Source organism: Euleptes europaea, chromosome 20 (assembly GCF_029931775.1).
Source record: "Euleptes europaea isolate rEulEur1 chromosome 20, rEulEur1.hap1, whole genome shotgun sequence".
NCBI classification, from domain to species: Eukaryota; Metazoa; Chordata; class Lepidosauria; order Squamata; family Sphaerodactylidae; genus Euleptes; species Euleptes europaea.
In genome coordinates this window covers 9,929,220-10,000,880 of record NC_079331.1, presented here as the reverse complement: position 1 = coordinate 10,000,880, position 71,661 = coordinate 9,929,220, and the positions used below count along the sequence as shown (strand labels likewise).

General features: G+C 45.9%; 1 protein-coding gene across 4 annotated transcripts; it reads right to left on the bottom strand.

Annotated features, from left to right (window-relative positions):
* Positions 1 to 25,807: 25,807 nt before the first annotated feature.
* SEMA6D (semaphorin 6D) lies at positions 25,808 to 58,810 on the bottom strand. Of its 4 annotated transcripts, XM_056865806.1 has the most exons (18): positions 58,702 to 58,810; positions 57,606 to 57,717; positions 57,174 to 57,234; positions 57,021 to 57,083; positions 56,818 to 56,919; positions 55,675 to 55,765; positions 54,488 to 54,607; positions 48,746 to 48,834; positions 47,043 to 47,260; positions 46,782 to 46,913; positions 42,827 to 42,982; positions 40,539 to 40,712; positions 39,074 to 39,214; positions 38,899 to 38,976; positions 35,989 to 36,050; positions 35,550 to 35,606; positions 30,955 to 31,122; positions 25,808 to 27,646 (listed from the first exon to the last, which is right to left on the bottom strand). In XM_056865806.1, the coding sequence occupies exons 1-18, from the start codon at positions 58,808 to 58,810 to the stop codon at positions 26,337 to 26,339; spliced, it is 3,243 nt and encodes a 1,080-aa protein (XP_056721784.1). In that variant the 3' UTR covers positions 25,808 to 26,336. The 4 variants fall into 4 exon arrangements, with proteins under 4 accessions (XP_056721784.1, XP_056721781.1, XP_056721782.1 ...); XM_056865803.1 differs by lacking the exons at positions 30,955 to 31,122; positions 35,550 to 35,606 and having other exon boundaries at positions 35,989 to 36,080; XM_056865804.1 differs by lacking the exons at positions 30,955 to 31,122; positions 35,550 to 35,606.
* Between the last annotated feature and the right edge of the window lie 12,851 nt (positions 58,811 to 71,661).

The window sequence follows — 71,661 nt, the reverse complement described above, 5'->3', positions numbered from 1 at the left end:
TGTGAATTTCTGCCCCGATTTGGACGCCCACCGAGCACGTCACTCCAAAGGCACCTCGTCGCCCCCTTTCCCGAAAAGCTCCTCCAGGTGTGCCAGGAAGGCGGATGATATCGCTCTAGACGAGGCTCAGTTGGACGCGGCGTTTTTTTGCAAGCCGATGCGTTTCCCACTGAACCAGCAGAGAGCCGGGCAGTCACCTTCCATCCATCACCCGCAATAGAAACGGTGTTCATTTGTCTGCCTGTAAACCACCCCCCAAAAAAGGGGGGGAGCGCCAGACACCTGACACCTCTTGCTGATTGCCCGGGTTCCATTCTGACAGCCGAGCGATTCACTTTTCAGAGACAATGACTTGTTTACTCTCCGATGAAACTGGAACTGAAGATATTTCACAATAGGATCCAAGCAGATTTACCAGATGTCTCCCTCCCCTTTCGCTCTTCTGGCAGCTGTGCAAGGTAGAAAGCAGAGCGAGGCTAGTAAATCAATCTCCGGAGGAGAACCAGAGGCCCTTCAGATGCTTGCGACCAGCCGAGGGACTGTGGATTGTTTCCTGTTCACAGCTTGGCCGGCCTGATCCTTCCTGTGTTCTTGTTAATCACCTCAAATCCACATTGGGGAGGGGGGTCCAGAGAGAAGGAGCTGGGTAAGGGCGCTTCGGACAGGAAGTGCTTTGTAAGAGATGAAGATGGGGTTTGTGCGTATCACTGTGTGTGTGTGAAAGACCGTTCTGTGATTGAAGCAGAGATCTCTCCAGCTGGGGAAATGTGTGAAATGGGAGCAGACGGCGCTTTGAAAGCCTGCTGTGACCCTCTCGAAAGAGGATGTAGCACTCCAGAAAGATGAACATCCCACTCTGCACTTCTCTAGTTTTCCATGTCTTTCAGGCTGATCTTTTGGAGGCTGGGAGTATCAAGTAGATCTTCGCTATTTTCCGCTCGTTCTGTGTCTTGAAATAGCGTCGCGCATGTTCCTTTTTCCCCCCACTGGCTTTTCTTTGGCTTACAGGAAAGACAACCATTCTTCTACTGATTTATTTTTTTGAAATCTTGTCCGTTTTAATTAACTTGTAAACCACAAATCTCTGGGCTTAGCGACCGGGGGGGGGGCACAATGGATGGGGTTTGCTATGGGCAAGGGGTTCGCCATTTCTAGTGCAGCTGGAAGCTTGCTTGCTGGCTCCGTTTGTGTCCATCTGTCCGCGTCCCGTCTTCGCGAGCTGATCGGCCCTGAAGCAGGCCCAAACAGCTGCTTTCCTTCCAAGGACCCCTGCTCAAAGAAAGAGCTGATCTTGAGAGTGGCTGTCTTTCTAGGCCATCTTTAACACACAAAAAATGGTCTCTGGAGCCCCCTTCATGTTGGTTTCATTGCTCCTGGCTGCCGAGTTGCCCACTTGGGTTATTTGTGACTGTTCATTGACCTTGTGCAGTTGGAACGATGGCGGAAACTCCAGCTGGACTTCTCTTGTGAAATTTTACGCACGCCGAATTTCACCCTCCCTGGCCAGCTCGGGCAACCTGCTCCTGCTTGCAAAATTCGGCATGGTGAGAGATTAGAATTGATTGAGGATCCGGTGGACAGATGGGAATGCCGCTTGCCATGGCCATGGGTTGTTGAACCGAGGAGCTGTTCCAGTGAACGTTGGCTTGCCAGATCTAAACAAATTGGTACATGTTTCAGTACGCTGCCTAAGCTTATGTTTCCTTAGCCCAGTCCTATATGGCTGCCAAACGTATCTTTTTCCAGTCGAGCAGTAGTTTACTTCGGGTTGAAATATTAACCCGTAATCTCCTCTCACTACTGTACTCCCCATTCTGCCATCACTTTTTTCTCCTTTCCTGTCTTGTTTCAAACCTTGTTCACCGTTTTTTTTATACCATTAGTCCTTGGGGTACCAAGAAGGACAGGCCTAACAAGAGTTAGTGGGAACCAAATCAACTCCATACACCTCCCTTCCTTCAAGTACTTGAAGGGCTTTCATATAGAGGAGGGTGCCGAGTTGTTTTCTCTTGCCCCAGAAGATCGGACCAGAACCAACAGGTTGAAATTAAATCAAAAGAGCTTTCGTCTAGACATTAGGAAGAATTTTCTAACAGTTAGAGCGGTTCCTCAGTGGAACAGACTTACTTGGGAGGTGGTGAGCTCTCCTTCCCTGGAGGTTTTTAAGCAGAGGCTAGATGGCCATCTGTCAGCAATACTGATTATATGACCTTAGGAAGATCGTGAGAGGGAGGGCATCTTGGCCATCTTCTGGGCATGGAGTAGGGGTCACTGGGGGTGTGGGGGGGAGGTAGTTGTGAAATTCCTGCATTGTGCAGGAAGTTGGACTAGATGACCCTGGTGGTCCCTTCCAACTCTATGATTCTATGATAACAGAGGCCTTACACATCCTGGGGTTCCCTTGAAAGACAGGTTTGGAAATGTATTATATTAGGGGCTGTGAAACACCAGCAGGATGGTGCTGCTGCAGTCGACTTGTTTGTGGGCTTCCTGGAGGCCCCCTGGTTGGCCACTGTGTGAACAGACTGCTGGACTTGATGGGCCTGGGTCTGATCCAGCAGGGCTTTTCTTATGTTCTTGAGTCTCGACAAGAAAGGTGGCAGAAGTAAATAGTTTTTTGGAGACCTGCTGACTTCGGTTTCTAGAACAGTTAGAGGATCTACAACTGTTTGCCCCACAACACGGAAGCTCCTTTTTAAAAGTAAAAATCATGGTGAACAATTGAAACCCTCCCTTCAGTACATTTGTCTAATTCTGCTTAAAGCCATCTCAGTCAGTGGTCATCACCGAATCTTGGGCATTGTGTGCCACAAGAGAGTTATCCATTGCCTGAAGTAGTACTTCCTTTCCTCTATCCTGAGTCTAGTGCGGGTTGGATGCTCTTCAGTCTTAGGGCAAAAATGCATGGTCGCTTTAGCCTCCTTTATTCCCTGTTCCAGCCAGGATCGAACGCATGTTTGGCAAAAACGCCTGCGTTCGATCCTGACTGAATCCTGGCTGAAACAGGGAATAAAGGAGGCTAAAGCGACCATGCGTTTTCGCCCTTAGTAATATTAAAGGGAGAACAAGATCTCTCTACCCACTTTCTCCATTTTCAATTATTGGCAGGTGTGTGGTTGAGGCTCATTAAAAAGAAGGTGTGCGTGTGTGGTCAAGAGGTTCTGAAAATGTCCAGAATTTTAAGGGTTATTTATCTTGGAACAAATAAGGAAACATTGCCTGCCTTTAGGGACTTAAAAAAAAAAAACCTCCAGTATTTTTAAACCATTTTTGTTTCTGGCCTCCCACCTGACGAGTGGGACTGAAAACTTGGCATGGTTCTGGTTGCAGCTGCTTTTTAAGGGCGAACGAGAGGTTTCAAAAATATATCTTTAAGAGAACTATTAGGATGTTATGTTGGTGGGTTTTTTAATAGCTGCTTTTTCTCCCGGCATAAATTATAGCAATTCAAGACCCACTCGGGATCCCAGGTTTGGTTCGGACTGTCTATCAAAACGTATTTTTAAAAATGTATGCTTGTAGCTGCCAAAATCTAAGGCTCGTGGTAGAGAGTGAGAAACGCTGCTGTGGGAAAATTCATTATTATTCCAATTTCGCAGATGGGGATTGAGACTGGGGGGATAGAAGATATGCCGAGGCAGGCCCTTTGGGCTGAAGACGTTGGCAAGGGATGGAATGGACATGGAAAAGAATTGCGTGAAGCCTAGGCATTCTAGCTCTGGGTTGGGAAATACCTGGAGATTTTTGGGCAGAGCCTGAGGAGGTTTGGGGAGGGGAGGGACTTCAATGCCATAGAGTCCAATGGCCAAAACGGCCATTTTCTCCGGGTGAACTGATCTCTATCGGCTGGAGATCAGTTGTAATAGCAGGAGATCTCCAGCTACTACCTGGAGATTGGCAACCCTACATAGTGGGTAAGTTGGCAACTGTGGGCTTTGTGTAGCCCCTTTAAGTCTTCCCATGGTCCTTTCCATGGAGATGTGACCTCCAGGTGGCACCTGGAGATCTTAATGTTAGTCACCAGATGACTAAGATCAGTTCCCCTGGAGAAAACGGCTGCTTTGGAGGGTGGAATCTATGGTATTATACGTCGCTGAGGCCCCTCCCTTCCTCCGGCTCCTCAATCTATGCAGCCTGGGTCTTATTAATGCCAGGGACTTCAGGTATTGGTGCAACAAGGTATTTATTGAACTTCTATAACACCAAGAAAAGTCAACAGTTCCTCCCTAGTGCCTGCTTGCTCTTTTTCTTATTCAGTCTCCTTGTAACTTCCTCTTTCCTGTTTAGTTGCTCCTCTCCTGTTCCCATCCCTTAATTAAGATTATATTTCACTGCAGCGTGCACAAGGGAAGGAAGCAGTGTCTGGTGGGACGTAGCCATAGATTCTCAGCAGGCCATGCAACTTTTTTATACTGAGCGGTATCATTGCACAGAAGTTGAATATGCTCCATTTGCGGCGTTCCCCCTCCCCTTCTGAATGCCACCAAATTGTATTGAAAGCGATAAAGGAGAAAATGAATTAAAAACTAGACCTCGGGACCTGCGGAGCTGTAAAACTGACTGCTCATTAGCTTACTCCAAGATAGGGATGTGCCCAGATTCATGCAAATCAGACTTCTGTAGCCGAGTGTTTTTGCTTTACTAGTCTTTTTTTCTTTAAAATATGAATAAGGATACAGGTTATATTCAGTTCCCTCCGCACAGGGTGCATTGATTTTTGGGAGGTGTTAGGAAAAGCGTGAACATAATTCTGGGCCGCAGCATCATCGGTGATCCTGAAGCATTTGCTCGAGGTGTCCAGCCGGTTCCCTTGAATATAAATGAGCCGCAGCCGAAATTTTCTATTAAGAGAAAATGCAGTCGCTACTAAAAAAGAACGATACTGCCAGAATAGAAAATGTTCACAGGGATTAAAGCTTCATGAATGGTACACTGGGCAAAGAGAACAGAGGGGAATAAAATCATCTTGCGTTCGTGCGGGCGAGGGAGTTCTCCCCCTCCCCTCCTCCTCCTAGGGAATTCAGCAGTTTTTTGAATTTATAAGTGAATTGCCTTATCGTAATATTGCCGTTTCGAATAAGAATAGCATATTTGCAAACTACACAGGGATTGGTGTTTATTAATTTAGTGGACGGGTGAAGCTCAGGGGCTTTATCATGAGCTGGGGAGACCCCCTGTTCACATCTTGCCTCCTCCATGAGTTAGCCAAGCTGCTATTTTTTTAGCTGCAGGGGCTTGGGGGTTTACCCGCTGCGGGCAGGCAATGGCAAGCCTGGCGAAGGGTGGTCAAGTCAAGTTTATTAATACGACCCATCACGTGCCAACACATCAAAATTTCCAGACACAATACTTCTGCGCCGCAGAATCACAGACTGCCCGTACGTATAAAGGTGTAAGGTCAATAAAAGCAACCCCTGGTTAAAATTATCACATTAAAATTGATAAAAATTTTCTAACAATCATTCTGTAATAAAACTCTGCATATTTTAATAGCAACGGCGCAGAACTTGGCAGTTTGGAGCGTAAGCTGAGGGTCTTCTCCTAATAGGGGCTTCTTTGCCAAAAGCTCAACTGACTCTTCAGGGAATTTACCAAGTAGGGGGGAAATAAGGTTCAACCTAACTTCGTGGTAGAATGGGCAACATATCTGTGCGTGTTTGATGGTTTCAATGTCCCCTGTCCCACTCGGACATAACCTCTCAGATCTAGGGGTCTTCTTATATTTCCCTTCTAAAACAGCCAATGGTAGGGCCTGGCATCTGGCAAGGGTAAAGGCCTTCCTATAATTAATAGACTCGAGATGATAAAAATAAGCTGCAGGTGAGACCAAGTATCTAGATTTATCGGGTACTAGGAAAAGTGGTGATTTTCCAAGGTCTGTCTGGCGTTCAATGTCTTCCACCCTGGCGAAGGGTATGGGCACGCTTACTGTTCAAGGGAGAGGACCTCTTGACATTGCTCCATATATAGGGTTGCCAGGTCCCTCTTCATTACCAGTGGCAGGTTTTTGGGGCGGAGCCTGAGGAGGGCGGGGTTTGGGGAGGGGAGGGACTTCAATGCCATAGAGTCCAATGGCCAAAGCGGCCATTTCCTGCAGCTGAACCGATCTCTCTCGGATGGAGATCTTACTTTAATTATATTGTTCATATGGCCAATTTGACCCTGAACAATGTCACGCTGAGCTCAAAATATAAAGGAAGAAAAAAGCAACTATCTAAATAGCCCATAAGGAAATTAGTATTGTTTAATCCTAATTGAGGAGCCCTGTGGCACAGAGTGGTAAGCTGTAGTACTGCAGTCCAAGCTCTGCTCACAACCTGAGTTCGATCCCGACGGAAGTTGGTTGCAGGCAGCCTGTTCAAGGTCGACTCAGCCTTCCATCCTTCCGAGGTCGGTCAAATGAGGACCCAGCTTGCTGGGGGTAAAGGGAAGATGACTGGGGAAAGGACTGGCAAACCACCCCGCAAACAAAGTCTGCCTCGTAAACGTCGGGATGTGACTTCACCCCATGGGTCAGAAATGACCCGGTGCTTGCACAGGAGACCTTTACCTTTTTAATCCTAATTGACTGGGAAATAAATTTGGCAACCGCCAATGTAATATTAAAATCCACCGCTGCTAAAAGAACCCTCAGATTATCCAGTTTAGAGGCAGATTCCCGAATAAAAGGCTTTATTCATCTGTCTCTAGCCTCGTTGAGCAAGTCACTGCTATTGGCTTGAGATCAGCTGTAACAGAGGAGATCTCCAGCTAGTACCGGGAGGTTGGCAACCCTATCCATATAAGTGAACCCATATGAGGATTTCAGGTAGCTTGAGCTATACAGTATCAATGGTCTGAGCCCATATAAGAAGGCTGCTTATGTGTTTGAGTAAAAAATGGCAAAATAGGTGTTTTTCTACTCACCCCCCCTTATCTGCTGCTATTAAAACAGCCTATCTTGATTGCTTAAAGCTGCAATTGGTGGCACCGATTTCCCCATATGAGAAATACAGGACAGCTGTATGGTAACTGGTTGGTTCTCTTGGTCCTTAAAAAAAAAAAAAAACCCACCAAAGTCCCGAAGCTAGGGTAGCCAACCTCCAGGTGGTAGCAGGAGATGTCCTGCTATTACAACTGATCTCCAGCTGATAGAGATCAGTTTGCCTGGAGAAAGTGGCCGCTTTGGCAATTGGACTCTATGGCACTGAAGTCCCTCCCCTCTCAAAACTTCGCCCTTCTTAGGCTCCGCCCCCAAAACCCACCACCAATGGCAAAGAGAGACCTGGCAACCGTACCCGTAGCCCTGCTATTTGAAGCAGAATTGCAAATTTCAAGAAGAGGGGGGGGGAAAATCATATCGTTGCTACAGATTTCTCCATCAACGAGGTGCTTATAAATTATTTCACGCCGTTTTAATAGTTTGTTTCCCCCACCATTTCCTACTGGGCGTCTGCACTGCACTTTAATAAATGGGAATGAAAGCATTACGGAGTCATTTATTCAAATGACCCTTTGAAAACACATCCTTTAATGCGTGGAGCGCCTTCATGTCCCTCGCGGTGGGGAGCTGTGGCTCGGGACCGCCTGAATGATGTCTGGTACATTCTGATGTTTAGTAAATGTGTTTGTTACTGTTAGTCTTTACACTGAAGGCTTTGCTGCCCAGAGATTCCATCTTCTCTGTCCTCACCCTATATCCCCCTGCCAGCTTTCTTTGTTCATCTGCTATCTGCCATTCTCCCTTGGTGCTTTGGTTCTTGGGCCTAGAATAATGTATTCTTCAACAGGGTTGCCAGGTCCCTCTTTGCCACCAATAGAGAAAATTGGGGTATAAAAACCAACACTTCTTCTTAACCAGAAAGGTAGGTTTTAAATTTCCTTTAAATCAATAATGAATTGGAATGACCATTGTTTGTATCAATTGTAACAATTTATATGCCATTAAAGATTTATTATGATTATGATTATGAATTGGAATGATGATTTCAAAGAAATTACTCATTGCATTAACTAATCCGATAAATAAATAAATTACACACACACACACACATATATATACTTATACATACATATACACACACACACACACATACTTATATATACTCATACATACATATACATGCATACACACACAGATAGAGGTATAGATATAGAGTTGCCAGGTACCCCCTCTCCACCGGCGGGAGGTTTCTGGGGCGGAGCCTGAGGAGGGCGGGGCTTGGGGAGGGGAGGGACTTCAATTCATAGAGTCCAGTTGCCAGAGCGGCCATTTTCTCCAGGTGAACTGATCTCTTTTGGCTGGAGATCAGTTGTAATAGCAGGAGATCTCCAGCTAGTACCTGGAGGCTGGCAACCCTATATAGATATAAATTAGATATAAATTAGATATAAATTAGAAAGTAATAATTGTGCCGATCAATCATTAAAGACCCAACCCAAATCTTCACAAGCCAGTGTTTCAAAGGTTATCAATAAATTATTCTCTCTTGTCACTTTAACTGGCTGGGAAAGGCATCGCTCTGAGCAGAATACTCATAATTCTGGATCATTAAAACTTCCCTTCCTATTGATGAGAAGGGGAGGCTCCAACTGGAGGCTGAGTTTGACCTTGAGCTGGCTTTGTTTCTTTGCAGGGATATTTGCAGCCAGCTACAGGTGTATATCGAGAGAGGATTGGGGGTGGTGGTGGTGGTAACCAAAGGACTATTGCTTTGGTTCTGATACTAGGGTTTCCAACTGCCAGGTGAAATGCCTGTGTTATAATATTAATTTCGAATCAATATAACACAGTGGGAGGTTGATAGTTCAAAGCAGTTGTTTATTGAGCCCAATATACATACCGGATAAAACTGCCCTAATGCGCAGGACAGTCTTCACACAGAACAAAGGATTGCTACCCCAATTATAACTTCTGGTTAGGGATGTTCCAATTACGTTGACTCACTAGACGTTGGCTGTCTATCTTACTTTAATTAACATAGTATATAGAGATTGGTAGAAGCTGTCTCTAAGCAAGCACTTGGTCTTGTGATTCACATTCCTAACAGTGAAGGTAAGACACTGTTTTTCTCTACAGGGGAAAGCCTGTACCAGGCAATGTGTTCTGTTAGCCTCTTATAGTTATGGATGCCAACGTTCCCAAAGTTTCCATGTGTGGGTAGAATATATCTGCCTGATGCTATGCTCTATTCTTGAGCATAGCACCTCATGAACCTATGAATGTTTATACATATGAAAGAATATATGTTTTCCCATAAATGAAGTTTATAGGCACTTCACAGGTAGTAGCAGGAGATCTGCTGATTCAACTGATCTCCAGCCGATAGAGATAAGGTCACTTGGAAAAAATGGCTGCTCTGGCAATTGGACTCTATGGCGTTGAAGTCCCTTCCCTCCCCAAACCCCGCCCTCCTCAGGCTCCGCCCCCAAAATCTCCCACTGGTAGTGAAGAGGGACCTGGCAACCCTACATATGGAGCAATGTCTCACCTGCAGCTTATTTTTATCATCTTGAGTCTATTAATTATAGGAAGGCCTTTACCCTTGCTAGATGCCAGGCCCTACCATTTAATTATATCATAAAGATCAGTAAAAAAAGTAAAACTTGACCTATTACACTGCTTGATGTATGTGTGTGTGTGTGTGTGTTAAGTGCCGTCAAGTCGCTTCCGACTCATGGCGACCCCATGAATCAGTCCTCTAAAATGTCCTATCTTTGAAAGCCTTGCTCAGATCTTGCAAATTGAGGACTGTGGCTTCCTTTATTGAGTCCGTCCATCTCTTGTTGGGTCTTCCTCTTTTCCTGCTGCCCTCAACTTTTCCTAGCTTGATGTATACACATCCTTAAGAGCCCGACATGCAACAGAAGGTGAGACATGGAAGCCACGTTCTAGTATATGAAATAAACATACAGGGAGCTTCACTATACTAGAAGGGCTTTTATACGTTTTTTTTAGTGTTCTTTATGATATAATTTTATTATTAGGATGTGTGCTAAACTATAACTATATTACTGACCACTGAGGAAGGCCTTCTTAGGCCGAAACGCGTCTGGTCCTTTTTTGGATCCTACTTTGGTCAATATAAGACTGTACATCGCAGGTGTTTATGTTTGTATATATTGAATGTGAAAGTTTTGCCTATGCTAGAGGCCTATGTTTTTAACTTGAATGTGCACCTTATTAAAATTTATATATTTGTAATTTGAGCATTTTTCAGCTCAACCTCTTCGGTCTGGTCTCACTGAACCGCCACGGGCCATTTCCATTTGCTTGGGCGCTAGGCACCTCGGATGCTCTTTGGTAGACTGAACGATTAAATCAACGAAAATAAATATATGTAGTGATATGGTAAAGCACTCTATATGTTCTTTAGGGCACTGCCGTTTTCCCTCAACCGCTTGGGGTAAAATGGGCTGACCGAACCCCCCATGGCAGCCTGTTGTCGAAAAACCCACGAGAACCTGCCTCCCTGTGTATTAGATTAGCAAACCCTGTAATATTGAAAATGGAATCCCTGACAATGTATAGCCTATTAGGATTTTCTATTCTATTCATTTACCGTTTCCTGGACTCAGGTAAGTGTCATGAAATTGCTTTATAATAGTTTTTTTTTTTTGCCAGATGTTTCACTCTTCCTGGAGGAGTCTGATGCTGCTAATATTTCATCCACTAATCTACAGAGCGCAGGCCCCGGGTAGGTTAGCCAAAATGAACAGCCACGTTTGTGCTTCCTTTGTTTTTCTTTTCTCATATTCTGCACAGGCACACAATTTGCTTTCCCGGTGCAATGGGAAAAATTGGTATGCAGCGGCAAGATAAAAAGAACTCAGGCACCGCCTGGTTTATGGCTGATCCCATAAATACTTTTGAAAAATAGACTAGCTAAACAACAGCCCAATTCCCAAATGGGAATGAGGAAAAAATGTCTTAAAATCTCAGGGCTTGAAGACCTATATTTCATTTACTCTTATTACTGTTATGTTGATTACGGCTGCTTCAAACACAATCCTCTTGAGAACTTCCATGAATGGTGAAAATCATGTAGTTTGCCACATACGATAATCACAGATGCTTAAGGTTGCCAACCTCCAGGTACTAGCTGGAGATCTTCTGCTATTACAACTGATCTCCAGCCGATAGAGATCAGTTCACCTGGAGAAAAAGGCCGCGTTGGCAATTGGACTCTATGGCATTGACGCCTCTCCCCAAACCCTGCCCTCGTCAGGCTCTGCCCCAATAACCTCCCACCAGTGGCGAAGAGGGACCTGGCAACCCTACTCACCATATACGTACACCTCAGGGTCAACTGCTATTTCCATGCACATGTGCATGAAGTGAAATAACCGACTTGCGCAAGCAGTTTGGGTGACAATCTGCATGTGGGTTTCTGTGGGTTTAGCCTCCTTAGAAGTGCTTCCCCTATAGATAGGGTTACCAGCTCTGGGTTGGGAAATTCCTTGAGAGGGGTGAAGCCTGGGTAGGGTGGGGTTTGGAGAAGTATAGCGCTTAAAATTAAAATGAAAGTAACAATTAATTAAAAAAACTTCATAGTTTCAGAAGGGTAGGCATGTTGGTCGGCAGTAGAAGAGCTAGATTTCAGTCCAGTAGCACCTTACAGTCTGACAAGATTTTGGGAATATAAGCTTTTGAGAGTCAAAGTTGACGAAGGGAGCTTTGACTCTTGAAAGCATATCTCCCCAAAATCTTGACGGTCTCTAAGGTGCTACTGGACTTAAATCTATAGAATCATAGAGTTGGAAGGGACCACCAGGGTCATCTCGTCCAACCCCCTGCACAATGCAGGAAATTCACAACTTCCTCCCCCACACACCCCAAGGGACCCCTACTCCATGCCCAGAAGATGTCCAAGATGCCCTCCCTCTCATGATCTGCCTATGGTCATAGAATCAGCATTGCTGACAGATGGCCATCTAGCCTCTGCTTAAAAACCTCCAGGGAAGGAGAGCTTACCACCTCCCGAGGAAGCCTGTTCCACTGAGGAACCACTTTGACTATTAGAAAATTCTTCCTGATGTCTAGACGGAAACTCTTTTGGTTTAATTTCAACCCGTTGGTTCAGGTCTGACCTTCTGGGGCAACAGAAAACAACTCGGCACCATCTAGCTCTAAAAAATTTCAGTGTGCCCTAGTTGTCAATATACTGTTTATTGATGTTATATATATATAACTAGGACAGTCCTAGTTGCTTCAATAATCGTGAACTTCTGGAGGATGTTTGAAACCAAACTTCTAATATTTCTGATAATCTATGTAGTATTAAGTCTCCTATTATCCAGTGAGATGAGCGAGAGGCACTTCGTCTGACGTATTTTTTTCTTTCTATCATATTTCTTCCTGTTTTCTATAAGTGGCAAATGATCTTCAGTAAGGCTGGTTTATTGTGGGGTAGTATGTCTAATCCATGGTTTCTAAACGTTTGCTTCTCGGTGGGTCAATAACATTTTACTCTCCAAACCACTTTGAGAAGCATTTTCGAAATATTGTATGTGTAATACCCTCCCCCTGGATAGGTTATGATTTATCTACTGCGGGGTCCATTTCATCTTTAAACTCTCCCACTAGCGGTACTTCCTCTTCTACAAAAATCTTCAAGCAATCGATAAATTCTCTGGAAGGTTTTTTTATGTCTAGTATTGGGAGCATATATGGATCGTATGGTAGTATTTTTGTTTGCAATCGTTCTTTTAACCAGCAGTATCTTCTTTTGGGATCAATAACCATAGTCGGCTTCTTCTCTTATTCAGATTAAGACCACTCTTCCTTTTGTTACTGCAGAAGGCACAAAATAGTTTTCATTTTAGTAAGTTATTCACTGAACATTAAATTGTTTTATATGTTTTGTGCAGGAACCTGATATCTTCCTCATCCTATGCTTTCAGTGTGTTTTTCTGGAACCACTCTGAAGTTTAGTGGTTTCCCCCCTAGGGTTGCCATTAGCCAGGCAGTAGCAGAAGATCTCCTGCTATTACCACTAATCTCCAGCCAATAGAGATCAGATCACCTAGAGGAAATGGCCGCCTTTGGCAATTGGACTCTATGGCCTTGAAGTCCCTCCCATCCCCAAACCCCACCCTCAGGCTCCGCCCCAAAAACCTCCCGCCGGTTGTGAAGAGGGACCTGGCAACCCTATTTCCCCCCAATATAATTATTAGGCCTATTCAACCTAATTTTAATATTTACTTGAGCAATACATTAATTATGTTCTGTTTTTAAACACTCTAATGACAAATTATGTTGTTTTACCATTTTGTGAACCCTGCTAGATTTCCCATATATTCTTGAACTTGCCTTCCAAAGAGCTTATCAATTTATTTTGCATGCTATTGTCTCTTTCTCTTATCTGCTTTCATTCTTTGTGTCTCGTCTTCTAGCTTAGTTTCTGATGTCTTTTCTCAATTCTGTAATCTTTTATCATTTAAATTTTGCTTCTCTTTCAGCGTTTCTTAAAAACTTATTTTTTTCCTCTTCCATTTTAAAACAATCTTCTCTTCTGTTAACTTCATTGGAGAATATTCGTGGAAGTGCCTCATTGTCTTTGAAATCCATCTTTACCCATTTTGGCTTAATTTTTTTAAACTTAATTGTTGATTGCCATAAGTTTACATATAATTAAGACAAATTAATAAAATTCAAGTTAGTATCAAATAGCTTATCTCCCAGATTGACTGCATTTAGTTAATTAACATACCTATAAGAAAATTCAGGTGGATGGCTGGGAAAGTCTGCAATAGTAGAACAACATTTGAGTCCAGTAGTTCCTTACTGGAACTGAAAAAGACAGTCATGCTAGGAAAAGTTGAGGGCAGCAGGAAAAGAGGAAGACCCAACAAGAGATGGAGTGACTCAATAAAGGAAGCCACGGCCCTCAATTTGCAAGATCTGAGCAAGGCTGTCAAAGATAGGACATTTTGGAGGACATTGATTCATAGGGTCGCCATGAGTCGGAAACGACTTGACAGCACTTAACACACAGTTTCTTAAAGACCAACAAAATTTTCCAGCTTTCAGGAGTCAAAACTCTCTTTGTCAGAACATCCGTTGAAGTGATCTTGGACTCATAAAACCTTGTGTGTGTGTGTTAAGTGCCGTCAAGTTGCTTCCGACTCATGGTGGCCCTATGAATCAATGTCCTCCAAAACGTCTTCTCAACATTTTCAAACTGTGACTAGCCCAAGGTCACCCAGCTGGCTTCATGGGGAGGAGTGGGGAAACCAACCGAGTCCACCAGATTAGAGTCCACCGCTCATGTGGAGGAGTGGGGAATCAAACCCGGTTCTCCAGATCAGAGTCCGCCGCTCTTAATTACTATACCACATTGGCTGCAATGGTTCAATTAAAGTTTGGTTAGTGTGATTGTCTGAACGCAGGCTAGTTAGCGAGTGTCCATCATATCAGGATCCGAAGTTGGTTTATTAACTGCAGTTAGCCTTAGCTGTGGTTTCACATGATGCTTTTTCATAGACAACCTGGTGTTAAACTTGGCTTATTCCCTGCTGATACCCTCTGAACTGAGCCAGTGATTCACAGATCGAAGTCTACTTTCTTGGTGGGCATTTGTGCGAGCACTGGAAACATGTGTTTCATCCAGGTTTTGTTGCATGGTGTAAAGTTTCTCAGACCCCTTACGTGTTAGTGTTCAGAATAAAATTCTGTTCTTCTGGATGTCTCCCCCCCTCCTGTGTTTGCTGCAGTTGATAAGCTGTCTTCTAAGACATTTGAATAACATCTCTGTAGTTCTTTTAACATCTTTTTTTTTTACAATGACTCACGCATAAGAATGTTCCTCATCTTGCAGCCTTTCATCGTGTTTTATTCCCTTCCATGTATACCTGTTTTTTTGTGGGGTTTTTTTGTACAGATTGCTGGTTTTAATGTGTGGATTAGTCATCGAACTCAGCATACTTGAGACCTCGCAAACATCTGTGTTGTTGCCGAAAGATACCTTTTTCCCACCTAGAGGAGTGGGCTTTTACAATCTCTTTTTTAAAAAAAATAAAGATCTCAAAACAAAAAGGGAAAAGAGAAGGATTTAAAATGTGGAATTCACTGCCAGAGGGCATAGTGATCGCTATAGGCAGATACAGCTTTAAAAGGGGATCATGGAAGACAGGTTTATCAGAGGCTACGAGCTACGATGGCATAAGGGAACCACCACATTAAGAGACAACCTCTGAATACCAGCGCCAGGAGGCAACATTGGGGAAGGCCTCTATGCCGTGTAGAGCTCTTTGCCACTGGTGAAAGGTTTTTGGGGCAGAGCCTGAAAAGGACAAGGTTTGGGGAGGGGACAGACTTCAATGCCATAGAGTCCAGTTGCCAAAGCAGATCTCCAGCTAGCACCTGAAGGTTGGCAACCCTAGGTCCTGCTTGCCCCCAAATCATTCAGGAAGGTCACAGTTTGGGTTTTCCTTTGAGCAGGATTGTTCCACACTTTTAGCCCCTTCGCTGATGTGAATGGGCCGAGCAGCTGTCCTTCTTCGAGGCCCCACTGTCCCATGGTCCTTTTAAAGGATTTAATTATTATTTACCCAGCTTACCGTTGGGTTTAAAGGACTTGTTAAGGGTTTAAACCGTCATTTAGTAAGTGCGTTAATTGATATGGCAAGGAATATCTCCAGGTATCTTCCTAAATGCCAATTATCTGGCTCAACATTCCTGGCAATTTGAGTTTGTTAGTAAGAATCTAATTACACTAGTTTACTGCTGATGGAATTACGCGAAGAGTAGAATTCTCTCTTACATACTTATTAGGTTGCCATAAGTGATCCTTAGCAGTCTGTTGCTATTCAATTAACAAGTAATAACTTTCTTAATGAACTTAATTGAAAATGCTTATATGAGTCATGCACCTTTGCGGGGGAAAAAACGCTGTTCTCGGGGTACTTTTCCAACGTGCCCTTTCTGTTTGCTTAACAAGAACAAAATTGCGAGCGTTATCCAAGATGGAAAAGACAGGAAGACGTGAACTTGAGTGTGCGCGCCGGATGCTGCTGTTTAAGATGATTTGGCCTCCTTTAATTTTGTCGGGGTTTGGGTCAGTGTGCGTGGGAGGAAAGGGGAGAATCTAGCTAATTCCCACAAACACATACTCTCCCTGGCCTGTGATAGCCTTCTCTACCGAGTCCGCAAGGGCAGATCCACGTAACTACTTTCCTTGCCCATAGTTTCAAAACAAAAGAGAAAGCATCAATCTGATATTATTTTAATAACTGTAAAGATAGCTGTTGACCTCTCAGCCTTATTTTGCAGCCTACTCTAATGATGCTACCGCCTGAGAGCCAGCGTGGTGTAGTGGTTAAGAGCGGTAATTTGGAGTGGTGGACTCTGATCTGGAGAACCGGGCTTGATTCCCCACTCCTCCACATGAGCAGCAGAGGCTAATCTGGTGAACTGGGTTGGTTTCCCCATTCCTATCCATGAAGCCAGCTGGGTGACCTTGGGATAGTCACAGCTCTGTTAGAGCTCTCTCAGCCCTGCCTACCTCACAGGGTGTCTGTTGTGGGGAGGGGATTGTAAGCCGGTTTGATTCTTCCTTAAGCGGTAGAGAAAGTCAGCATATAAAAACCACCTCTTTCTTCTTCTTTGGCATTGGATCACTTTCAAAATGATTAAGGTTGCCAGCATTGGGTTGGAAAATACCTGGAGATTTTTGGGGTGGAACCTGGGGATGGTGAGGTTTGGAGAGGGGAGGGACCTCGGTGGGGAATATTGCTATAAAGTCCACCCTCCATAACTGCCCTTCTCTCCAGGGGAACTGATCTCTATTGTCTGGAGATAAACTGTAATTCTCAGGGATCTCCAGTCCCCACCTGGAGGTTGTCAATACTAGATGGAGATGCTAAGGTCCCTCTTCGCCACCGGTGGGAGGTTTTGGGGGCAGAGCCTGAAGAGGGCAGGGTTTGGGGAGGGATTTCAATGCCATAGAGTCCAATTGCCAAAGCAGCCATTTTCTCCAGGTGAACTGACCTCTATAGGCTGGAGATCAGTTGTGATAGCAGGAGATCTCCAGCTAGTACCTGGAGGTTGGCAACCCTACTGATCGTGGATCTGAAGAAATGAGCTCCAACTCACAAAAGCATGGGCCGGAATAAGCTTTCTTTATCCTTAAGGTGCCACTGGACTCTTATGCTATTTTGCTGCTACAGATTGACATGGCTGCCCATTTGGATTTCCTGGCAGGAGGAGCCGTATCCCAGCTCTCGGCTAGATAGTTTCTGAGACAGCTAACAAAATTCATGTTAAAAACATAAAATTGCATCCACCGAATATTGTTGAAACATCCCTTAACTCCTCCCAAATTAACCATGTAAAATGTTAAAAAACCAGCCTAGAGAAATAGTTTGAAAGCAAGATATTACAAGCCCATAGCAAAACAAATCACGGAGGAAGTAGGAATTTTCTTTTAAATGCATGTCATTCTGAATCTTAATGGCTTCCTTCAATGGATGTGTAAACATACCTCGTTTTACTGGAAACTGCATTGCTAAATCCCACTGTAAGCATTGCTTCCGAAGTCCTTGTTGCTCGTTGGTTTCCCCCCCCCCTTCTTCTTTTACTGCTCCCTTTTTAGCGGTTCCAGACATTTGATGTGGGAGCAAATGATAGAAATATGATTTTGGATGCTTTTAATGATCTAAAAGTCATTATTACAATCATGGCTTAAGGGGAAAAACACACAGGCATTTAGTGTCTCTCTCTCTCTCTCTCTTGGTAGACATTTGTTATAAATAGACATTTCCCTTGTTCGTACATTGACATAATTTCTTATCCTCTTCTCTTGGGCCTAATTCCCATTAAATGTGGCAGATGTGTCTGCTTTTTAGACACCAGTTTCTTGTGGTGAGAATACAGAGTCTTAAGTGAAGTTATGTGTGTACATGTCTGAAAGCGGAGGGTCATAGAGTTGACCCACATGGCTACAGCACGGCTATCGAGATGTCCCGTCTCCATAGGCTGGTAGGGAAGAACCAGTGCTTGTGGTAAACACTGGCATCAGCAATGTTGGGAAGTATAGTCCTGGAGAAAAAAATCTAGAAAGATGTAGACAAGCTGGAACATGTACAGAAGAGGGCAACAAAGATGGTGAGGGGTGCCGAGTTGTTTTCTGTTGCTCAAGGTTGGACCAGAACCAACGGGTTGAAATTGAATCGAAAGAGATCCCATCTAAACATTAGGAAGAATTTTCTAACAGTTAGAGCAGCTCCTCGGTGCAACAGGCTTCCTCGGGAGGTGGTGAGCACTCCTTCCCTGGAGGTTTTTAAGCAGAGGCTAGATGGCCATCTGTCAGCAATGCTGATTCTATGACCTTAGGCAGATCATGAGAGGGAGGGCATCTTGGCCATCTTCTGGGTATGGAGTATGGGTCACTGGGTGTGTGGAGAGGGAGGTAGTTTGGGATTTCCTGCATTGTGCAGGGGGTGGACTAGATGACCCTGGTGGTCCCTTCCAACTCTATCATTCTATGATTCTCTTGGTTGGTAGACTGGAAGTAAAGTAGAAATCTCAGTGCCTGTGGGCATGAGGATACTTGATTTATTAGCTAGTTGCCTCTTAAAGGAAAAAGTGAGTTAGGGAGGCCAAGTTGCTCACTATGGTGGGCAACTTCCTGCCCCCATGGTCTAGGTTGATTGAGCAACAGGAGCAAAACTTGGGGGGGAAACCATCGTGACCCTCTAGTAATTTCCGAAGTCTCTATGGTAAAAACCATAGAGTGCTGGAATTCCTAGAGTATTGTTGAAGCTGTGGCATCACTGCCTGGTACGCAACCAGAAGCGATGTCACGGTTGTCGTGTGATGCTAGTTTGTAGAGCAGTGGTTCCCAACCTTTTTTTGACCAGGGACCACTAGGACTTTTTTGTTCGGTGCAGGGACCCCAAGGTTCAAAATAAAAATTCCGAGAATTTGAAAATAAACTTTAATCATAAGTGTTAGTTAAACATTAAACTTAGAATAATATTTGAATATATATTTTTATAATAGAGAACTTTTAATTGAAAATATTAATTTATTATGGGTTTATAACTTTGTTTCGCGGACCTTAATTTAGTTCTCGCGGACCCCTGGGGGTCCATGGACCCCTGGTTGGGAACCAGTGTTGTAGAGCCTCTGCCTACCCATTTCTTCCAGGGATTGCCAACGGCTGGTAACCATAATGATTGAGAGAAGGTCCTGACCTAACAACCTGAGGCCAGAATGGAGCAAGATTAAGTTCCACCCTGATTTATGAGCCCAACAGTAGTGTATTGGTAGGTGGGTTGATGGTTTCTTGTGCTATTCCAGTTTAATAAATGACCCAGCACCAGATACTGTGTACAGTTCTGGTCACCACACCTAAAAAAGGATATTACAGAGCTTGAGAAGGTGCAGAAACGAGCAACCAAAATGATTAAGGAACTAGAGCAACTGTCCTATGGGGAGCGGTTAAGACAGGGCTGTTTAGCTTGGAAAGAAGGCGGCTAAGGGGAGACATGATAGAGGTCTATAAAATTATGCATGGTTTGGAGAGAGTGGACAGGGAGAAGTTTTTCTCCCTCTCCCATAATACTAGAACGCGGGGTCATCTGTTGAAGCTGGAGGGTGGCAGATTCAAAACAGATAAAAGGAAGTATTTTTTCACACAACACAGAGTTAAATTGTGGAACTCCCTGCCCCAGGATGTGGTGATGGCTGCCAACTTGGAAGGCTTTAAGAGGGGGGTGGACATATTCATGGAGGAAAGGGGTATCCATGGCTATCAGTTAAAATGGATACTAGTCATGATGCATACCTATCCTCTCTAGTATCAGAGGAGCATGCCTATTATATTAGGTGCTGTGGAGCACAGGCAGGATGGTGCTGCTGCAGTCGTCTTGTTTGGGGGCTTCCTAGAGGCCCCTGGTTGGCCGCTGTGTGAACAGACTGCTGGACTTTATGGGCCTTGGTCTGATCCAGCAGGGCCTTATGTTACGTTCTTAGATCTCTTCTGTATTGACAAGGGTGATTTCAGTTATGTTCTTCTGTTGAATAGTGTTATCTTAGTGGAAAAGACTATTAATGAGGATATTTGGGTATTTATGTTTACGGTGTTATGCTCTGATGTGACACTTGGTAGTTATATTCCTGCAACATGGGCAAAAGGGCAAACATCTGAGTGGATCTTAATGAAAATGGAAACGGAACTTGATGAGTCTTCATGATACAACAATATTTCTAATTAAAATTATATTAAAACTATAATTTTTTTCCTACTGCACACCTCTGCTTAGGATTGCTTTAATAGTAAATGTGATTCAGAAGAGAGGGGGTGGTGGCGGTGAATGTTAGATGAAGATGATGAAGAAGAGTTGGTTTTTATATGCTGATTTTCTCTACCACTTAAGGAAGAATCAAACCAGTTTACAATCACCTTCCCTTCCCCTCCCCACAACAGACACCCTCTGAAGTAGGTCGGGGTGAGAGCGCTCCAAGAGAGCTGTGACTAGCCCAAGGTCACCCAGCTGGCTTCATGTGGAGGAGTGGGGAAACCAACCCAGTTCACCAGATTAGCCTCCGCCGCCCATGTGGAGGAGTGGGGAATCAACCCCGGTTCTCCAGATTAGAGTCCGCTGCTCCAAACCACCGCTGTTAACCACTACACCACGCTGTGAAAAGGGGTCAGCAGCTTTGTATTCTTTTAAATAGTTGGAATTTAATAGGCAGTTGGGCAAAATGCCAACGTGTGGTCCTCTGGGCAAAACATACCATTGATTCCATTGGGAAGAGTAACTGGGGGGGGGGGCTTTTTCTTCAACTTCCCAGTACCTGGATTTATCGCCACAATAACCTCATAGAGAAGAATAACTTCTGTCCACAATAACCTCATAGAGAAGAATAACTTCTGTCCTCTTTCATGCCATTTGCTTGCATATTAATGGGTCCCTTAGTACTCACTGAATTGAAAGACCTTAATGGTCCCTCCGCAGCGAGTTGGCAGCAGTCAGAGGGTCAAAAACACATAAATACTGCTTGAAAAAAAGACGGTGTAATTGTGCATTAAAATATATTCCGGCTCTTATGAATATCTGAGGACAATTTAAGCGAAGCGGAGTGAAATTACGACTAATGGGCTAGTTACAAACATCCCGATAAGAGGAATGGCGGGAGTTCAGACTGTCAATTTTAGGCACGGCGCTGGGCTGGGAAGAGACAGGGCAGAAGATGTTATCTGCGCGGAAGAGCTTTTTAACTAAATAAAGCCAAATGAACTTAAAAATAGAAAACCTCACAATTATGAGGTCAAGGGTGGGTGCTGTATTCCAATAATGAGGCTTTGACTCTCATGGTTTTAATTCCCCCCCCCAACCCATAGTTTATTTTTAAATATCCTGCATGTTTTGTCCTAACACCCCAAGAGCTGAGCTAAATTCATTTTTCTTTGTCATAGCCTATTCCAGCTTTTCTCCAAGGAGTTCAGGGCATGGGGTTATTCTATTTCCGACCTGACACCCCAAACCGGTGAGGCCCGATTTGAAACACAGCGCTGGAAAAAACTTAACGTATGGGACGACTTTGCACCGTCGCAATTTTGTCGTCTGAAACGGGCTACCCGCCCACCCAAAGCAGCTGGGCATGCTTAGCACGCCAGTGCAACACCCCGGGGGATTCCAACCTTCAGGTAGAGTTTGGCAATCTCCTGGACTTGCAGTTCATCTCCAGACTACAGAGGACCGTTGCCCTGGAGGAAATGGCTGTTTTAAAGGGTAGATTCTATGGCTGTGGCTTCTATCCTCCCCAAACTCCATCCAGCGTGGTGTAGTGGTTAAGAGCGGCGGTTTGGAGCCGGTAGACTGAGCTGGAGAACCGGGTTTTGATGCCCCTCTCCTCCACATGAGCTGCGGAGGCTAATCTGGTGAACCGGGTTGGTTTCCCCGCTCCTACACACAAAGCCAGCTGGGTGACCTTGGGCAAGTTACAGCTGTTAGAGCTCTCTCAGCCCCACCTACCTCACAGGATGTCTGTTGTGGGGAGGGGAAGGGGAGGTGATTGTAAGCTTGTTTGAGTCTCCCTTAAGTGGTAGAGAAAGCCGGCATATAAAAACCAACTCTTCTTCTTCTTCTCATTTCTCTCCCCTGAGGCTGTTGTCTGACCAAGGGTGGATTCAGGCCAGCTTTTCACCAGAACTGATTTTGCCATTCCATGGTAGGAATCAAGTGGAGTTGAGTTGTCTTGAGGGATCCAGTACCTAATAGATGCCAGTGCTCATTGGGCAGGCTAGAGGTTCCCAGTTTGCCTGAAACAGCCCTGTCTCCTGGTATATAGGAACTGATATTCCCACCCCCTTCCAATTCCCACTAGTTCCTTTGATGTTTTATATTCATTTCAGGACTCTTGACGGTTATCTGTACATCCTTCATTTCTGAAGAGTTGGTGTGTTGTTATCAGGCTGGGTGGCAAATGAAACGTGCGCGCAATTTTAAAGCTTCATGGTACCTAGCGGCGGTGAGGAGGGCACGGCTCTATGGCTTCGCAGAACAGACCTGTTAAAGAGAAAGATTGGATTTCTCTCCCCTTCCCTTTGTAAGAAAAGGAATGATCATATATATGAAAAAAAATCAAACTAAATATACAGGCCACAAAGCACCAGGACCAACTCTGGTGAAAATGGTAACACGATGGCCAAAAATATTACTTCACCTATCCAATGATCCAATGAATAGGGCAAGTCTCCTTACTGTAACAGAGATGCCCACTGAACCTGAATTTCCCAGAAATACAAATGTTATCCAGCTTGTGATGCTCACCTTCAATGCAAGACGAGCATTGCTTACGTACATAAGTGCCATCAAATCACAACTGACTTATGGAGACCCCAGTAAGAGGCTTTTAAGGCGAGTGAGAAGCAGAGGTGGTTTGCCATTGCCTTCTTCTGCAGAGTCTTCCTTGGTGGCCTCCCATCCAAGTATTGACCTTGAACACATGAAGCTGCCTTATACTGAATCAGATGCTTGGTCCATCAAAGTCAGTATTGTCTACTCAGACCGGCAGTGGCTCTCCAGGGTCTCAGTCAGGGGTCTTTCACATCACCTACTTGCCTAATCCCTTTAACTGGAGGTGCGGGGGTTGTAGCTGGGACCTCTGCATGCCAAGCAGACACTCTACCACAGAGCCATGGCCTCTCCCTGTTTAGCTTCTGAGATCTAACAAGGTTAGGCTATACCATGCTGCCTTCTTTCCAAGAAAGCATACAACAAATAGCTTGGCTTTCTCAGGCTTCATTCTGAATGGAGCTGGTGGGAGGGGGGTCTTATCTTTACTGTACAGGAGTACAGGAGTGGGGTCTTTAGTGTTATGAATATACAATTTTTTCCCATTCATTTCCATAAGTCTAGCACAGGAAATTCTTTGGTTGGTTTCTGTTTACAATTTCTCTATGCGCAGTCAAGAGAGGTGGCCTGCTACAGTTGAATAGTTTATTTTGACTTTACATGCGGTGTTAAAAACCCAAAGGACGTATTATTTACACATCCACAATACAAGTTTACAAGATATCTATACATGTTAAAGTACTCTATATAGTCTGTATAGAGCAGCTTCCTTTCAGGGTTACTTTTTTTTATGCTGTACCATTAAAAAAGATACAATCTGCATTTACCTTTGCACAAATGGATAAAACATTAAAAAAAGACCAAAATTATAAATTAACAGAATAAAGACTATGTTGAATGTTAGAGATTTCAACATAAATACTGAGAGAAACTCACATTACCATCTAACAAGGCAGCACAATGTTACAGAAAGTTATTTGGGGTCACACAGTAACATTTATGTTTCGTTTTCACACAAGTATGTATTATTAATTAATATTTGCAAAGTAAAATCAATTCAGTTTTGTCATTTGATTCTTTTGTTTGTTCAGAATTTAAAATGATTAAAACAGTTTTAGTTGCGAGACTGAAATGTTTTAAGAACGAACAACCCTAGGAATTTTCTGTCTGGACTTTTTTGGGAAGTGAAAAGGTCCTTAACAATCAACGTATGGAATGGAAAAGGAGAAAAATTCGGTATAGTAAGAAAAAGGGTCCCTTCTGTTTCAGAGAGGCAAATGCCTTTTTGAAAAACTCGATACCTACAAGAAATCAGCGTCTCGGGTTGAAGTTTCTTGGGCAAAAGGTTCACGAATATTCCACTGTACCAGCTATGATCATGGCAACGTTCAACAAGCAACTGGCGAGTTATCATTTGCAAGCTAAAAATCACCATCTGCGATGAAGATCAGCTGCAAATGTCTACTGCAGAAACCAACTAAATAGCTTATGTAATTTCAGCAGGTGTTCCATTACCCTACAAATTCTCAAATGATTTCACATTATAACTGTTTGATCCTTAAGCGATTTAGGGTGGAATGTTTGACATGGTGAGGCTGATTTAATGTCGCTGTCTCCTTGGCTTGTAGGCTGCTTCTTCGTCGTTTAATTAATCGTTCTTGCGGGGATAATTTTCCCACACTCCCCCGACCCCCTTGTTGCTTTTCGGATATTACTGAGAGAACTTAATAGCTTGCACTTGGGGAAACACAGGATGCACTTTAAAACACTTGACAGAGTTTTAAGTCTTACCTTTCCTTTTTTTTTGTCATTTGCGTGAATAAGGCACAAAATGCACAGATCCAGGTAAACTCACATGTAGTATTTACAGAATATTGTCATTACCGGCATGACTTGGGATAACCCACAAATGGAGTGACTGTGCTGCTCTCAATTTTTTTTTTTTTTAATGGACGCACCCTGCCAAAGTCAACCGGGCTCACCTTGCCTTCTGCTGGAAAAGGGGCTTTACTATGGGGTGGCACAAACGTCCATTTATCCTCTTTTCCTCACAGACACATAGCTTTTGCAAGTTTCACCTCCTAAGTTTTCAGAGTACAAAGTACCCTTCTTGAGAGTATGAGCTGTCGATGGGGACACGAGGAGACATAATTCCCTTCTTACTCCCAACTTCAGTCCTGGTTTTTCTGCATGTGATGATGCTAAGAGAGAAGAGTCTGGATCTGCCGTTCTCTTTACCTTAGCTAAAGAAACATGGGTCGATGTGTTCCTGACTGGGTAGCTCAAACAATGCAGCGGGGCAATGACACAATCTCCATATTCTGGAACAATGTTTGGGTGTGTATGTCTCTCTCTCTTGCTTGGGAATGCCATGCTACCTTTCTCATTGCTCTTCTTGGTGCCATGTCTGTCTTGTATCTCATTTGGGGTATGCAGATGTGTGCGGATCCGAATTGGGGGAGTTCGGACTTCGGTAAAATTCAGATTCAGCAAAATTTTGATTCGGGAAATGCCGATTTTTTTCCCAACAGCTCTAGTCTTAACCTAATGTGGTCTGTGACTAGGATTCAGAGCCCCCATTTTGGTTGAAGAATCGTGAGACGTAGCTGCCGTTCACGTTCAACACCAGGCAGTAAACTGGGTGAAGGGACTGGTTGTACACTGTGGTCGATCCCTCACAAACGCTACACTTGAAATTTGAAAATCTCAACTTTCTTAGCAGCATTGTTTAGAGCAATGATGTTTGTGCTGTTTTCAACAGTTCTGAGTTTTGCATCGTCCAGAAATCTCGACAGAGCTTCCTACAGTAGATCCACAACGAACCCCATGCACCCCAAAGGAGCCATCTGTTGTACAATGATGCTCCGTGTAAACAAATTCTGAAAGTTTACAAGATGCAGCAAGACAGAATGCCTCGTGTTTGTGACTCACGCACGCGCACACTCACCACACACACACACACACACGCACACAGTTTTATCTGTGTCATAAACAAATACCATCCCATGGAGGAAAAAAAAAGCTACACTTGGACTAGAGACCGAAGATCAGCAAATTGCTTATTAACCAACATACTTATTGAGACGTTATCATTTTCTGACATTTGTGCAAGAGGCAAGGCGAATGCATACATATTAAAATGTTCACATTTCATGGGAAGACTACGCATTATGGCAGTCTCGAATGAACCCCATTTTTTAATATATTTTTTCAAGTATTTGCTCACCAATCTCTCTTTTATGTCTTTCTTCCCCAAGTACTTTGAACAGCTCTTTCAAAAGGTCAACGAGTCCCTCCCCCATTGTGCTACATGTCTCCTCCGCTCCAAACAAAAGAAACGTAATGACCAGCACCTTCCTTTGTTTTGTTTTTAAAATCTGTCGAGCAACTCGAGTCTTGCTTGAAGCCAGACGTGTGGCAAAACAAGATGGCACCGAAGTTAAAGACAGCTTCTTTGGCTGCTTGCTCTCGTTTTTGAGGGCAAGCAAGTCTCTGCCTTAACATCTGTCCCTCAACATCGTCCCAGGGTCTTTTGAGAGAATATGCAAGTCTTAGTAGCTGTACTTGTTCAGTGGTCTGACTGAAGGTGTCTGAGGAACGAATGAGGGCTTGGGTGGCACATCGGGTTTTAGGGAGGGCATCCTCTTTACTCCTGTCCGAGGAAGCGTTCCATTGCTTGTGTAACTGCTCTGCCTGGACAAGGAAGGCTGTAGGTGTACGCTCACCGGCGTCCCTTGCATGTAGTCCGTCTTTGTTCCTGTAGCAGAAGGCATGTATCCCCCGCGGTTAATACTAGGCTGCCTGGATAGCAGCACGCCGTTGGGCGAGTTTAAGTTTTTAGGGAGGGCTGATATAGAATGCCTCTGTGATGAATTTTTGTGATAGCCTCTCTGCCTTTCTAAAGAGGTCATTGGTGCTGCGGGTGTGGTGGTGGGGACGTCCACCCGTTTTGTTGGGCTGTTTCGAGGAAGGGTGGATGGAGGAGAATACAAAGACGCTTCTCTGTTAGGGACTTTCGGGGGGATCTCTGACATTTCCCCCATGGGGTCCAGCTTTAAAGTCTGGTGAGCCACTTGGAGGTCTCCCATGATGGCTTTGGGGTTGTTCGGCGTTTCGTTCAAATGTTTCAGGAAATCGTTTAAGGTATTCCTGGAATCGATGGACCTTCTGTGGTCTCTTTTGCTGGACGGCTTTGTATGTGGGTGGTCCAAGTTCTGCATCTTTTTGTCTGCTTTGTGTGCGTTAGAATTTGAGAAGGACATATTGTAATCGTGGGTAGCGTTCGGGAGGACGATGGCACTGGGGATGTGTCCGTGACTTAAAGGAGAGTGGGGCGGAGGGCTGGATGGAAAAAACTGAGGACTCTTCAGAGGGGCTTCTTTCCTAGAAGCACTGAGGTTGTTTTGTGCTTTGTTCAACTGACTTTTCATGGACTGCAAAGTCTTTTGCTGCAGCACTGGCGTCGATTCGGGGGTTGGAAGAGCCGCCAGTTCTGGGGGTTGGCCTCTGTGGTCCACCATCATCATCGACTTCGTGTCGCCTGTTGGCGGCAGCTCTTTTCTGCTCGTCAGCAGATTTGAATATAGCTTGGGTGAATCAATGTTCTGTTGATACTCCTTGACCGGGCTGTCAAAGAGCCCGTTCAGTTTGGCGAAGCTGCCGCTGGAGTCTGTACACGACTGAGCCGATTCTGCATCTTTGTGTATCTTTCTGGATTTCCTCATAAATATATCCCGGTAACAGTAGACAGCCACTCCCGCAATAAAGGCTCCCAGCAGAAACGCAGCAAAGACACAGGTAATTAGGACATTCATGTGCACCATTTGGTTGGAATCTCCCGACTGCACTTCCCATCTTACACCTACAACAAACACACACGTTATTAATAGATTAGAGCATATCTTACATTACACATTCATAAAATAAAGCTCTGCCTGACTTTGAACTGCCCTAAGCATACCTAACAGAAAGCAAGCACTGTGGCATTTAAAAGAACTATGCATGCTCTTTGGCCTCCTTGAGTTGCGCTAACTTGCTAAAGCTGACAGCGATGATTGAGTAATCCACAATGGATGTAGGAATACTTTTGCATGGTTCGTGTTATCCTCTTATCAAGGAATCGCATGTACCGAATTCACCCCTCTCACCCCACAATGCCTCTAGTATTTTTGATTTGACAGCCATTATAGTTACGGTGGGTCAAAAGCCACATTCCAAGTCTTGCTTTCCCCAGTACTTCTGGCAGGAGAAAAAACTGTTCCTGCCATCCACTCATCCTGGTAACGGTGCTATGTCTCCTCTTGCTTGAAAAACCAATCAAGTTACAACATCATATACTATTTTTCTTGTCTTGACCTCTCTGGTCCTTGCTTTTTCTGACTCTTCCCCCCCTTTCAATTGCAGGCGGGAGAGACGATCATTGGAAAGAACAAGGCAAGAAAACTGTCCCTGTGGAGATCTATTTCTTCTTGAAATGCGAGTCAACGCTACAAAGGGTTAGTGGATGGCGATTCCAGCTCTTTTCTTGCGAGTGTGCAGAACAAGATGGCTAGAATAGTAGCTCTCTAGCTACAATTGTTTGTGATGGCTGTTGAAACAGAAAAGCCACTACCGGTACAGTGAGCCTTTTGTGGACATAGCCCCTTGGTAACAGGAGGAAGTGGGACCAGGTCTTCAGGACTAGGTTGTATGTCCAGCAACACCATATTCTGTTACTCTATTTCCCCACTCTGCTCGCCCCCTCAAATTCTTTTAAGGCTTGCAAACAAAAAAAACTTGTGTGTTATTAATATTAACAATTTCTGCTAGAAAATTGAGGTTAGAAGGTGGTACTGCGCTACACTGCAATTAATAACTCATGGAAGAGTTTTCCATTTCCTACCTGACTCATAAGTCAGAATCAAGCATGAGATAGGATTATGCAAATATTGTTTAAACCCATATAATGGTATGTGAGTGTATAATGCTCACACTGTTACAACCGTTTCATCCACTCCCCCCCAATTGCTTTCTAACTTCACTATTTTAGGAATGGTATGCTCTTCATTTAACCCCCCAAAACTAAGATTATCTACTTATTTCTTTCTTTCCCAATACTTTATCCAGTAATGATCATTTACAATGGAATGTCATTTAAAAACCATATGGCTTGATGAGGTATTAGTGTTTTTATAATACAAAATACATTTAATTCAGATTTAGAAGAGGAGCCAATGCAAGTTAATTTTGCAATTCACGTGTTAATATCAGAGCTTCCACATTTTTTTCCCAAGACAGCGTTCAGGTTTTTTTTTTTTTTTTTAAAGCAACCACAGACATCGTGCTGTTAAGATAATGTTAGTTTGGCAAAATGCATCTAATTGTGTTATTTTGCACAGAGGGGGAAGTGAAGCTGAAAAAGAGTGTTATATTCTTTCTTTTGTCATGTGTGTTAGATGGTGAGGCCTTTGAACAGAGTTATACATTCAGGGTTATTGATTTTTTATGGCACCGTGCAGAAGAGGGGTGGGGGGAAGGAGAAAAAGCACTAACAGGAATTACAATGAGGAATGTCACAGAGCATGATCAGGAACACCAGAGCAGATCCTGACAAGGGTTTAAAGGACAATCGAGCGGATAACGACACCAGAAGCAAATGACAAATGCACGGCCATAATGGCCGAAAGGAAACCTGATACGTTTCAGTAGGTAAGAAAATGCAAAAGGGTTTGGTGACTTCCAACTCTTAAAAAAAATGACGGGGTCCAGGCCGTGCAAGCATGTGCTGTCCGACCGAACGAGGTGCAAACTCGATGACACGGTCAGCGTGGGGTGAAGGAGAGCAAAGTCCTCGATCCAACTGCCTGCTCAACTGTGAAATTCCCTAGGTGACCTTGATCCAGTTCCTCTTTCGGTTTGGCCCATCCCATTGACCGGTTGTAAGGATACCGCGGGAGTATCTTGCCTGAGGTGGGTTAGGCCACGAGAGCAACGGGCGCCACCTGAGTTATGCTCTTCTAGGGCCACTGGAATCAGTGGGCTCAGAAGGGTGTGACTCTGCTTGGGAGGACACAGCCAGGGATCTCCATAGCTGAAGTGGACTCCATCCTAGCTTTCCCGAGTCTCAGACTGACACTGTAACCACCGCTCCGAGCGTGTTCTCAGAAGGCCGAGCCAATAGTCTTGCAAGAGGCCCTGATCTGGAAATCCTTCGAACAGCAAACAAAACCACGCAGAAGCTGTTGCAAAAAAACCCTTCAGTTTGTTGTTTTTTAGGGGTTCACAGAGCAGGCTGCCAGTCTCTGTATCAGCTAAGGCTACCCTGGTCTCCCCTGCCAGATAGACAGCTGATCTGTCTACCTGAAACTGTTATTAGGGGCAGAGACTTGGGAACCAAAAGCGCCTTAAATCCTAACAAAGGTCTAATTAATTTTAATCCGCTAACTTGTACATGTTCTGTCGCTGGTTTTATAACTTCATATTGTTTTTACTATTTTATACCATTTCATGCTTGGCACAAGTTGCCCTTTGTATGCAGTACAGGATGGAAGGGCATGGTAGAAATGTTTTAAACAAATGCTTTAAACATGCCTAATTTGTTCTGCTGCTGTAGCTAAATGTGGCAACTCATGCCCGGTTCCCTGCAAATCCATGCAACTGATACATGCTGATAGTCCTTGTATTAATCTGACTCGTAACGGGCTAGCCAGGGGACAGATCCAACTTGTTAAATTAAGACCCTGTGACTCAATGGCAGAGTACATTCTTTACATGTAGAAGGTTTAAGGTCTCCAGCCCGCAGAGCCCCTATCAGCCAGAACAAAATACGGAGCTTGCTTGACTCTGGACATAGCAGCTACATTTGCCAACCCAACAACCGAGTGAAGTCGGATGCGTTTGTTGCGCATGCGCAGAAAAGGTGGGGATTTAAAATTTTAAAAGGAAGGGACTGGACAGATACTCGTTCACCGAGGTGTGATCTGAGATCCAGTAGACTCACCTTGGCCCTTCTGCGCCCCTGCCTTTGGCTTAAACAACGAAAAACTCTTACGGTTGCACCTTTTCATTCTTTACCCAGACAACACTGCGATACGCATTTAGCAAATAGCAAGCATTTGAGCAGAATCTTTGAGACCGCTGAAGTGATCAGGTTTCCTTTCGACCGTAATATATTCCCTGATTCGGCCTTACCCTTCGGGACACCTGATAATGGATCAGAGTAATCAGAAGTGTTTGGGTCATCTTGAGCTACAAATTTCCGAGAGCCAGTCACTTTAGGTTTCCAGGAACCAATCACTTTAGGTGAGATAACTGGGATACTTCCCACTGTGGTAATAGAGGCTGAGGAGAACGCCATGTCTGTGGTGGCAAACAGATTGGTATTAATGTGTATTACAGTCCTTTGTTGTTTTTATTTTTTTGGGTTAAACTTTCACTGATTGGTGGCTACATTGTATTTTGGGTAAAGGTCCCCTGTGCAAGCACCGGCGTTTACTAGGCTGACTTTTGTTTACGGGGTGGTTTGCCACTGCCTTCCCCAGTTATCTTCCCTTTACCACCAGCAAGCTGGCTCCTCAATTGTACCGACCTTGGAAGGATGGAAGGCTGAGTCAACCTTGAGCCGGCTACCTGAAACCAATTTCCGTCGGGATCGAACTCCGGTCGTGAGCAGCGCTTGGACTGCAGTACTGCAGCTCACCACTCAGTGCCACCGGGTTACTATAGGTTCTTGGCACCAAGGTCACTCAACCAGGTTGAGCCTTGGCAATTAAGAACATAAGAACATAAGAAAGGCCCTGCTGGATCAGACCAAGAAGTCCAGAAGTCTGTTCACATGGTGGCCAACCAGGTGCCTCTAGGAAGCCCACAAACAAGACGAGTGCAGCAGCACCATCCTGCCTGTGTTCCACCGAAACCCAAAATATTCTGTGGGGTGAAAACGGTCCTGATGGTTTCTACCTACTATGGTAGCAATAGACCCTAGAAAGTCACTCATAGATCTCTTTTAACGGAAAGAGCAAAAGCCCCAAATTTAAAAACAAGCCTGATTTTCGCCACCACTCTCAATATGTTCACCTATGGGTGAACAGGGCAAACGTTTTACTGCCATTTTCTCTCTTTCCCCTTCCCCATTAGATCCTTGGCAAACAAATCCTACCAAATGTTTGTAAATCAAACATTGTTCTTGTTCAGTTACGGAAGTGCAAATAGCATCAGACACCAAATCAAAGAAACACGTCGCTGAGCTCCCGGAAGTATGCAAAGCCTCTGAAAACTGTCACGGGCGAACAGAATTAATGAAAGATCAGAAGGCAAATTTCAGGCAGGAGCTCTTATTGAAGGCCAATATGGGATTTTGCCTTTCGAGTTCAAAAGAGCACCAGTACAATCATTGACGAGGGATTTGACGCGACAACCCTGCAGAACAGCAGGGGGAGGAGAGTCACAGTTCCTATCCCAAACAAGGGCTCAGAGCTTCTGCTTAGCAGACTGCCCGCCTGGGCAGGTCCATCCTATTAACAATGGCGTTGACAGGACCAGCATGTGTTGGTGAGAGTGCGCAAACCGCCGAGCCACACAGAACTCTTCTTCAGGCAGAATTAGCGCTGGGCTCACCAAAAGGTTGCCTATGCATGTACACAAATGCTGCCAAGTCACAACCGATTTATGCTGACTCCAGCAAGGGCCTTTCAAGGCAAGGGAGATGCAGAGGTGGTTTGCCGTTGCCTTCCTCTGCAGAGTCTTCCTTGGTAGTCTCCCATCCAAGTACCGACCTCGCTTAGCTTCCGAGAATCTGACTATACCTTACCATTCCTCATCCCAAAGGGTTGGCCAGTTGGGTGACAACCAACATCTGTCTAATTCAGGGGTCTGCAAACTGCGGCTCCCGAGCCGCATGCGGCTCTTTGGCCTGTTGAGTGCGGCTCTCCAAACTTGGTTCGGAGCCCCTGCTCTCACGCCCGCTCATGCCGGCAGCCGGGCTGCAGAGCTGGCGTGCCTGAGAGAGTGAGTGAGCGTGAGAGAGCAGCCGCGCTGTCTCTCCCTCCCCCCCGCCGTGGAGAATGGCCGGGTCCCCCTTTCCCTTTCCCTCAATGGTTGGGAGGCTAAAGCCTCCCCTCGTGATTACTGGGTGGGCGGCTCAGGGGTTCCTGCCCCCCCCGCCCGCCTATCAGCTGTTGGGCGGGGTGGGCTTCCTTTGGTAGACCTGGCCTCCAGCTGAGTCCCATTGGGAGGCCATGTCTACCCACTGGCTTTCTTGGCAGTAGACCTGGACTCCGAGGAGGGGAAAGTCCCCCTTCAGAGGCCAGGTCTACCCACTGGCTTCTATGGGCCTCCGGAGGCCAGGTCTACTGCCAAGAAAGCCAATGGGTAGACCTGGCCTCCCAATGGGACTCAGCCGGAGGCCAGGTCTACCAATAGGCTTTTATGGTGGTAGACCAGGCCTCCAGACGAGGACTCCGGACGGGGAGGGGGAAATGGCAGGGACTTACAATTTAATTTTTATCAATAAATAAGATCACTATTAAGTATGATATCAAGTTTTATTCAGTGTACCTATAGTTTAATTAAGACTTAAAACTTTAATTAAAGTTTATTAAGTTAACAAACAGTGTACCTACCTATATAGTTTAAGAAATTTGGCTCTCAAAAGAAATCTCAATCGTTGTACTGTTGATATTTGGCTCTTGTTGTACTGTTGATATTTGGTTGATATTTGACTAATGAGTTTGCCGACCCCTGGGCTAACTGAAGCACAACTACCAGATTTAAGGAAGATGTGAAAAGGTGTAGCTGAAGGGAACGGCCACGGCACTGAAGCAGAAGATCTCCGTGCTCCAGCATATGGGCTAGGTGTCACCTGGAGGTGAAAAGATTTGGACCCCAAAATACCCTCTCTTTTATCAACTTGCTTAAGATAGATGGTGGTGGGGATTCCCCTGGAGGCCTGTCTTGTCTGAGGTGAGCGGGGCAGGAAATGGCTTCTTCAGCTGCTCCGCCCAAGCCTTTCTTTTTCATGAAGACTGTCGAGTTTACCTTTTAGGGGGTGCTCCGCCCTCTTTTAATCTGTCTCTGATTGTTTGGTATGGAGCTTTTAAAAATATATATTAAAATGGCTTTGATGATGTGCTACCTGAGAATCCTTGTTAAGGGAGTTGAAAGGCAACACACAAGTTGACACAACGAAGGAAACAAAACAAGGGACTTCCATCCCCTTCGTGGCCTACTTGGGAGGATTAGATTGCCTCCTCTTGAAGAAGAAGAGTTGGTTTTTATATGCCGACTTTCTTTACCACTTAAGGGAAAATCAAACTGGCTTGCAACCACCTTCCCTTCCCCTCCCCGCAACGGACACCCTGTGAAGTAGGTGGGGCTGAGAGAGCTGTGACTAGCCCAAGGTCACCCAGCTGGCTTCATGTGTAGGCGTGAGGAAACAAATCCAGTTAGCCATATTAGCCTCTGCCGCTCATGTGGAGGAGTGGGGAATCGAACCCGGTTCTCCAGATCAGAGTCCACCGCTCCAAACCACTGCTCTTAACCACTACACCACACTGGCTCTCTCTAGGGCTAGAATGACCTTGGTCTGATCTAGCAGGGCTGCTGTTACGTGGACTCAGAGTTTCGGTAGGAAGAAAGACATTCAACAACATGCCCTCTTACAAAGACTTCAGGCCCTGTTGTCAATACAACCAATCTGGTAGAATCTCAAGGACTCTCAGATTGCAATAATGTTGTCCCCCCTCCCCAGTTCGAGGTCACCAGGTACTGGAATAGAGGTCAGCGATGCATCGCAGTACCCAAACCAGGCACTTCTTAGAAAGCTGCGGCATAATTTCTCCTTTCGAACACGGGCCAAGAGATCAGACGTGGAATCATGAACATGAGGGAAAAGTTCACATGGGGTAATTGAAAAACCATCACTTCTGTGAAAAAGGTCTATGGTGAGTTCATTGGTAATACTGAGAATGGCTGTATTTCATCTGTACTTGAATCAAGAAGAGGAGTTCTGTGATCCCAAGCAGGGGAGAAATGCCCCTATATTTATATTCTTTCCAACAGTTATAAAAGGCAATATCCTACCCCTGTTGGGCCTATGATTTTGGAGAAGTGGCTCCGCTACGGCTTTTGGAAGCCAAGTGCTTTTAGATATGATGCTAAATGCCATTGAGTAGCACAAACAGATCTCTGTACCTTGAGGAAAATCAATACATTTCCCCACCCAAAACTTACTAAATACACATTTTTTGGGTGGTGAGGGGGAGGGAATAAAATGTGTATTTGTGTTATAAAGAACTGGAAGACACAGGAGAAGGCAGGAAGGAGGCGGAGGGGATCAAGCAACCATCTAATGAAATATAATGGACAGACAGGCAACATTCATGGACACATGGCGGGAGAGATGAGGAGGAAAAGGAAGACCGAAAGCTTAGTGGACATCCGTGCAGTGAAAATGTCATGGGATCAAGTTCTTCTGTTAATAAAAAGATGCATCTCAATTAATAATGAGCCATTAGCATGCAGCTATGCGGGAGGGGGTGCCGCATGAGAAAGTTCGGGCTGGATCCTGACCATCAGTTGGAATTATGAGTAAAAGCAGAAAAAGCAAAAATAAAAAATAAAAATGAAGAATTACCAACTGCACCAAAGGAAGGATTAAAAAAAACCACAAAAGAAAAAAGAAAAGAAAAGAAAAAGAGAAGGAGGAGGAGGCTGAAAATGCTGAACTAAAGGAAAGAAAAGATTCATTAATCGGAGGGAAGGAAAAAAACGATTTTAAAAAAACTAACCAGATGTTGGATCCCCAAATATTTTGTAATCTGGTGTAGTTGTAGAAGGCAAAATTTCTAAAAGAATTAAAGGAACAAGTAATCAGTGAAAAGTAACCAAAAAGGAAAAACCAAAAAAGATTTTCAAAGCCTGAGCAACTGAAAATCGAAAAACAAAGTACAATTGGTCAACCCGAGAGGAAAAGGGGAAAAAAAATTATCGGCTCGATACTTTTTGCTTGCAGACCCCAAACGATTGTGAAGGTTGGGAGGGGAACGGTCAGCGGCCGCCGCCACCCAACCATCAAGCAGCTCAGGTTTGTGCCAAATCGGTTTTACGGGAGAGGAGGGGGCGGGGCGTGCTCAGTGCCAGTAATGGGACATCCACACGGGGGGGAACGTGGCCCCGCAAACCGACTCATGCCACGCTCTCGAGCCGGCGACCGGGACCCTCGCTTACCGTGGCAGTCCCCGAGCAGGGCCGTGTTGCCGTATTCCACGTCCTGTTCGTACCCTCCAGCGCTGCGGTTGTATGAAACAAACAAAGACAACCTGCAATTAACAGCATTAGTCGGGAGACGGGCGGGGAATCGACAGTCGGTCCAAACCGCGCAAAGTCGCCGTCCCTCCCCACCCCCTTTCACCCAACGCGCTTTGCTCAGCGGCCGGAAAGAGGGAAGCGGACTTCATACTCAAGAACATTTGACATAAAAGAAAGGTAGTTAGGGCTTTAATTTTAACAACCTCGGCTTGGATCATTAACTCGGCTACTGAGCAGTTGCTCTTACTGATAATGATCCGTGCAACTACCAGGAGGTTAAATTTAACGGTCGCTCTCCTTGACCGGGTACCAACTTCTTTTTTGAGAGTCTCTGCTTGTGTGTGTTGCACGCACATCATCATCTGTGATGGCTACACAGGACGGAGAGTAAGAAGAAGAAGAAGAAAAGTTGGTTTTTATATGCCGACTTTCTCTATCACTTAAGGAGGAATCCAACCGGCTTACAATCGCATTCCCTTCCCCTCCCCACAACAGACACCCTGTGAGGTAGACGAGGCTGAGAGAGTGTGACTAGCCCAAGGTCACCCAGCTGGCTTCGTGTGGAGGAGTGGGGAAACAAATCCGGTTCTCTAGATCAGAGTCCACCGCTCCAAACTACTACACCACGCTGGCTCTCTCTTGGGCTAGAATGACCTTGGTCTAATCTAGCAGGGCTGCTGTTGCGTGAACTCAAGAGTTTTGGTAGGAAGAAAGACATTCAACAACATGCAGTCTTACAACGACTTCAGGCCTGTTGTTAATACCAACCAATCTGGTAGAATCTCAAGGACTCTCAGATTGCAATAATGTTGTCCCCCCTCCCCAATTCGAGGTCACTCATGTGGAGGAGTGGGGAATCAAACCCGGTTCTCCAGATCAGAGTCCACCACTCCAAACCACCACTTCTTACCACTGCACCATGCTGGCTCTCACGCATGGCACTCAGTGGCATGGAGACCATGGAACTAGTTCCGAGGTTGTTCCACCTCTGTTGGCCTACAATATCCACTGAAGAGACTTGGGGGTGGGGGTGGGATGGATTTAATACTCTAACTGTGATTTTGTGTGTGCGCGCAGATTTCTTCTAGTGTCTTTTTGTGTTCAGTGAGTGCTTTCATCCTGCAATATTGTTGTGTACTAGGTTTTGTGACTCCAAAGCTGCCTTGTGGATCGATAAACCTTTCAGTTACTAAACAATCTAAGGCGTCTGGAGCTGCAACCCACAGGGAAGTTCTCCTGCCCGAGCCCCCTTGGAACATACAAGAGCTTTACAAGGCACGGCTCTGCTCTTGAGTGGCTCCCATTTGTTTCAACAAGGCTTTTTTTTTGGGGGGGGGGACTTCACACTCGATTGCGCCCTAAAGCAATCGGACAACAGTACCGGCTAACTCAAATCAAATCAAATTTTATTTCGCTACAATATCAGCTCTGAATAAAAATAAAAGTTAGGTTAAAATAATAAAAGTTGATGGTTCTGGGAGGGATGATTTGGAGAAGAGGAGGAAAGATCTTCTATGGGGGAAGGCTTTCAACCATCCATTTACGAATCCCACTAGACCGGAGGCAAAATTTGGCTACTCGAGTGGTTATCTCCCAAGAGGAGTCTGCTAAGAGAAGGGAAACTTTAGCTTCTTCCGATCTCCCAGGAAAGGATGATACTGGCTAACCCAACATTACCAGTAGTTTTGTTTGCTGACACATAGAGTGTCAAAAAAGGTGCAAGTCCTTCGAGGTTGAGAATTTTTTTCGGGGTATTTAATGTTTCTCCAGGAAACTAAACAGACAGAACTTGACTCGTTTTTGCAAGAAAGCCTGAATTCACAGCGACTTTTCAAGGAAAATGACGGCTGTGCTCGCTGTTCTGAATGCAGCCAGAAGGGCAAACGGAAGCTGTAGTTTAACGGTGGGAAGCATAAATATCACCTTAGACCTCTCAGCAGACTCAAACAGGTTCTGGGTGCCCCATCCTGAGAATCTCAGCTTCCATTAAAAAAAATGAAATCAAGGTTCTTAACCAACCCTCGGCTATGCTGACAGACTTAAAACTCAGCAGATCCAGGAGACAGGATAGTCTACCTAATGCCAGGTGCCTCTAGGAAGCCCCCAAACAAGACGACTGCAGCAGCATTATCCTGCCTGTGTTCCACAGCACCCAATATAATAGGCATAAGAACATAAGAAAAGCCCTGCTGGATCAGACCAAGGTCCATCAAGTCCAGCAGTCTGTTCACACAGTGGCCAACCAGAGGCCTCTAGGAAGCCCACAGACAAGACGACTGCAGCAGCACCGTCCTGCCTGTGTTCCACAGCACCTAATATATTCGGCATGCTTCTCTGATCCTGGAGAATAGGTATGAGTCATGACTAGTATCCATTTTAACTAGCAGCCATGAATACTCCTCTCCTCCATGAACGTGTCCACTCCCCTTTTAAAGCCTTCCAAGTTGGCAGCCATCACCACATCCCGGGGCAGGGAGTTCCACAATTTAACTACGCGTTAACTACTCACACATTTCTCACGGCACGGACTTCAAAGTGCCGCATGACGTTTTGTGGTTTTGGCTACAACTGGCTTGATGAAACGACTGGGTCTCCTTGTGGGTTTCTACCAGGGGCTACTGATGCGAGCAACGCAAGCCCTGGTTCACACAAGCACCCCCTCGGTGTGAGCTTGACCTATCCAGCCCCAGGGGTAGCACCGCTGGATGTAGGCAACCGGATTGAGGCCGCTGCGTTTCCGAACCAATGACTGCCCGTTTGCACGTGTATACAAAATGCTTAATGCAACAGCCCCGGATGACGCTTGAGATTTCGAACACCGCTACTTACAACATGCTCGATTTCACCCTTCCGCAGGTCCCGTGACTCAGCCAGCCGCAGTAGGGGTCTCGGGAGGCAATGCAGGACCTGTGGGGTGAGACCAAGGAAGGGAGTAGAAATGAAATACTATGTCGGGGCCATGGGAATCCATTTTGAAGACCCGCTTGCAAGGAAGGCAGCTTACTTCTTACACGATCCGTGACGCTCGCAACGGCTGAGGGGGATCCGCACGACGCAGCTAGAGAAGGCGACGAACAAAGTGTGGTGGTCTTTGTCCAGCTGTAGGGAAATGACCCTCTGGTCATCCTCGCCGTCTCCGTTACACCTGTTTGGCACAAGGAATTGGGAAGCAGTTATTTCTCCTTCAGCCTTCTTTGATCAGGGGTTTGTCACCTCTGATTTTCACAACAAACCTTTCAAGTGATATCAAGCGTAAGGGGAAAAAAAAATCCCCAGATGTTTACAAAAGCCTATATTTGATGGACATGAGTCAGCAGTGTGATGCAGCAGCTAAAAAGGCAAATGCGGTCTTGGGCTGCATCAACAGAAGTATAGTGTCCAGATCACGTGAAGTGATGTTATCGCTTTACTCTGCTCTGGTTAGACCTCACCTAGAGTACTGTGTTCAGTTTTGGGCACCGCAATTTAAGAAAGATGTAGACAAACTGGAACGTGTCCAGAGGAGGGCAACAAAGATGGTGAGGGGGTCTGGAGACCAAGTCCTATGAGGAAAGGTTGAAGAAGCTGGGTATGTTTAGCCTGAAGAGGAGAAGACTGAGAGGGGATATGATAACCATCTTCAAGTACTTGAAGGGCTGTCATATAGAGGAGGGTGCCGAGTTGTTTTCTGTTGCCCAAGAAGGCCGGACCAGAACCAACGGGTTGAAATTAAATCAAAAGAGTTTCTGTCTAGACATTAGGAAGAGTTTTCTAACAGTTAGAGCCGTTCCTCAGTGGAACAGGCTTTCTCGGGAGGTGGTAAGCTCTCCTTCCCTGGAGGTTTTTAAGAAGAGGCTAGATGGCCATCTGTCAGCAATGCTGATTCTGTGACCTTAGGCAGATGATGAGAGGGAGGGCATCTTGGGCATCTTCTGGGCATGGAGGAGGGGTCACTGGGGGTGTTGGGGGGAGGTAGTTGTGAATTTCCTGCATTGTGCAGGGGGTTGGACTTGATGACCCTGGTGATCCCTTCCAACTCTATGGTTCTATGATTCTATGACAAGACAGACCATTGGTCTGATCCAGCAAGGCTCTTCTTACGTTCTAGGCTGATAGTAAGATACAAGATGGGTCTGGCTAAAACAGTCACCTAGTGTTTCCCTAGGAAATATCGCGGTGCTGATTATTAATGACTTTCCCAGTTTCTTTACAATGTAGCTCATTTCATATCTAGGGAGCAATACCTGCACAGTAACAGGAGGGCATCAGTGCAGATCTGAAATGGGATCGTGATCTACAGACATTGGTGGATACACGAACAGCTCCAGATTATTCTGCTGTTCATTCTGATAAAGATCAGGAAGCACCAGCCAAGGGGTGGGGTGGGGAGGAAACCATTCCAAGCCAGGTGTCAAGGAAGGGAAATGACTCAGACAGAACAAGACGTCATAAAAAATGACTTACAGCAGTTCTTGTTAAATGATACCTACTTTGCATGATTGTAAGCATCAATCTCTTCCAGTAAGACGCTGTCATTCAAGGAGAAAGGTCTGGTCTTTGCCAAGATTTTAAGCACCACTCCAGCTTCAGAGCCAACGAATATGACGGTGTAGTTTTGGTAGGGGCCAGCAGAGCGGTCCACGGCTATCGCAGTCAGCCGATACCTGTCGAGACCAAAACATTTGACATTAATAGTGTCCCACGCCTCTCCCAGACTGTCTGTCCTTCATTTTTCTGAAACACTTTGCCTGTGTGAGTGGAAGTCTCAAAGAGGGGAAGAAAGAAACCATCCATTTGGGGCACCTGCAGCCTTTCAGTTTGGAAGGTGGAAGGGTAAAGGTAGTCCGTCACATCCCGATGTTTACTAGGCAGTCTATGTCTACGGGGTGGTTTGCCACTGCCTTCCCCAGTCGTCTACATATTAACCCCAGCAGGCTGGGTATTCATTTCACCGACCTCGGAAAGATGGAAGGCTGAGTCTCCCTTGAGCCGGCTACCTGAAACCGACTTCCGTAGGGATCGAACTCAGGTCGCGAGCAGAGCTTTTGACTGTAGTACTGCAGCTTGCCACTCTGCGCCACAGGGCTCATCCCTCTGTTTGGAAAGAGCCCCACAAATGCCCCTTCCGTTTAGCTCCTTCATAGGGAAGTATTACTACTTTTGTTTGCTTTTGGGAAACCATCAGTGCCTTCTGTCGCAGCAGAAGACACAACACCAACCAACTTCCTCCTCTCAGACCTATTTGCATGTCTAGTAACAAACACAGGGCTACAGAAAAGAAGATTGCCGTGGCTCAATTAGAGCCGCATGGTCTGCTGGGTGACCTGGGACCAGTCACCCTTTCTCAAGCCAGCCCATGTCACAGGGTTCTTGCAAGGATTAAAAAGTGGGGAGACATCTCACAGCCCCCCCCCCGAGGTCTTTCAAAGAAGGGCAGGATAAAAATCTAAATAGCAGTCGGCCTGGAATTGAGGATGGATGTGGGCATACACCGCTGAGTGCCAACCGGCCTACCTACTGCCTTGAAAACGCCCCTGAGTGTTTGGGGAATGAGGGAGCTGAACCTTGTTTGGCAAACAGAATCCTGCGGATCACGCAAAAGCTCTTCAGTCTTTTGGTCCCATTTCCAAGCGCCTTCTCGAGATCTGGGGTGCCACGGGCTAGTTCGTCAACGGGAAGCTGCCCGAAAGCCGTGTGCGTTGGCCAACAGCAATCGCTAAGCGAGGCATGATCCTTTGCGTCCCTTGCCTGCATGGGGAGCGTGGCACGGCAGCTGGAGCCAAAAACTGCGACCCTTGGCTGCATCCACCCCGTCTGTGATGTGCAACCCATCCTGCCTCTGTCATCACTGTGCCAGGAGCTCCCCCTGCCCACTAATCCACCCCTTTGGCTTCCCTCAGCAGGGGCAAGCAAAGACAAAGTAGTCAAGCCGGCCCTGGGATGCCATGGGAGGGGCTGTGGCTCAGTGGTAGAGCATCTCCTTGACATGCAGAAAGTCCCAGGTTTAATCCCCGGCATCTCCAGTTAAAGGGATTGGGCAAGTGGGTGAGGGGAAAGACCCCCACCTGAGACCCTGGAGAGCCGCTGAAAGTCTTAGTGGACAATGCTGACTTTGATGGACTGAGGGTCTGATTCAGTATAAGGCAGCTTCATGGGGATAGGCCATGGTTCAGTGGTAAAGCATCTGCTTGGCATGCAGAAGGTCCCAAGTTTAATCCCCGGCATCTCCAGTTAAAGGGACTAGGCAAGTAGTGATGTGAAAGACCTCTGCCTGAGACACTGCCAGTCTGAGTAGACAATACTGACTTTGATGGACCAAGGGTCTGATTCAGTATAAGGCAGCTTCATGTGTTCATGCTTCTCCTTACACAACACTGTAGGTGAGATCTTGACTCTAGGCTGCCTTTTTTGTTTGGTGCTGCCCCAGGTCTCTCGGAACATGCCGATCAGCCCGGTGTGCCAAGCTCTCCGATACAGTACCAGCCTGGCTAGTTTTCCGGAAGAGCAGGTCTAGCCAGATTTCTGTTTTGTTAAAACCAGAGAATAGCCCTTCTCTGCCTCCCACCCACGGCCTCTGCAAAGCCAAATCCCGCTCCGGTCTTGTGTACGTGGGCGGGCTCTGGCCACCGGCGAGTCCCGCACAGGAGCAGATGCGTCAGCCACAATGCAACCTCAAGCACACTTTCAACGATGGCGTACAAAGGCCCTGCTGCGGCCGGGATTGTGTTTCAGTCCCGCAGCAGCTGTGCCTTACATCCCTGCCCAACGCCTCCCTTACCTGACCCTCGTCTTTGTGAACCAGGGTTCCTCGATGACGGACGGAACGGCGGAATCCATCAAAGGGTGGGATTTGATGAAAGAGAGGGTTTCATCTGGGAAATCAATGGAGGTTTTGTAAGCCTCTGCTAGGCCGTGTTTTGCACAGCAACCAGGTCTGAAAGGAAAGCGACATTTTTTTCCCGATTTTTTATTAAAGTTAACAAGGAGGGCAAGAGTTTCGAAAGAGCGAGGGAAACACTCGTGGCCCGAATGAAAAAAAAAAGCCACAATTTTGGGCATTTGTCCATTCTGCACACAGCTGGCCGAGTGCTTTGATTCGGCCCAGATTCTATTACGTGTGTGGCGAACGAAAATTGGTACAACAAAAATTGGAAAACATAAGAACGTAAGAAAAGCCCTGCTGGATCAGACCAAGGTCCATCAAGTCCAGCAGTCTGTTCACACAGTGGCCAACCAGGGGCCTCTAGGAAGCCACAAACAAGACGACTGCAGCAGCAGCATCCTGCCTGGGTTCCACAGCACCTAATAGAATTGGCCTGCTCCTCTGATCCTGGAGAGAATAGGTCTGCATCATGAGTAGTATCCATTTTAACTAGTAGCCATGGATAGCCCTCTCCTCCACGAACATGTCAACTCCCCTTTTAAAGTCTTCCAAGTTGGCCTTCCAAAAGGCCACAGAGAAGCAGGAGAATATATGCTTTTGGACATGTAAGGCCCAAGGCTCCCTGTCCCAGGATGTGGTGATGGCTGCCAGCTTGGAGGGCTTTAAGAGGGGAGTGGACATATACATGGAGGAGAGGGGTATTTGTGGCTATTAGTTAGAATGGATACTAGTCATGTTGCATACCTATTCTCTCCAGGATCAGAGGAGAAGGCCTATTATCTTAGGTGCTGTGGAACACAGGCAGGATGGTGCTGCTGCAGTCATCTTGTTTGTGGTCTTCCTAGAGGCCCCTGGTTGGCCACTGTGTGAACAGACTGCTAGACTTGATGGGCTTTGGTCTGATCCAGCAGGGCCTTTCTTATGTTCTTATGTTCTTACGGCTGAGCTTCTACTGCAAGGTAAGGTTGAGACCGAGCCCTGACTGAAGCTACCGAGACCACTAGCCGCGCAATCTTAAGCAGAGTTATCCTCTTCTAAGCGTACTGACTTCAATAGACTTTGAAGGACATAACTCTGCTTACAATTGCAAGAATTTCAGGCTGGCCATCTGTCCTATGAACTTAAGCAGATGATGACAGGGAGGGCATCTTGGCCATCTTCTGGGCATGGAGTGGGGGTCACTGGGGGTGAGGTAGTTGTGAATTTCCTGCATTGTGCAAGGGGGTTGGACTAGATGACCCTGGTGGTCCCTTCCAACTCTATGATTCTATGATTCGATGAATGAGCCTCTGTGGGTTATGTTTTTTTCTCCTGAATATTCTGGGGCACCTGTGAAAATTTCACTGTGTTAGTTGCCAAGGGATCGCCTCCTCTCGGTAAAGGCTAACGCTTTTATAGTCGTTGAGAATGCAACTACTAGAGACATGATTTTGGCTCGGATCTCCTAATTTAATTTTAAGGCTAAGAAGCAGATGCTTTTGGAAAGATTAACCCTCTCCCCTTTATTACATCAAATATATACTGAAGTTCTGCATTGTATCAATCCCCCCCCCCCGAGCACTTGGATTAGCCAATTTCTATGAAGAGAATGATATGGGAGGAAACATTAACCTCTTCTTTGCCAGTAGTCCAGTCTAAACCGATCCACCCCCCCGGCTGCTCTTTAACTGGTAAAAATACTTTCGGAGCTCCGATCAAAGATCTCTCACTCCTCACCCCATTGCGTCCTTGCTTGCCGTGGGCCTACTGATGGTTACTAATCCAGTCCTTTATTAAACCTTCATGCGTTTGTTTTCTAAACTGCCTATTGAGAATAAAGATCAGCCTTAGAAAATACTGAATTTTTGGGAGAATGGGAGGCATGGACAACATATTGTTCAACTGAACTTAAATTGGGAAATATCAAGGGATATGAATTGATCTAATTCAAAATGTTAAAAGTAATTAAATTACCAAAGTTAAAAAATCTACTGTAGGATTGACAGATTTGGTTTATTAGAATGAATTAGAATTGAATACAAAGAGAGAAACATGGATATTAAATGGACTGAGGAGGGGAGAGGGGAAGTTAAATATATATACTTGCTTAGAGATAAGATAGAAATCTTTTATATTATGTATTTTGTGAATTGAAAAATAATTAAGATTGTAAACCAATTTGAAAATAATAAAAAATTCTTTAAAAAAATAGACTAAAGAGCAGCCTTGTTTGGTATCTGCTCTGTTTACTTAACATCCATCAAAAGATGACTACTCAGATGTCTGCTTAACATTGTCAGACGGGGGGAACAAGAGCCTCATGAATCACAAAGATTCAAGAAACATTATAAGAGCAGGGGGATTCTAAATCAAATAAAAAACCAGGAGGAATCCGAAGCACAGGTACATGCTGACATATCATAACTGCATTGGCTTAATGTACGGCTCTCAATATCTCTGGAGCCAGGGCTTCCCCGGCAGCTTTAATTCTCCTAATCGCTTAAAAACCACACTATTTTCACTTTTCCCATGCACAGCGTTTTTGTTTCTGATATCCAATTTGATGCACCTTTTTGTGTAAATGACCAAAACGAAACCAACCCCAACAACAGTGGTAAAAGTATGCACAGAAATCAAGCTCTGCCTAGCTGGGGCTCCGCGACAGAGCATTCGCTCGGCAGGCAGAGGGTCCCAGGTTCAATCCCCGGCATCGCCAGCCGAAAGGACCAGGTAGCAGGTGATGCGAAAGACGTCCGCCTGAGACCCTGGAGAGCCGCCGCGAGTTGGAGTAGACAAGGCTGACCTTGATGGACCAAGGGTCTGGTTCAGTGCAAGGCAACCTCACGTGTTCATTTGAACTGGCAACATGCAAACATACTGGGAGACTATTGAAGTTCATTTCTAAAAATAATAATTAAGGTAGGTCAGACCCCGAAAGGCCTCCATCAAACCCCTGACTTGCCAACAGAGGGAACGAAGGACTTCAGCTATCTCCCGTTGCTTTTTCCTCAGCCTCTTTTTAACACGAGCACCCTGCCTCAACGGAGACCTACAACTGTACTCCCGAGGAACAGTTCCGCTGACACCAACCTGATATAAGTAGGCTGATATAAAGTTTATTGTCTCTGGCCGAAGGCCATCATAATCCACCATACAAAACATTAAAATAACATTGAAAAAACTTGAAAACAGTCTGACCCCCAAGAAGCTAGTATTTCAATATGTTGAGTTCCCGGATTAATAACAGCTTTAGCTCGGGTTTTCTTAGCTGCTAAAGCAAAGAGGGAGACTTTGTAGGAAACATCAGGATTGGCGTCTGATAGGAGAAAGAGCAGCTTCTCCGGATCTGGAGACAGATCTAGGCCCTTTAGTAACGCTCCGAGAAATTTAAGTCTGGGCTCTGTGTAAAAAGGATAGAATAAGGTGTAATGAATTAGGACCTCTGCAGCGGCTCCACAAATGCATAGGCGAGAGGCCCATGCTGTTTGGTAACGCCCAGCTATCCAAGCCATTGGGTACACCACTGGTTCCCAACCGGGGATCTGTGGACCCCCAGGGGTCCACGAGAACTAAATTAAGGTCCGCGAAACAAAGTTATAAACCCATAATAAATTAATATTTTCAATTAAAAGTTCTCTATTATAAAAATATATATTCAAATATTATTCTAAGTTTAATGTTTAACTAACAGTTATGATTAAAGTTTATTTTCAAATTCTTGGAATTTTTATTTTGAACCTTGGGGTCCCTGCACTGAACAAAAAAGTCCTAGTGGTCCCTGGTCAAAAAAAGGTTGGGAACCACTGGGGTACACCAACCTATAAAGGCCACAAAACTGAGTTTTGAATGTAAATCTTTTTTTTTTTTTTACCTCGGCCTCGGTATTTTTTCTTCCGGTACGGCTGTCCAAACAGAATCGGGGGTCTTTTGTTCCTTAAATCGTCCTTTGAATACTTTCTCAATGTCCTCCATGCTAAAAGCACACACCGCGGAGCCGGGGATGCTGCAAAAGATAATGGAGGGCGGGGGGAAAAGTCTGCCGTCGCAAAAGCCCAGACGAACAACGCAGCGCCGGGCCGCACGGCTGACCGCCAGAGAGCTCCTTCTGAGGGTGGTTCGGCTAGCCTCTCACCTGTTCAGCTGCGTGGTGAAGACGCCGACCACCGTGGGGACCCCGTTGAGGTCGATGATGTCCGTGATCGACTGGAGCACGTCGAAGTAGAAGAACGAGTCCCCCGGGACGGAGCAGTTGAGGCGGGCCTTCAGGAACGAAGTCCAGTGTTTCTCCAGCACTCGCTGAGAGCCGCCCATGTCGTTCTTGCAGATGCGGGCCACGCGGGAGTACACGGCCTGCGCGGGAAAGGAAAGGTCGGCACAGGGAATGACCGTTGCGGGTGCTTTTGTGGCTTTTCAACACCAGGAGTGACTTTCCAGATAAGGAAGTGGCAGGGCAGTCGTGACACCAAGAAAACCCAACTGTCAGCAACTGGCGGCTCTTGGGCCAAATACAGCCCTCCGAGTGGGGTTGTCTGACTGTGCCCAACTGGCAAGGTACAAGACAATGCAGAGCAGGCAGACTATGAGGTACCGGGGACTGCCCTACAAGGAGTGGTTAAAATGCTTAGGGCTGTTTAGCTTGGAAAGAAGTTGGTTAAGGGGAGACATGATAGAGGTCCATAAAATTACACATGGCATGGAGAGAGTGGACAGGGAGAAGCTTTTCTCCTTCTCTCATAATACTAGAACGCGGGTCATCTGCTGAAGCCGGAGGGCGAGAGATTCAAAACAGATAGAAGGAAGTATTTCTTTACACAACGTATAGTTAAATTGTGGAACTCCCTGCCCCAGGATGTGGTGATGGCTGCCAACTTGGAAGGCTTGAAGAGGGGAGCGGACATATTCACGGAGGAGAGGGCTATCCATGGCTACTAGTCAAAATGGATGCTAGTCATGATGCGTACCTTTTCTCTCCAGGATCAGAGGAGCAGGCCTATTATATTAGTTGCTCCAAACCACCACTCTTAATCACTACACCACGCTGTCACATGCTTAAGGAATACACTATGGCATCGAAACCAGGTATCAGACTAACTATGTGGCAGCCTCACCACAAATTAGGCCTTGGAGGTACTCAGAAGCAAACGGGCTCTGTGGTATGGGGAACATTAACTGGGGGGGAGGTACGCAGTCACTCAAGTGCCTTTTTTGTTTCTAGCACCGAACCCTGATGAAGACTTGGGGGGAGAGGGCTCAAAGGGTACTTAGTGGTATTTTGGTGGTTCCTAGGGATTGTAATCCTAAACAGAGTCGTGGATGGGTAAGGTGCCGTCAAGTCGCAGCCGACTTATGGCAACCCCTTTTGGGGTTTTCATGGCAAGAGACTAACAGAGGTGGTTTGCCAGTGCCTTCCTCTGCACAGCAACCCTGGACTTCCTTGGTGGTCTCCCATCCAAATACTAACCAGGGCTGACCCTGCTTAGCTTCTGAGATCTAACGAAATCGGGCTAGCCTGGGCCATCCAGGTCAGGGCGGACAGAGTTACGCCCCTCTAATTCAATCGGCACCGATGGGTTTAGAATGATGTAACTGTTCAGGACTGCAGCATAAATGTGCCAGACTTGTAATTTTTGAAGGTTAAAAAAAAAAAAAAAGCTACATTGCACAAGCTCCCCCAGCAATTAGAAGTATGCAAGTACCAGCTTATTTGTTTTTTTAAACCAGTCCTTGTAGAAAGGAAACAAGGCAAGGCGCTCTGTAACAAGCGTCCTTTATTCCTCTACAAGTCATCTTGAGGCTTCGTAGCTTCTCGTAACAGACAGCTGCATTTCCTCTTACCTTGCCTAAATTATTGTGCTCCACCGCGATCTCTCGAAAGAAGAAATACACGAAATTCCCATATTCGATGGCGTGGAGGAAATGGGGCTCTGGAAGGTGGAAGAAGAAAGGGGGTTGGAGCGTCCCTTGTGGAGGGGTAAAGCATTACTTACTTTAATGGTACTGTTCATATGGCCAATTCGTCCCTGAACAACGTTGTAAAGCATTACTGTGCTACATGCGGCCTCCAAAACATCCTATCATTAATAAGTCTTCCTCAGGTCTTGTAAGCTGAGGGCCGTGGCTTCCTTGATTGAGTCAATCCATCTCGTGTTGGGTCTTCCTCTTTTCCTGCTGCCTTCCGCTTTTCCCTAGCATTATAGTCTTTTCCAGCGACTCGTCTTTTCATAATGTGACCAAAGTACAATAGCCTCCGTTTGGGCATTTTAGCTTCTAGGGAGAGTTCGGGCTCGATCTGATCTAGAACCCACTGATTTGTCTTTTTTATCAGTACAAATCAGCACACTTGGGTCAGTTCTGTCATGCTCCTGGGGCCGTTGTGCTCACAGGAGATGTGGCTGCTGTAATGTTTCTGGGGTCCAAAATAAGAGACCAAAGGAATGAGGAGTAGTTCGAACAGCTTTATTCTAAGGAGCAACTCCAACAGGTTCATGCAAGCACTCTTATCTAACTTGAACTGCCGATGTGAACATGTGTCCTTAGGGAAGGTCTTCAAATTAACACACTAGACTAACATAAGAGAATATCTTGAAATTATAAATTCTATCACAGCATCTTCCCTTTTAAAAATAATTCATAGACTCATAGAGTTGGAAGGGACCACCAGGGACGTCTAGTCCAACCCCCTGCACAATGCAGGACATTCACAACTACCTCCCCCCCACACCGCCAGTGACCCCTACTCCATGCCCAGAAGATGGCCAAGGTGCCCTCCCTCTCATGAGCTGCCTAAGGCCATGGAATCAGCAGTGCTGGCAGATGGCCATATATCAGCTAATATATCTCCCCCCCCACCCAATTTCTTCCAGGGATGGATTGGGGAAATGTTGTACTTCCATGAATGTGATGCAACAAAGAGCAACTTGGTGAACATTTCTTTTTCCTCTAAGGCAAAAAAAAATAAAAATAAAGTACACCCCAGATCAGCACCAACCAATGACATTTTGCTGAAAGAGCGTCTGGGTCAAATTTCCACACACTTTTTAACTGAAAATGTTTTCAGCAATTCTTGGAAGGTACCTTGAGCCACAAGGGGAGACGGGATATAAATTAACACACTGACCAGTGGTTCCCAAAGTGGGCAGTACCACCCCCCTGGGGGGCAGTGGGATTACCTAGGGGGGCACTAAGAGGCAAGGGGGCAGCAGGGGGGCGCTAGAGGTGGGCCCCTTCAACTGTGTTGTTCACTGATTTACAATCGATCAAGCAATGGCGCCATGCTGGCAAATTTGGCGGAAACTATCAATTTTTTTTCCAGATTTTGAAGAGCTGGATCAAGTCCATCAGTTTTGTTGAATAAATTTCAACTAAAAAGTTTTAATTTGATTTTGAATAGATGTGCAATTAATTGTTACCGCTTAAAAAAATTATTGTTCTTCTTTAGTGCGTCAAGCAAACCCCTATTTTGAATAATTCTTTTTATAGGGTAGGGTAGGGTAGGGTAGGGAGTGCTGGGGTTGAGTTTGTGGAACCAAGGGGGCGGTGGCCTGAAAGGTTTGGGAACCACTGCACTAGACTTCACATAAGAGAATATCTTGAAATTATAAGTTCTATGGGACTGGCCTTTTCCAATGACCTGCCCTGCCCAACGTGACTCGCATCATTTGGTTACAGGTGTTCGTGCCTCGCTTGCCCTGCTCACAAACAGGCTCCTGTTGAGGCCTCTCCGCCGGGATCTGTCGGCCACGGCTGCCAAAAAGGCTTTGTTGTGGGTTTTGCGCAGGCTCCGCCGCGACTGAAAGCACTTTAGGACGTCCAGCTACAGATGAAGTCAAGCTTAAAACGAATGCAGTAGAGGCTTTAATGTCGGGTAATGGACTGTAAAAAAAAAAAAAAAAAGGCCTCCGGGGAATTGTCTTACAGTTCAGGTCTTTGTGACTCCGGCTTCGTTCATTAATCTGTTTGATTGGGCGGAGGTGGGAAAAAGCTTTCGGTTCGGGGCCAGATGAAAAATGGGCTCTAAAGTTGCATGAGGCAGGCTGCAGTATTTGCACACAAACACTGTGGCTGAGAGACAGGGGGTCCCCCCAGCCCTGTGATCTAGGAGAGGGTGGAGAGACGGGGACGCAGAAGTATTTTTTTAAAATGTTATTCTTGCAGAAGGGAAGAAACCTGAAGGCTGCGGCCCGATTTCGATATAACAAACACTTAACGGTAAAGAAGGGAGTACTGCATTGCCACAAGGAACAAGACGCAGACAGGGCTTTTTCAGTGGTGGTCCCTGAAAAAAAAAGAGCAAAGCTGTTCGAACTACTCCTCATTCCTTTGGTCTCTTATTTTGGACCCCAGAAACATTACACATTTCCTCTTGAGCAGTGGTTCCCAACCTTTTTTTGACCAGGGACCACTAGGACTTTTTTGTTCGGTGCAGGGACCCCAAGGTTCAAAATAAAAATGCTGAGAATTTGAAAATAAACTTTAATCATAACTGTTAGTTAATCATTAAACTTAGAATAATATTTGAATATATATATTTTATAATAGAGAACTTTTAATTGAAAATATTAATTTATTATGGGTTTATAACTTTGTTTTGCGGACCTTAATTTAGTTCTCGCGGACCCCTGGGGGTCCACGGACCCCCGGTTGGGAACCAGTGCTCTTGAGGCTTGCCTGGTGCCTACACTCTTTTCTTTTAGGTACCCGGTCAAACAATTTACGTTTACCCATGCTATTAATGAAGGGGTTATTTACAAAATAACAACAGTTTATAGTCTGTTTTTAGCCTGATAAATGTTTAAGACCCATTTTAAGCTGTTCCATGTTCTTTTATCCTCTGGCTGGGCTTTTGAATGCTGAGTTTTTAGTAACTTCTATGGCGTTTTTTGTTGAAGGAGGATGTTACGGATACCGTGGACCGCCAAAAAACAAATCAGTGGGTTATAGATCAAATCAAGCCTGAACTGACCCTAGAAGCTAAAATGACTAAACTGAGGCTGTGCGTATTTTGGTCACATTATGAGAAGACAAGAGTCGCTGGAAAAGACTAGGAAAAGTTGAAGGCAGGAAAAGAAGAAGACCCAACAAGAGATGGATGGACTCAATAAAGGAAGCCATGGCCCCCAGTTTGCAAGATCTGAGCAAGGCTGTCAAAGATAGGACATTTTGGAGGACTTTGATTGATAGGGTCACCATGGTGTTTTTATTATGGTTTATTTTGTAAGCTGTCTCAGGGAGGTTCCCTGGAGAGGTGGCATAGAATTTTTTAAAATAAACAAATTATTTGGATAGCTCAAGGCTTCCTGTTTGTTCGCACCTCCACCCACCCCCACCCGGAAGAGGCTGCTTGCTTTCTCTGTTTGCTTTATTGCTTTGGCTTTGTTTTCTTCCGTCAGGAAGCATGTTCAGAACAGAGACTCACACAGTAACACAGATGGGCTCCAGTGGAGGGGATGATGAGCCATTCTTATTCTTTACGCATGTTTAAAAACGGCACAAGAGGCAAGCGTGACTTCAATTTGCCATCTGGGAAAAAGTGTGCCTCAGCTATCAGTCATTTGGGAAACATGGAGGTAAAGGTTTCAACCTTGAGAAAAATCTAATCACCAGCAAAATGGTTTCAGAGGATCTTTGTGTTGGTCTGCAGCAAAATAGTTACAGTCGTGCCCAGTAGCACTTTAGAGACCACCAACAGGGTACGAGCTTTCGAGTGTCCAAGCTCCCTTCGTCAGACACGAGCAGAAATGGAGATCTCCGAGTTCTTTTATTCCACTCAGAAGGTAGGAGGCATGTTGTAGGATCATAGAGTTGGAAGGGACCATACAGGCCATCTAGTCCAACCCCTTGCTTAATGCAGGATCAGCCTAGAGCAGTGGTTCCCAAACCTTTCGGGCCGCCACCCCCTCGGTGCCGCAAACCCGACTCCAGCGTTCCCTACCCTAAAAGCAATGTTCAAAACAGGGATCTGCATGACTCACTAAAGAAGATAATAGCAATAACACTTCAAAACAGTAACAATTGATTTCACATCTATTCAAAATCAAACGAAAACTTTCCAGTTGAAATTTACTCAACCAAACTGATGAACTTGATCCAGCGGTACCAGCTCTTCAAAGTCTGGAAAACCTTTTTGATAGTTTCCACCAAATTTGCCAGCGTGGTGCCATAGCTTGATCTATTGCAAATTAGCGAACAACACAGTTGAAGGGGCCCGCCTCTAGTGCCCCCTGATGCCCCCTTGCCTCTTAGTGCCCCCCCTAGGTAATCCCACCCCCCTCAGGGGGTGGTACTGCCCACTTTGAGAACCACTGGCCCAGAGCATCCCTGTCAAGGGTTTGTCCAGCCTCTGCTTAAAGACTGCCAGTGAGGGGGAGCTCACCACCTCCCTAGATAGCTGATTCCACTGCCGAACAACTCTTATTGTAAAATTATTTCCCCTAATATCCAGCTGGTACCTTTCCTCCCCCAATTTAAACCCATCACTGCGAGCCCTATCTTCTGCTGCCAACAGGAACAGCTCCCTGCCCTCCCCTAAGCGACAGCCCTTCAAATACTTCAAGAGAGCAATCCTGTCCCCGCTCAACCTCCTCTTCTCCAGACTAAGCATCCCCAAGTCCCTCAGCCTTTCCTCGCTGGGCTTGGTCTCCAGGCCCCTGCTCATCCTCGCCGCTTTCCTCTGCCCCCGCTCGATTCTGTCCACGCCCTTTTCGAAGGGAGGCCTCCAGAACTGCACACAGTACTCCAGGTGAGAAGAACGCTTGCAAACAATGCAAAGGTACAAAAACCAAGCTGATGACAATATGCATGGTACCGCTGCATCTTTTACAAGCACTCTTTACAACTCCCCTCCCTGCTCCTGATTAGAACATAAGGACTCCGGTATCTCCATTCCATTTGGACGAAGGGTGCTCTGCCTCTCGGAAGCTCATACGCCGAAACTCTTGTTGGTCTCTCAGGTGCTACTGGACTAGAATCTAACTGTTCATCAGCAACAGAAACTGTACAGAAAATATAAACATCTGAAATGATGGGAGTGATACCCCACCCCTGTTAATAATGTGCACATTCCTTCAGTTAAGACAGTAGTTCCCAAAGTGGGCAGTACCACCCCCTGGGGATTGGTTGGGTTACCTAGGGGCAAGAGGGAACCGGGGGGGCGCTACAGGTGGGCCCCTTCAACTGTGTTGTTCACTCATTTACAGTAGATCAAGCCACGGCACCATGCTGGCAAATTTGGTGGGAACTATCAGAATTTCCCCCCAGACTTTGAAGAGCCGGTTGCACTGGATCAAGTTCATCAGTTTTGTTGAATAAATTTCAACTAAAAAGTTTCAACTTGATTTTGAATAGATGTGCAATCAATTGTTACTGTTTTGAACTTTTTATTATTATTATCTTCTTTAGTGAGTCATGCAAACCCCTATTTTGAACAATGCTTTTTATAGGATAGGGTAGGGGGTGCTGGGGTTGAGTTTGTGAAACCAAGGGGGCGGTGGCCCAAAACGTTTGGGAGTCATGGAGTTAAGAGGTCTACAACGAAACCGTTAAGACAGTGATAATGATGACAATAAATGTTAAAAGTACCTTTTATCCACTTGGAGTCATATTTTATCGTTCGGAGCGCTGACCCGTCCCCCATGCTTCGGTAAATAACCGCATCGCTTGCCAGGAAATCCGCGACTGTGGCAGAATACAGTTTGCCATCTACAACAGGACGGGACATTAAGTGTCAATATAACGCAAGAGCTTTGCTAATCCCAGACTAGTGCTGCTTGGTGTCATCCTCTCTACAGTACAGGAATGGCCAACATAGGTAACCTTGGGAGGCTACTACGCTCTCTAGACAGCAGGCTTCTACAGTCGGACCATTAGTCCGTCAAGGGCAATATTGTCTACTCTGGCTGACAGCAGCTCTCCAGGGTCTCAAGCTGAGCTCCTTCCCATCACCTACTCCTTGAGCCTTTGAGAGGCCAGGAACTGAACCTGGGACCTTCTGCATCCCAAGCAGATGTTCAACCGCCGACCCACAGCCCCATTCCAAGAAGCAGAACCTAGCATGAAACTATACAGGAGAAAGGTGAAATCAAGATGGAGAATTGCAAGGTGAAAGCAAGGATGGATTTTTTAAAAAGGTAAAAGGCATGCACCGGGTCATTCCTGACCCATGGGGTGACGTCACATCCCGACGTTTTCTAGGCAGACTTTGTTTACGGGGTGGTTTGCCAGTGCCTTCCCCAGTCATCTTCCCTTTACCCCCAGCAAGCTGGGTCCTCATTTGACTGACCTCGGGAGGACGGAAGGCTGAGTTAACCTTGAGCCAGCTACCTGAAACCGATTCCCGTTGGGATCGAACTTAGGTAGTGAGCAGAGCTTGGACTGCAGTACTGCAGCTTACCACTCTGCGCCACGGGGCTCTTATATTTTTAATCAATGTTTAGATCATCAAGGGCTTTAAACAAGGGCTTTAAACTCTGCGCCACGGGGCTCTTATATTTTTAATCAATGTTTAGATCATCAAGGGCTTTAAACAACGGTTTTGGCCCCGGTATTGATGCAGGAAGTGAGACAGGGACGGGGCAGGTCCTGCTTGGTCACCTCTGCTGTAAAGTCAACTATTTGCAACTGAGTTCTAATCCCAAACAAGGTGCCTTCAACTGCATTCTGTTTCTATGTAAAGGCATATACTGTTTTCCAACGCTTCCTTCAAAATTCTCCATCACACTTCACCGCCTTTGTCCATTCTTAGGATTCATTACACAACAGGTTCTTACCAGCAAAGAGGGCAACGTTGGTTTGCCTGGCATCGAACGGGCATCTCGCCAAGCCGCTAATTTCCTCGCCATCGTACTCCAAGGTATTCAACTAGGGAAGGAAAAAATGAATTGTTTGTTGATGCCGCTTCAAGATCTGTAGGCCAGAGTGACTGGAGGTTGTGTGTGTGTGTTTGTGGGGGGACGACACACAACACAGTTTTACATACACCATAATTCAGCTCGATTACTTCTATCAGACTTAAATCTAATCTTCCACAATGTTCAGGACAAGAACTCTTCTGCAAAGAGCTGTGCACAGGGGCAGAACTTCACCTCTGTCATGGGGAGAGGTTCCACAAGCTTGTGACAACCAGCGGTGGACAGCAATGAGTTAAAGTCCTAAGTCCAACTGAGGAACAACTGGTACATAGAAAAAGAGCAACTTGGTAGGGGACCATAAAACTTTCAGCTGCATCATGGCTCAAAAAAGGGGAGGCGCTGGTGCCCACAACTACCCTAAAGCTACAATTGGTCCATCAATGTCAGTATTGTCTACTCAGACTGGCCACGGCTCTCCAGGGTCTCAGGCAGAGGTCTTACTGTTTGGTCCTTTTAACTGGAGATGCTGGGGATTGAACCTGGGACCTTCTGCACGCCAGGCAGAGGATCTGTCACTGACCCACAGCTCCTCCCCTACCAATCTGGCTACTGCCCATGAGAGATGTCTTTGAGCATCAGGGCAGGGTTTGGGCGCAGTGTGGGAACGAGAACAGAGATGGCAAGACTAGAGTGCCGCCTGCCCTTGGGTTTTCGGGTTAAACCTGTACAATCCCAGCACAGCACACACAAAAAGTGGGCAGAACATGGCAGGTAGGACTGATGGTTCACTGGTGGCCATCGATTCAAACCCACATCTCCATTTGTGTCAAAAGATGCATTCGGCCAGTCCCAGAGGGCTCGGAGGAGCACTACAGGTGGGGATGCGCATCGAGATTCTTGACATTCATGTTGGAAACACCTGCATGGCAGGACATTTGCACATCGCGGTTGGTTTTTTAAAATTTATTTGAACTATTGATATGCTCGCCTTTCTCCAGACAAGTCAGCACCCAAGGCAGGAAGGCAACCATAAGCTTTGCCGAACCGGTGAGACGTCCTTACCCTATAGTAACGGCACATGGGGTTAAAAGCATTTGTTCCGCAGACAAACACCATCTCGTCATTCCTGGGAACAAAGACTTTAATAAAATTATGGCATTCATCCTAAAAAAAGAAGAATAGAGGTCATGTATTATACGTCCATCCGCTTTCACTGTACCAATGTGGTTTACAACGTTTTTGCTCGTAAAATCAAATAGACCTACTTTGTGTTTGCCCTTCATGGCGCAGTTCTCTCGGTCTTGTTGCTTCGACCGCCATGTTAATTTCTGTTCCAGGGAAACAAGGACAGCGTTCAGTCTTTAATCTGAAAAGAGTTTGCTCCTGAAATCAAATTGGGTTTCCCTCCTCGTGTTTACCTTGCTCGGAACAACTTCTCCCTTTGGAACTTCATTCAAGTTTACAGTGTAAACTTGATCCCTGCGGGAGAACAAGGGAAGAAGAAAAGTCAACTGCTGTCGTAAGCTTGAGATGGGAAACCCAAATGGCACCACCCTCTTCGCATTAACCAACATGGCGCCACCATTGCTAGGGGCCCAGGGCATCACTGGAAGGCACAGGATTCCACAGACTTGTTGAAGCTAAGCTGGTTGTAAGCTTCCATCCACGCTTGTAAGCCAGGGCCCACCACAAGGGGCCTCCACAATTGACTCTGCCAACCAATCTGATTTCCTCGTCCGATCCAACAGTTTATTTTTACAGAAGGGACACAGATCAAATGCAAAGTCAGTAAAGGGGGCGGGGAAGAGGGAAGGGGTTTTAATTTAATCAACCGACTATGGGAAAATTACCTGCCGGCAATGTAGAGCGTGTCTCGAATCTTCAACATGAGTTGAAAGTCCAGCCTGTGTTGGGATTCGTTGCCTGAAGAGCGTCCTCTAAACACTGGGTACTGCCTTGAATCTGCAAGTTAAAAAATGGGTTATACCAACGCTTGGGATTACAGAGATCAAGAATCAATAGGAAGCATTGATTAGCTGTATATGCTGGGAGCAGAAAAAAGCGTAGACTAAAGTCCTCGCATAATGTCTTGAATATAAATGACTACAAGATAGTCAGCATCAGCAAATGCACTTTTGTTTAAATTTTGTTTAGTGTTTTTAAAGGTAAAGGAAGTCCCCTCTGCAAGCACCAGGTCAGCGTGGTGTAGTGGTTAAGTGCGGCTGTTTGGAGTGGTGGAGTCTGATCTGGAGAACCGGGTTTGATTCCCCGCTCCTCCACATGAGCCGTGGAAGCTAATCGGGTGAACTGGATTTGTTTCCCCCCTTCTACACATGAAGCCAGCTGGGTGACTTTGGGCTAGTCACAGCTCTCTCAGCCCCACCTCCCTCACAGGGTGTCTGTTGGGGGAGGGGAAGGGAAGGTGATTGTAAGCCGGTTTGATTCTCCCTTAGGTGGTAGAGAAAGTTGGCATATAAAAACCAACTCTTCTTCTTTTTCTTTATATCTAGGGAGCAAAGGTTAATGTACCTGCACAGTGCTGACCCGTGGGGTGATTTGACATCCCGACGTTCACTAGGCAGACTACGTTTTTTATGGGGTAGTTTGCTATTGCCTTCCCCAGTCGTCTGCACTTTACCCCCAGCAAGCTGAGCGCTCATTTTACCGACCTCAGAAGGATGGAAGGCTGAGTCGACCTTGAGCCCCCTACCTGAAACTGAGGTCCGTCGGGATCGAACTCAGGTCGTGAGCGGGGCTCTCGACTGCAGTACTGCAGCTTACCACTAAGTAATGCTTTCTTTAAAAACAAACACAAGTAACTGTAGTTGTCTATCTAAAGGTAAATCAATAAACTAGGGGGCGTCGGAATAAATGTTTCCTTTTGCTGTACAAACAGAACTAAATGGAAAAACCGAATGGCAAGTTTTGTTGGGCTGGTTTACTCACAGTGGTAGTCAACAACGTTGATCGGGTCCTCATCTTCCGGGAAGCTGACGGCATCACATGGAGAGATGGTCACCAGCACCGCACAGGCCGAGAGCAGCAGGAGCCTCATGACAGACGGGGGCGGGGGCTGAATCACTTCTAGGCAATCCTATTTACCTGCAAGAGAGTTAAACACAAAACCCCCACGTTGAGTCTACCGGTTGGAACCCAACCAGAGGACTGGCTCATTCCCGAACACTTCGACGCGAACGAGGATTGCGCACATTATGTTGCCTGAAAGGTCCCCTTTGTGTTTGCTCGACAGAAAAACTGCTAGGTGACAAACCTGATTAAAACTTTGGTGCGACACGTTGACGTTCGCTAAAAAAAAGAAATCGTCCCCCCATTCTCTTCCCCTCCCCTCCCCTCCCCCAACCCAACCAAGGTAGCTGACGGATGTCACCCGGGCTAAATCACAAATGGAACCTGCGAACTTGCTGACATGGCAGGAAGATTGTTAACGCTGGGATTAGAATATTAATTAAACGGCAATCTCTTTCCTTTCTCCCGCTAATTGCCGCACGGTACCCGGAAAGCCTCGGCCTGCAAATTAACCAAAGCTTCTTTCAAGATTCAAGGCACACACAAACTGCATAAACGGCAAGGCAGCCTTTCCCTTTTACCTTGAGGGCGATGGCTCTGTGCGTATTTTCCATCTCATGTGAATGCTTAATGCCTCTCTTGAACAGCTATGCCAAGGCGATCCAAGCTTGGAGACCAATGAAATCAAACCTCGCGGTTTTCATTCATTCCCCACTTCACTCGCTACCCCACGACGGGAAATGCTGCCGTTCTGAGCATTTTTCAGTCGTCGGCACATGAACACGTGAAGCTGCCTTATATTCAATCAGACCGTTGATCCACCCAAGTCAGTATTGTCTACTCAGACCGGAAGCGGCTCTCCAGGGTCTCAGGCAGAGGTCTTTCACATCACCTACATAGACATCACCTACTCGCCTAGTCCCTTTAACTGGAGATGCCGGGGATTGAACCTGAAACCTTCTGCATGCCAAGCAGATGCTCTGCCACTGAGCCACAGCCCCTCCCCATGTTAATTCCACGTTGTGGAATTCCAACTGGCGTTATGACGTGTCTGCAATGGGTAGTAGTATGTTTCCTTTCTTCTAACACAAGCCATTTGATTTTGGAAAAGTTGCAGGGATAAAAAAAAACTAACCTCCCCCTTTCCGAATGGTCCCAATTAGTCTTTCAACCCACCGCCTCTGGTTATTCTTTGTGTATGTAAAGTGCTGTTGAGTCGCAGCTGACTTATGGCGATCCCTTATGGGGTTTTCATGGCAAGAGACTAACAGAGGTGGTTAGTCAGTGCGTTCCTCTGCATAGCAACCCTGGTATTCCTTGGTGGTCTCCCATCCAAATACTAACCAGGGCTGATCCTGCTCAGCTTCCGAGATCTGACAAGATCGGGCTGTACCATGCTGCCTTCCCTCTGGTTATCCTTTACAATAGTAATAATTTAAAAAGGTACAGAAATCTATCTGTGGATCCCCCAGTCCCTTCACTAGTTTGGCTCTATGTTAATGGGACAACTTTCTGATTTGCCTGAACGAGATTCTCAGCCACGCAAGGCCCAACGAAACAAGAAAACAGTGATACCCGCATGACTTCAACGCCCCTGCAAATTTCAGCTGAGCTCTAAAAAGTTGGAGAACATGACACTTTTAAGCAAATGGAAGATCTACATGAAAATACTGACAGTTCCACGTTTTCGAAACACGGTGCGACGCATTCATTTTATTTGAGTTTGCCTTTACTTGACTAGGAATGTAAATTTAAGTTGCATAAAGCCACTGATTAAACTATCAAAAACATTATCGTTTAAACTGTCACAAGCTCATAATCAATCCAGCCCAAATACGCATTTTAAAAGATTATCTGCTTTGGAACATGAACATGTTAACGTGCTCTGGAGGCACTCTTGTGCACAGATGATTTTCAGTAAGGTCAACTTTAGAAAACACTTGTTCTGAATGCACAGCTGTTCCTGGAGCGCACATGTAACCCTTTGCCAGTTCAAGTGTTCTACTATAAATGGTAAACAAATCCATATCATAGAATCACAGAGTTGGAAGGGACCACCAGGGTATTATCTAGTCCAACCCCCTGCACAATGCAGGAAATTCACAACTACCTCCCCCACACACCCCCAGTGACCCCCCACTCCATGCCCAGAAGATGGCCAAGATGCCCTCCCTCTCATCATCTGCTTAAGGTCATAGAACCAGCATTGCTGACAGATGGCTATCTAACCTCTTCTTAAAAACCTCCAGGGAAGGAGAGCTTACCACCTCCTGAGGAAGCCTGTTCCACTGAGGAACCGCTCTAACTGTTAGAAAATTCTTCCTAATGTCTAGACGGAAACTATTCTGATTTAATTTCAACCTGTTGGTTCTGGTCCGACTTTCTGGGACAACAGAAAACATCTCGGCACCCTCCTCTATATGACAACCCTTCAAGTACTTGAAGATGATTATCATACCCCCTCTCAGTCTTCTCCTCTTCAGAGGAGTTTTGTCATCTGTTCGTTATAGAATCAGCATTGCTGACAGATGGCCATCTAACCTCTTCTTAAAAACCTCCAGGGAAGGAGAGTTTACCACCTCCCGAGGAAGCCTGTTCCAATGAGAAACCGCTCGAACTGTTAGAAATGCCTTCCTAATGTCTAGATGGAAACTCTTTTGATTTAATTTCAACTCTTTGGTTCTGGTCCAACCTTCTGGAGCAACAGAAAACAACTCGGCACCCCCCTCTATGTGACAGCCCTTGAGGTACTTGAAGATGGTTATCATATCCCCTCTCAGTCTTCTCCTCTTCAGGCTAAACATACCCAGCTCCTTCAACCTTTCCTCATTGAATCATTTGAACCTCCAAACGTTTTACATATTCCTATTCTGCACACAGAATGTGGAATGGTATGGTACAGCCCGATCTCGTCAGATCTCGGAAGCTAAGCAGGGTCGGTACTTGGAAGGGAGACCTCCTAGGAAGACTGCAGAGGAAGGAAATGGCAAACCGCGCAGGACAGCACACGAGAAGAGCAGGAGAACAGGGCGTGGTGCCTCGGAATAGCAGAGGCTCCTTGTGACATCAAAGGAAGCCAGTATTAGGCTCATTAGTGCTGCCCACGAAATTTGCCTGAGCTCAGCCTGGCCTCCAACGGGAGCTCAAGGGAGCTCGCATGAGGTCATGCCGGAATCTGCCCAGATGGAGATGGTTCTTGGCACAACCCAGCGCGAGAGACTTCTTGGCCATTAAAACCTGACCCGAGAAAGATGCGTTTTTAACTGTTAATGATGTTTCTGCATCTCAGACCCAGCCGGCCAGAACTGATAGGCCGCCCTCTTTGCCAAGATTGATGAGCGGCAAAAGCTAATAGACACTAATGATTCCTGGCATTTTCTCTCTGCTTTCCCTCGCCCTGACAGCCTCCTGTGATGAAGCATCTCACATTAAATTGCTAATGAATAAAGTGTAAACAAAACCCGAATGACTAACCTAGGCGAGAAAGGAGCAGCGCTGCAGGCCGCAACCAAACTCGTAAGCCAAGGAGATTCTCTGATGGGAAGGAAACAGGCTCTGGACTCTCAGGGTACTGATATCATAAGAACGTAGGAAAATCCATGCTGGATCAGACCAAGGCCCATCAAATCCAGCAGTCTGTTCACACAGTGGCCAACCAGGTGCCTCGAGGAAGCCCACACACAAGATGACTACAGCAACATTTTCCTGCGTGTCTTCCACAGCACATAATATAATGGGCATGCTCATAAGAACGTAGGAAAATCCATGCTGGATCAGACCAAGGCCCATCAAATCCAGCAGTCTGTTCACACAGTGGCCAACCAGGTGCCTCGAGGAAGCCCACACTCAAGATGACTACAGCAACATTTTCCTGTGTGTCTTCCACAGCACATAATATAATTGGCATGCTCATAAGAACATAAGAAAGGCCATGGTGGATCAGACCAAGGCCCATCAAATCCAGCAGTCTGTTCCCACAGTGGCCAACCAGGTGCCTCGAGGAAGCCCACAAGCAAGATGACTGCAGCAGCATTGTCCTGCCTGTGTTCCACAGCACCGAATATAATAGGCACAGCTACTTGATCCAATGAGTAATGGGGAAATTGTGCAAAGAGATAACCTGGTGACTACAAGTCTGCAGAGGGAATAAGGGTTCAAATATCAGTTCAGCCATGCACTCACTAGGTAGCTTTAGACAAGCTGCGTTCCCTCTCACCCACCCTAAGTTCTCCACCCTGACACAATAGAAGGATAAGAGTAATCATGGAAGCTTCAAGCTTGGTTTCCACTCAAGAGCCAGCAGGGTATCGTGGTCCATGAATCAGACTTCGAGGCGGAAATGCTATAAAAGATGGCTTTAAGAAAGGATTAGATAGGGGGTAAAGGCTGGACAAATGTTAATCATCGTTGTTGAATCGCCAACGTAGGATGAAGAAACCTCCAAACGACGGTGGCGGAGAAGGAGGAGGAGGGGGAGAAGAAGAAGAAGAAGAAGAGGAGGAGGAGGGGGGAGGAGGAGGAGGAGAAGAAGAAGAAGAAGAAGAGGAGGAGGAAGAGGAGGAGCAGGAGCAGGAGACAACCAGTGAGGTAGGTGGGACCGAGAGAGCCGTGGCTAGCCCAAGGTCACCCAGCTGACTTCATGTGTAGGAGTGGGGAAACCAACCCGGTTCACCAGACTAGGGTCCGCCGCTCATGTGGAGCAGTGGGCAGGGAATCAAACCCGGTTCTCCAGATCAGAGTCCACCGCTCCAAACCACCACTCTTAACCCCAACACAATGCTGGCTTTGGTGATGGAATCAATTATCAAAGGGTAATGCTGTGCAAACCCATCCTCTCCTATCCCTGTCCACCTAAAGCTGGACTGAATTAAAACCTCTTAACTAGCTTCGCCAGTGCAGCCTTAGGCTAATCTCCAGGAGAAGAGAATTCCAAGGCTGAGGGGCAGCCGCAGAGAATGCCTCTGTGCATGCAACTTCTGCAATCCTGCTTCGATGCCCCAGTTACATACTTAACAGCTCTGCAGGAGCACACTCTGCAGAGAACCTTCCTTGAATCAGCATACCCCAGGGACCTTTATGGTCAGGGCTTTGTTGGTGGTGGCCACCTTGCCTTTGGAATACCCTCCCCCTTTAGGCTTGCCTGGCGCATACTTTCCTTTTCTTTAGGAAGCAGGATGAAACATTTCACCCAGACTTTTTAATTAAGTGGCTGAAGCTTAGACTCATAGAATAGAATCATAGAGTTGGAAGGGACCACCACGGTCATCTAGTCCAACCCCCTGCCCAATGCAGGAATTTCACAACTACCTCCCCCCCCCACACCCAGTGACCCCTACTCCATGCCCAGAAGATGGCCAAGATGCCCTCCCTCTCATCATCTGCCTAAGGTAATAGAATCAGCATTGCTGACAGATGGCCATCTAGCCTCTACTTAAAAACTTCCAGGGAAGGAGAGAGCTTACCACCTCCCGAGGAAGCCTGTTCCACTGAGGAACCGCTCTGTGTTAGAAAATGCTTCCTAATGTCTAGATGGAAACTCTTTTGATTTAATTTCAACCCGCTGGTTCTGGTCCGACCTTCTGGGGCAACAGAAAACAACTCGGCACCCTCCTCTATATGACAGCCCTTCAAGTACTTGAAGATGGTTATCATATCCCCTCTCAGTCTTCTCCTCTTCAGAGGAGTTTTGTCATCTGTTCCTAGGCAGAGGGCTGATTAATTGGTATCTGTTTGTTTTACAGGCTTTTATGCCTTGGCTGGTTTTATCGGCATATCTTTATCGACAGATTTATTGACTTGTTTTCACCTATTTTACTGACTTACCTTGCTTTATCGATTTGTTTTTTTTTGAGGTGGGATTTGTTTTTATTGACTTGGTTTTATTTATTAATTTTATTAACTTGTCTAGTTACATTGATTGTTTTTTTTTAAATTAACTTGTGGCTGTTTTGGCCTTGTTTTAGTTGTGAGCTGCCTTGAATACACAACATACACAATTTCTAAAGGAACAACCGAATTAATTTCGAGCACACATTCAAATTCCACTCAGCAGTCGGTTCAAGACAGACAAAAGGACGCACACCTTTATAGACTGTGTGATTAAGTTGTGGAACTTACTGCCACAAGATGGCAAGGAGGGCTGGACTTTGGTGGCTTTGGAAGGGGTCTGGAGCAGACCGATACTAGGTTAGCTTTACTAAGGCGGTGGTACTATAGGACTTCCCACCCCGGTCTGTCCTGTTTATGCTATGCTAAGATTTAAAAAAGGTAAAGGTCCCCCGTGCAAGCACCGGGTCATTCCTGACCCATAGGGTGACGTCACATCCCGACGTTTTCTAGGCAGACTTTGTTTACGGGGTGGTTTGCCAGTGCCTTCCCCAGTCATCTTCCCTTTACCCCCAGCAAGCTGGGTACTCGTTTTACCGACCTCGGAAGGATGGAAGGCAGAGTCAACCTCGAGCCGGCTACCTGAAACCGACTTCCATCGGGATCGAACTCAGGTCGTGAGCAGAGCTTGGACTGCAGTACTGCAGTTTACCACTCTGCGCCACGGAGCTCCTATGCTAAGATTACCAAACCAATAATGATGTTCTGTAATGAGCAAGACACAGTTTTTGACCAAAGCCAGCAGCTACTGATAATGGGAGATTCTGCTGGAGATTCTAACCCCAGAACTGCTCAGAGCTAGGAACAAAGATCTGGGAGGAGGAGGAGGAGGAGGAGGAAGAAGAAGAAGAAGAAGAAGAAGAAGAAGAGGAGGAGGAGGAGGAGAAGAAGAGGAGGAGGAGGAAGAGGAGGAGGAGGAGGAGGAAGAAGAGGAGGAGGAAGAAGAGGAGGAGGAAGAAGAGGAGGAGGAGGAGGAGAAGAAGAATTTTATATGCCGAAGAAGAATTTTATATACTGACTTTCTCTACCACGTAAGGAAGACTCAAACCGGCTTACAATCACCTTCCCTTTCCCTCCCCACAACAGACACCCTGTGAAGTAGGTGGGGCTGAGAGAGTTCTAGGAGAACTATGACTAGCCCAAGGTCACCCAGCTGGCTTCATGTGGAGGAGTGGGGAAACCAACCCGGCTCACCAGATTAGAACCCACCACTCCAAACCACCACTCTTAACCACTACCCCACGCTGGCTTGCTAGATGAATGCCGAGCAAGAGTAAGAGATGTACCCATCCCCATATTTGAGAGCCTTTCTGTTTGTTTTAGTGGGACTATTCTGCAGGAAAAAAAAGGTTTGGATCATTGCCTTAAGGTCTGATGTATCAAAACATTTGGATCTGGATACCTGTGCCAAAGCAAAAAAGAAAAAAAAGAAAAAAAAAGTTTCCAGCGATGTAATTTACAAATAGCGCCTGCCAGAAAAGAAACAAACCTAACTCCGCACTGAAAATGAGCTTCATGGCTACTTTACACAGTCGCATATGGAGGACAGTAGTTCAACCGACTGGGAAGCCTATAAATAAAACAATGACTCAGCCCATTAGTGGCTCAGCTTTTGCGATCACGGCCTCTCAGTCTTGGATTACAACAACTTTACTTGATTTATAAGTACCGAGATTGCAGAATACCAACCCTTTTTCCCCCGGCAAGGCAGTTTGGGGGCTGTATCAGACCTGCCAAACTTCTCAGAAACGTCATCTTTTCCTCCCCCTCACACTGCCATCTCTCTCTCTCTTTCTCAAATACAAAAGACAATAAATAGGGTTGCCAGGACCCTCTTTGTCCCCCGGTGGGAGATTTTTTTTGGGGGGGGGGAGTCTGAGGAGGGCAGGGTTTGTTGAGGGGAGGGACTTCAATGCCATGGAGTCCAATTGCCAATGCAGCCATTTTCTCCAGGGGAGCTGATCTCTATCGGCTGGAGATCAGTTGTAAAAGCAGGAGATCTCCAGCTACTACCTGGAGGTTGGCAACTGTAACAATTTGTGTGTTAAGGGCCATCAAGCCGCCTCCGACTCATGGCGACCCTATGAACCAATGTCCTCCAAAATGCCCCATATTTGACAGCCTTGCTCAGATCTTGCAAATTGAGGGCTTGATTGAGTCAACCCATTCCTTGTTGGGTCTTCCTCTTTTCCTGCTGCCCTCAACTTTTCCTAGCATGACTGTCTTTTCTAGTGACTCTTGTCTTCTCATAATGTGTCCAAAGTATGACAGCCTCAGTTTAGTCATTTTAGCATCTCGGGTCAGTTCAGGCTTGATTTGATCTATAACCCACTGATTTTTGTTTTTTTGGCAGTCCACAGTATCCGTAACACTCTCCTCGAACAGCCTAACAATAAATTATATCAAACCAGCACAGTCCATAAACAGATCACCCAATGTACTCAACGAATTACCCGTCTACAGTTACAAACTATTCATACACAAGCCAGAATTTCTAATCTTGATGTTTTCATCCATCTTAATCCTGTTCTAAAATAACACTGGTAGCTGACGGTTTTGAACAAATACGTTTTAAAGAAACTTCCCTCTATTCTCTCATCATCGTGTCCATCAAGATTATGATCCAACACCTGCAATCCTAAGAACACTTTTCTGGATGTAAACCCCACTGAATAAAACGGGGCTTGCTTTGAAGTAGATGTATTTAGGACTGCGCCTGACATTTTCTAAGTCAGTTATCTACTGTGGATAGGGTATGCGGCTTGCAGGTTTGTTTGGGGTTTTATGGGAGGGTGTCAATATTTGCCTTGTTGATCATATTACATACCAAATATTTACACTTTTTGTGCACTAAACCCATTCTTGGATCATGCACTATTTTATATCCCAGCACTTGTTCAATCACTTATAGAATCTGTTTCCAGAATCTTCCTACTCTTGAGCAGCCCCACCCTGTGTGAAGGAGAGTTCCCATCCATTTCAAACATCTCTGACAAGGATGACATTAATTTATCAGTTTTTGCCAACTTAACTGGAATATAATACCACTTATATATATTTTCATGAGCGCCAGCGTGATGTAGACAGTTAAAGTGTTGCACTAGGATCTGGGAAACCCAGGTTCGAATCCCCACTCAGGCCATGGAAACTTGCTGGGTGACCTTGGGCCGGTCACACTCAGCCTCGACCCTGGTAAGTATTTGGATGGGAGACCTCCAAGGAATACCAGGGTCGTGCCGCGGAGGCAGGCAACGGCAAGCCACCTCTGAACATCTCCTGCCTTGAAAACCCTATGGGGGTCACCATCGGTCAGCTGTGACTTGACGGCAATATATATAAAATCAATTTTCTGCACCGCTTATGTTTAGCCAGCATGGTGTAATGGTTAAGAGCTGTGGTTTGGGGCAGTGGACTCTAATCTGGAGAACCGGGTTTGATTCCCCACTCCTCCACATGAGTGGCGGAGGCTAATCTGGTGAACTGGGTTGGTTTCCCCACTCCTACCCATGAAGCCAGCTGGGTGACCTTGAGCTAGTCACAGGTCTTAGAGCTCTCTCTAAGCCCCACCTACCTTACAGGGTGTCTGTTGTGGGGAGGGGAAGAGAAGGTGATTGTAAGCCAGTTTGATTCTTCCTTACGTGGTAGAGAAAGTTGGCATATAAAAACCAACTCTTCTACTACTACTTCTTCTTCTTCTTCAGATGCAATTTAGACATTTTAATGTGTTTTATGCCATTCCATCTTTGCTGCTTGCAGTAGCAGTTGGCAGATCGCTCTCGAATCATGTTTCTTCATGTTATTTCGCATGGGAATGCACATGAGCCCATGACTTGAAAGCACAATGATGAGGCCCCGGATTAGCAGCCACTACAAACAAACGGAGAATGAGGTAGGTGGTTTACAGCCCCGATAGTCTAGGCAGTTTCACCACTGTTTCATTATCGTTGTACCTAAAACTGCTAAGCAGTACACAAAAATTAAGCTCAAATGTGCTGCCAGCGGTTTAAAGGGTTGGCTTACAGTTTAAAGGGTTGGGTAACACCACTTTAAGGCTCCAAAACAAATCATGGAATGCAGGATTCATACTTCTCACCTCTTAATCTATCCCAAATTCCACCCATATATCAGTACATTTTTATCAACCATTTTTTTAAATCTCGGCTCTTTTGCTGTTTAAACAAAACGAAAGAACCAAGGAGAAAACAAGACGTTCCTGTACTGGGCCCCTTTCCAACGCGCTTCGGCGTGCTCGTGGCAAGACGCCACATCGGTTGCGCGCAGGCCGACGGCCCGTACGGAACGCCATGTGTAGTGACTTTTGGCGTGTTGAGGCGTGCTGTGTAGACAGGCGTGTCGGAAGTCTACGCGGGCAAGCGTTCTGAGTCCAATTGCTTCCACGTTTGGCACAGACCGTTAAAAGTAGGGTCACGGCAAGGTAATCCGAGGCAGAACATAAATCTCACGGCCCTCCTCCTGAACACGTCAAAATGCTGTCAGTAGATAACACAGCATATTGAAGTGTGCCTTAATTGCCAAAGTAACAATCGGAGAGTCTAAATCCCCCCCCCCCCCCGGTTCCATAACTATAAGAAAGACCATCTGAGATCTTCCTATTTGGTTAACCTCACGTCTCAGGACCTTCGGGTGGCTTTCACCGCCCTAAGATTTCAGACCATGCGGTATAATCAAATCCCAAGGGTGGTATAATAAAATCCCAAAGGAACATCGCACATGTATCTGTGGATCTTTATCACCGGAGGACATTTTTCATTATGTGCTATCACGTCCGTTGTATAGGCCATTTATTCATGGAAGGTTTTGCATTGGATTTGCCACTCTTTAGATGCACTTTTCCCCCATCCATATTCTCAAAACTCTAGAGCCGAATTCTTGAATGGAATTTTGAAGGGAGTAAATTTTTGTTCTGAAACTGATAAACTGTTGGTTTTTTTTTTACTCTCTGACTCTGATTCGCATGTTACCTTCAGCATGCCTCGATTTGCTATTGCGGCCAGGAAGATTAGAGCTATTAAGAAAATTTTTGCATAGGAAAGCAAATGAGTGCAATCTTTGTTTTAATAGCGATTTTGTATGAAATAGCTTTCATCCAGGCAATGTATATTGATGAAATTTATGGTTTTTTTTTTTTTGGCTTTTTGTACATATGTAAGGATATTTTGTAACGGCCTACGGCTAAACAAATAAATGAATTCTTCTTCTACAGTTCAACAGTATTTAAGGAGAATAAATCCATTAACAAACCGTTAAAGCCAATTCACTAGATCATAGAATCATAGAGTTGGAAGGGGCCGTAGAGGCCATCTAGCCCAACCCCCTGCTCAATGCAGGATGAGCCTAAAACATCCCTGACAAGTGTTTGTCCGGCCGCTGCTTGAAGACTGCCAGTGAAGGGGAGCTCACCCTAGGCAGCTGATTCCACTGCTGGACTACTCTTACTGTAAAAAATATTGTTCCTAATATCCAGCCAGTACCTTCCTACCCCTAATTTAAACCCATTATTTTGAGTCCTATTCTCTTCTGCCAACAGAAACACTTCCTTGCCCTCCTCTAAGCGACAGCCCTTCAATACTTAAAGAGAGCAATCATGTCCCCCCCACCTCCTCTTCTCCAGACTGAACACTCCCAAGTCCCAAGTCCCTCAGCCTTTCCACGTAGGGCTTGGTCTCCAGGCCCCCCCAAATTATCCTCGTTTCTCTCCTATGCTCCCGCTCCATCCTGTCCACATCTTTTTTGAAGCGAGGCCTCCAGAACTGCACACAATACCCCAGGTGTGGCCTGACCAATGCGGAGCACTATATCATAGAGCCATACAGGCCATCTAGTCCAACCCCCTGCTCAATGCAGGTTTTTGCTGCTTATTTTCTGGAGGCTGCAGAGAAGAGAGGAAGGGTGGTGTGTTTTTAGAGAAGGGTCTTATTGAATTGGTTCTTGGGGGTTATGCGGGCTGTGTAACCGTGGTCTTGGTATTTTTACACAGCCCGGATAGCCCCCAAGAACCAATGAACTCTGACCGCGAAAACCTTCGACAGGTCTTATTGAAGTTTTATGGTTTTATTGTTCAAGACCTCGAACTAAGAACAGGGGGAAAAAGAAAGCTTAATGCAGGATCAGCCTAGAGCATCCCTGACAAGTGCTTGTCCAGCCGCTGCTTAAAAACTGCCAGTGAGGGGGAGCTCACCCACCTCCCTAGGTAGCTGATTCCACTTGTCCATCTAACTATCCTATGGTCTAGTCTTCCTTCAGTGCTCCATTTTACCCATCAGAACATCAAGGGGAACCCCGTCAAAAGCTTGACTGAAATCCAGGTCAACGCCACTGACAGCATTCCCATGATCCAGTAAGCAAGCAAGCAAGCAGGCTTCCTATGACTCTCTTAAGCCCTGAGGATCATAGGTAAAAGATCAGTTGGATACAACTTTGCCTGTTAACCTCAGGCAACAAGAAAGAATACCTTGGGGGTGCTCAACCTTGTGGGACCCAGGGTCATTTTGTCCTCTCCCCCAACCAGGAAACCTTTGGCCAGTTGAGCAGTAGCTGAAATGCCTGACAGATCCCCCCCCCCCCAAAAATATATCTTGATGACTTGAGTACTGTGAAAGGAATACTTCCATAGGAGCCTAAGATTATAAAGGCAACTCTGGGCGAAATATGCATAAACAAATTTTAGACTTCATATTTACAAATGTCAGCTTACTCAGTCTGTGTGTGTTAAGTGCCGTCAAGTCGCTTCCGACTCATGGAGACCCTATGAATGAAAGTCCTCCAAAATGTCCTATCTTTGACAGCCTTGCTCAGATCTTGCAAATTGAAGGCTGTGGCTTCCTTGATTGAGTCAATCCATCTCAGTCTAAGGATTGCAATTTTCTTATACATCCGTGCACTTTCCAAATGGCATAGAATTGTATGATTCGGACCACCGAAGAAGGCTTTGCAGCCGAAACGCGTATGGTCTGAGCTGTGATGCCGTTTGGG

Coding starts and splice junctions, on each gene's coding strand:
- SEMA6D (XM_056865806.1), bottom strand. CDS start 58,810: ATGAGGCTCCTGCTGCTCTCGGCCTGTGCGGTGCTGGTGACCATCTCT. Junction 57,084..57,173: donor GAGAAGTTGTTCCGAGCAAG/GTAAACACGAGG, acceptor TCCCTGGAACAG/AAATTAACATGGCGGTCGAA. Junction 35,607..35,988: donor CCTGCTCGGGGACTGCCACG/GTAAGCGAGGGT, acceptor TAATTCTTTTAG/AAATTTTGCCTTCTACAACT.